At 36.7% G+C, this 69,055-nt stretch overlaps 3 protein-coding genes across 4 annotated transcripts; 2 read left to right on the top strand and 1 right to left on the bottom strand.

The window, feature by feature from the left end:
- Positions 1-25,757: 25,757 nt before the first annotated feature.
- LOC130749372 (uncharacterized) lies at positions 25,758-42,347 on the top strand. Of its 2 annotated transcripts, none has more exons than XM_057602718.1 (18): positions 25,758-25,987; positions 26,228-26,456; positions 28,145-28,283; positions 30,938-31,089; positions 31,364-31,447; positions 31,557-31,619; positions 32,380-32,511; positions 32,599-32,805; positions 33,593-33,712; positions 34,527-34,576; positions 35,783-35,945; positions 36,945-37,082; positions 37,744-37,866; positions 37,962-38,060; positions 38,449-38,538; positions 38,653-38,734; positions 41,518-41,648; positions 41,734-42,347. In XM_057602718.1, the coding sequence occupies exons 2-18, from the start codon at positions 26,322-26,324 to the stop codon at positions 41,878-41,880; spliced, it is 2,055 nt and encodes a 684-aa protein (XP_057458701.1). In that variant the 5' UTR covers positions 25,758-25,987; positions 26,228-26,321; the 3' UTR covers positions 41,881-42,347. The 2 variants fall into 2 exon arrangements, with proteins under 2 accessions (XP_057458701.1, XP_057458700.1); XM_057602717.1 differs by having other exon boundaries at positions 25,758-26,042.
- Positions 42,348-44,806: 2,459 nt separating this feature from the next.
- On the top strand, positions 44,807-64,432 carry LOC130749370 (protein DEFECTIVE IN EXINE FORMATION 1). Its single transcript, XM_057602715.1, has 13 exons — positions 44,807-45,278; positions 45,377-45,487; positions 45,713-45,795; positions 49,242-49,359; positions 49,456-49,616; positions 49,981-50,483; positions 50,607-50,677; positions 55,309-55,565; positions 61,904-62,085; positions 62,964-63,247; positions 63,335-63,452; positions 63,524-63,706; positions 63,800-64,432. The coding sequence occupies exons 1-13, from the start codon at positions 45,130-45,132 to the stop codon at positions 64,112-64,114; spliced, it is 2,535 nt and encodes an 844-aa protein (XP_057458698.1). The 5' UTR covers positions 44,807-45,129; the 3' UTR covers positions 64,115-64,432.
- A 2,457-nt stretch (positions 64,433-66,889) lies between these two features.
- Positions 66,890-67,646, bottom strand: LOC130749371 (uncharacterized). The gene has a single exon (XM_057602716.1). It carries the CDS (start codon positions 67,389-67,391, stop codon positions 67,053-67,055), a length of 339 nt encoding a protein of 112 aa, XP_057458699.1. The 5' UTR covers positions 67,392-67,646; the 3' UTR covers positions 66,890-67,052.
- Positions 67,647-69,055: the final 1,409 nt, after the last annotated feature.

Genomic DNA, 69,055 nt, shown 5'->3' with positions numbered 1-69,055 from the left:
GCAGTTACAACTTCTCATCAACCTTTTGAGCTTCAAAAATCTTCAACCTTCCAACAAATTTAATTCACATAGTTTCTTCCTCTTCCACCTTATCACCCACCTCTTCAGCTTCAACTATCTCCCTATAAAATCTCTTAAACAAGGTTTCCTCACATCAAAGCACACACAATAGAGAAACATCATTCTACCAGCCCTCTACACCACATGCGCCGATTTCGACATCAAGGTATGACTCAGTCACCTATGCTTTAGTAATTTGATTATTTTCAGTTTCATATTTCAATAATCTTTCTCACATTAAAATCATATTTGCCATCAATTGCATTCTTTTGTTCTTGGTTTATGTATTTCCTTTTTAAATTCCTTGCTTGCCGAATTACTCTTTTTTCCCTTGGCATTTAACCTTGCTTGCGAACCCTACTCTCAACGAAGGAAGTTGTAGTTTACTTGATGATGTTCAACTTTAGGTATCACCTTAATGTTTGATAACTTTCTTTGTTTCATTTCATATATTTAAGTACTAATGTCTTTCCTTTGTTTCATTTATCTTTTGTCATAATCAAGTTTTTGTTTTACTTATTCCTCTTTTATAGCTTTTAATTTTCAATGAGGTGTATATGCATCATGATGATGATGATGTGAAAAGCTGATGACATGTAAAAAAACAACTTGCAGGATGACTGAATCCATTAAAAAGTATGCCTCTACTCTATTTTTTTTTTTTCGTTTCCCCTACTGTGTTTTATTTTGCCTCTGTTAGATCCTTCATGAGTAATTGCATTATGTTTTCTCATTCGTATACTTGCTGCCATGTTCTGTAATCTATGCATTGTGTATTAAATTCTAAATTGGTGTGTGAAGGAAAATTTACTGCCCTATTATGAGTTTTATGTGATTTTATCTTCAGGCCTTTATTATATGGCATGGTGCATTGTGACTGGGTTTATTTTATAGATCAAAACATGGGTGAATGAATTTTAAAGGTTAAAATGAAGATACTAAAATGAAACTTCACCTCCCACTTGGCCTTTGCAGTGTTTGATTTATATTTTTGCAATAATAAATTTCTATTGATATTGTCATAGCTTCATTTTTTATCTAGGTTTTTGCATTTGGATGTGGTTCAATTATACTGACTTTGTTGATCAAATAGAGGAGCTTCCTGGAAATTTATGGGCATATTCTATGTTTGCGTGATTTTATATGCTGATTTGCCATTCTTTTCTATACAAAGTCCTAGGGCCTCCATCAACGTGATGCCACTACGGGCCCTAGCGATTTTCAAAATGAAAAAAAAAATCGATAAAATCGATAAGGGTGGCGTAAAGGCATGATTAGTTCCACAAATCTCACTGCAACTTCAAAAGTAAGGTGTCGGGAATGCAACCAGTGAGGTGACCCGGCAATTTTGTTAAGTTGAAGGGAAATATCCAAATATATGTCTTTTTTTTTTATAATCATGCATGGGAGAAAGAGAAAAATGCACAAACGAAAGGTACGAAGAAATTCGGATTCGCTCCGGGGAAGGAGGTGCTTTGACCTTGTCAGTTCACCCAGACGGGACGGAAACTACAGTCATAACATCGCCGAAAACAACCGGCTCGAATCATTCTAAGATGCCCCGAGAGGCATCCTTTCCTTGTTTGTTGAGGAGCCTGTCGGGCTGAAGTGAAGAACAGTCGAGGCAGAAAAGTACCCCTCGAGCTGCATCTAAGTGAAGAAGAAAGGAGATATGAATTCAATTCCGGCGGGTAAGGGCTCTTGAGACTTCTGAGCCTCCTAGGATACTGTCGTAAGCCGTCAGTCAAGCGGTTCGGGTTCTCGGTCGGTTCCTGCTCCCTCGATCACCCTTCCCGTCGAACCTGAACAGCAGGTCGAGAGAGTGGTACCGCATTGTCAAGATGAACGAATTCATCACCACCATAGGCCATCATCAAAGGTTGCAGGGATTCCGTTAACCAAAAGATTTCGCCGTACGTGGACGTTACCGCTCATACAGCTCCCAGCCGGCAAGCAGTAGGACTCACTGTGATGGGTAAATCCCCATGAAAAAGGGGCTAGCTACCGAGCTGACTCAAGGAAGCCGGAAAGAAAGGGCCTTGTTCTTTGGAAGATCTATCTTGTGTCTGGTACTGCATCGACTATTCATGCAACGTGAGAAGCCTGCAGACTTTAGTCAAGAGAGTACGACTTTGGCTCCAGATATAGCGATTCAGTGCGATGCTGCTGAAAAATAGAAGCCCTTAGGTATAGGTTGGGTCTCAAATCGCTCTGCTGCAACGACTCTCATTTCATATGAGCAGGCAAGAAAAGGGCTTTGAATGTAGGGGCTTCTAAGTGTAAAAAGGCTAGACGAAGGCGGCAAAGCTGAATAGGAAAGGAGCCGAGCTGACTAATGAGTTTTTTGGAACGGAACTCTAGAGAATCACTGGCGCTATTTAGCCCTTCGTTTCTTCCTCTTTGGCCTAGTTGCTTGCGATGCCTTCTATTATTAAAATAGAAAGAATGTCTCCTCTTTCTAGACTAAACTTGCAATTTAGCCTCAGGGCTCATTCTTTGGAGCCCCCTATGTAAATTTCAGTAAGGTAACCCAAAAGGTTCTTTCTCTCACGTAATTTCGCCCGCCTCTACTTTGGACCCTCTTGCAAGAGCTCTACCAGGGGGTAGCGCTCTTCCTTTGAATTTGTTGGCCCAATTTCTCTTCTTTCTTTTTTTGATTACCTTCTTTGAAGAAAAGTTAAGGATTATGTTACCGAGGTGCGGAGCGGGGGGGACAGGTTGAGGAAGGGAGGCCTTTCCGCTTCCCGGTCTAGTCGGCAATTCAGCTTCCCGGCCGACCCCTAAAACTAGATGAAGAGAAGGCAAGGTGGTGGTGAAGTCAGTGAATCATCCCCAAAGCTTTCTTCCTTCAAAGAAGAAGTTTTGTCCGGTGATTAAAAAAAGTCTTTCTTTTCTATCCATTTTAGGTTCTATCAATTTTATAACAACTATCTCCATCATGCGTGGGGACTTCCACCGGTTCTGGCTTGGAGCCAGCGGGTTCTGAATGACCTCCCTCTCACTCCCTCGTCCCACATCAGATTCTCTGACTTTTTTCTGATCCAGTCCCTCCACCACCGCGAACCCCAGTTAGATTCAGAGCACACAGAAAAATAAAATGAGAAGTAGAAGATAGGGTCCCTAGGTGACTTCACTATGGCATATTCGGCGCGGCGCTTGCACGAGACTGAGCGCTCAGGTAGTTGATGTTGTACCATAGTAGCAGCTCTCATTGCCAGGGCCTCTTTCCTCCTCCCTTTTCTGCTCACTCAATTTTCATTACGAAGATGTATCACGTCAGGATCCGGCTAAGAGATCAGCACATCTTTGTCCCGCTGGTCAGGATTATGAAAGAGAGGATAGGTGAGAGCGGGCCCCGGCTTTCTTTCGGCTTAAGTAAGAAGGTTGCGGCCTGGGGGGGGTATACCTTGCACATGCAGGATCCAACAGGAGCAGAAGACTTCTTTATCCTCCCTAAAGGTGAAATCTTTATAGACAGGCCCAATCAGTAGTTCCCAACATTCCTTTTCATAGGCCCCATTTTCCCTATGGTTACGGAACTTGACTGGGTGGACAGTTGACCGGAAGAGAACTTTCCAAGCTCCAGGCTAGAGAAAAGATAGTCCCTTACTGAAGCTGTGAAAAAGAATTGCTAGCGCAGCTCTTGCCTGAGACGGAAAGTTGGCAAAGGTTTTTAACTCGAAAACCGAAAGCATAAGGATGAGTCGTCGGGCCCCCTTTCCCGACGAAAAGAAGGAGCAAAACCAGGGCTCAAGGGAGCAACTCGAGATAGATGGAGGAAATAGGAAATAAGGACCAATGAGAGAGAAAAACTGAATCGTAAATGGCAGAAGAAAGGGTGGGGGTGCATTGATCCGACCCCACCTTCTTAGACTAGAAAGCGGCAACTCTTGACTTCCGGTATCAAAATAAGAAAGACTTATTAATAACTAATTCAATTCCGGAGGTTTTGCTGTTTGCCTCTTTCCGGTATCCCTTGATCAACCGCCTTGTTGCTCGCTCTTCTGTTAGCATGAACATGAATTAGATTCTATTCGGCTTATTTATTCTTAAGAGAACCCCCCACCCTCTGTAAAAGTGAAGACTTTCCGCCTCCAAGCTTGATTTGATTGAAGGCCCGTCACACCCCGGGAATTGGTTTCGCCCGCTAGCGCTCCTATGAAGTGAAGTGGTGGGCCGCTTCGCCTCACTCGTTTACCCGGTAGCTCCGTTCACAGCTACGTTCCCTTGAAAGAAGAAGGAAGGTTAGAATGCCAACATATCAACTCTATCGATTTCAAGCAGACGAGTCTCCGCAGCATGACCGACCAAGCGTAACGCCCGCAGAAGGTACGACCGATATTCTCCTTAGAGCAAGTGAAGTGCCCCTCGGGTGAGGGACACGAACGCTTGCTTTAAGAAGCAGTGCTTTGTTGGGGTGGTCAAGATCCGGTCCAATGTAGATCCAACTTTCTATTCACTCGTGGGATCCGGTAGCTAATCTAAAAAAGTGGCGAGATTGAAAGGTCCAAAGGACTAAGCTGTGCACTTATACATTAAGGATTTGATTTAAGTTGTATAACTTATGGGGTTATTTTTATACTTTCACTCAATTATCTGCTTCAACCTAAAATTAGTAAATTTGCCTTCCAACTTTATTGTGCTCAGTTCTCTCTTACACATAGTAATTGTCTGGCTTTTGGGTTTATTGTCTGGATGACAAATGCTGTGAGGAAATTCTCTGTTAAAGTTGTATGTGTGTGTATTTCTAATCTCAAAACTTATATTAAATTTTGATTTTAGTGTTTGACTTATCCTTTCCCATTTTCAAATTAAAGGTTGATTTTGTGTCTGTTTGTAATTTCTTCTTTTATCATTATATTTGGTTTTAGTAAATTTACATTAGAGTTGAAGATATAAATTTGTTCAAGTCGGAGCTGGAAGGAGCCATACAATGGTTGTTACTGAGGATGGAAACTCCCCGGCCTTTTGATGGAACAAGCATTAACAGCTTGGTTCCGATTTTGCAACTATTATCCAATAAAGCACCCAAAAGTAAAATTTTAGCATGAGGAAGAAAAACACATGTGAATATGAAAAAGAAACACATTAATATACTTTAGGGATTATATAGAAGTTAGAAAATATAAACTTTAAAGATTGAATTTAAATCTCACTTCAAAGTGCCTAATGATTTTTTTTTTGAAAGATAAAGGAATATATAATCATAACCACAAAAAATCCCTAAGGACAGCACCCTTAGGGAGGAAAGAGCCCCAAAAAACGAGGAATCTAGAAGAACAAAAAGCGAGGAATCAAAGTGCCTAATGATAATGCTAACATAAAGAATTTAATTCACAGACTTTTGCACTTCTATAATTTCATTCACATACATATATAGATGTTATAAAAATTAATTTTCTTTACATGGTACTTCATTTGGGTTATAAATTAAAAAATATATAAAATTCAAGAATAAATTAGTTTAAAAAAATGACAAATTATTTGTTAGATAAAATTAAAATAAAATAAAAATTTATTAAAATATTGTAAAAATTAGTCTTCAAACATTACACACATGCGCGTGCACACACACATATATTTAAAAAAAAAATTAGTGTCATTGCCGAAAATACTAGGCCCACTAAAGGCACAAAAATAGAAGGTAAGTTTGTCATAAAATGAGTGTCTCGATTTAATATTTGTACCTGTTATTTTTTTATTGTTATAACTAGAATTCATATATACATACAAAAATAGTGATTATATTGTATGAATTTATATCTTTTTTTACTTAGAAATTATGTAGAAGTTGAAAAATTTAAAACATGAAAGATTGAGATTACATCCCACTTCAAAGCTCCTAATGATGACCCAAAACTATAGAATACAACGCATGGGCCAAAAACCTTTAAACTTCTACAATTCCACTTACATGTGCTTACAATTATATAGAATTCATAAAATCAAATTACTATTCTTAAAATGAAATAATGAATTTCATTTTGTTTGTAAAATAAATATCAATTCAAAAATCAATTAATTTAGAAACTAACAATGTGATTTTTAAAATATAAAACAAAAGTAAAATAAAAATTTTAATATAAAGGGACAAAAACACAAAATACATGAGGCTCCAAACCAAAAGCTCAAATTTTTAAGTTGCTGAGCTAAATAATTTCATAGTGGATACTGAGCACAACGGACATAAATATAGGCGAAAAGCTAGACAATAGAATTAGATAAAACATCTCTGACAAATTTAATTCACTTATATATCTACTTATATGTCTTTCCTAATCACTCAAGAGAGGATGAAAGTTGGGAGGTAAAAAATGATGTGGGACCTAATCCACTCAAGTGTGAGTTGAAATGCTTGCTTATGCTGCTAGCTACTATCAGGGAATTCATATCATCGTGTTTTTATGACAATATTTACAATTCTATATTGCTTAAATTGCAGATCAATATTACCAGTCTTAATGCTAAATTAATTGGCTCAACTGCAAAAAAATCTTTCATCTTCAATTGTGTCATTGAAATGTTTTTAAGTATATAATTTAGTGGTTACTTATTATGAATTAATTAATATCAATTATGGAATTACAAAGTACATGATTGTCATACGATTTGAGTGAGTCATGCAAATGGGTAATAAATGCACATAAGTTGAAGAGAATATTTTAATATTAAATATGATATCGATGCAAAAATGACTTTCTCACTATCTCTTTCCCCTTGAAATTCTATTTGACGGTTTCAATCCTCCCATTAATGTTATGTTATATCCTTATTCTATTTATCTCAAAATATATAAAAATTATTTATTATTATTTGGTTCACATGAGATAGGAAATTCCATAGGGCACATAAAGTTAGTTTTTTTTTTAAGTCAGTTTTGGTTTATTGAATTATTAGTTAAATGATAATTAATAGTAATATGAATCCATAAAAGATAAAGATGAAGGATTTAATATTATATCAATGTAGAAAATAACCTTCTCACTATCCCTTTTCCTTGCAACTATATAAGTATTAAATTAAATGGTTTTTAATTCTATAGTCTGTGCTAATGTATCTACATTGAATAAAGGCTCAATCTTTTAATCATTTTACAGGTACATATACCCAGAGGTTAGATACTGATATTTTAGCTTAGAATGTCTAAATGTGCTATAACTTGCTCCTTCATTTTTGTAATGATTTCCTCTTGATTCCATCTTACTTTATATTAGATAGTCTACATGTATAATTGAGTCTTCCTAATCTTTCATGGTTTACAAATAGAGTTTTTCTTTTCATGGTTTTTTACGGTTAAAAAACTTTCAAATTTATGATTTATTTATCTAAATTTATTTTTATACTTTTAATTCATAAAATTTCTTTTGATAGATGTGGAAAAAAAAACACAGATTTTGAGAAATTAAAGGCTATAAAAACGTGAATATTATCTGAGGTTATTGCTAAATTTTACAAAAAGGCCCATTCATTTTCAAACTTAAGAAAAGTATATGAAGTTACAAATGACACATTAATGATGTGTGCTATACGATGAGCTTACTTGAAGATTATAAAAAATAAACTGGTGAAGTAATAGAAACTTTGCATTAATTGCAGTACTACTAACAATCTTAGAGGACTTTTTGCTACTTAACAATTATCATATCAGCTTTTAAGGGCATAATTTGTTTGAGAAAAAACTTGAGAGTATTTAAGTGATGGTAAACAAAGACGAAAACTTCTTATGCAACACGTGGGTGAGTACATTTTTAATCAAAACTCATAAATTATTGCGTTTCTGCAAAATAAAAACAAATACATTCATCACTCGAAATAGAAGAAAAATTTATGTTTGCTTATATCTAAGATTAATATATTTTTTAATTCATAATAAATTTCATTTCTATAAACATTAAAAAAACACAAATTTAGAAAGAAAAAATACACACGATAAACAAAAATGAATAACCCCCGTGCATCGCACGGGTAAAAATACTAGTAAATAATAAGAAAAAAGAATAAAACAAAATGAGTTAAATAAGTTTTTTTCAGGGTAAATGGGTGAATTTTAGTTTATGCATTTTTATTCCTATCACTCGCATCTAATTATATTTATATCACCCTGAGTTCAAAAAAAAATTTATTTATATCACCCTTAAGAGTGCGAAAAGACTAAATTATCCTTCTAAAATAACTTATCAAAACACCTACCACCTCACTTTCATTTCAAATTTTCCCTTTAAACCACTTGTCAGCCCATTTAAATTTCACTTTCATCATTTCAGATCTTCTTCCACCTCCTCACGGTTTTAGAGTTTTTGAAAGTACTTATGAGGTGTCAGTTTTAAATTTAGTTTTTAAGCAGATAAGGTTCTTATTTATTATAAATTATGAAATAAATGTGGGAAATCGAGTATTATATTTAGAGATAATAGTTGTAGATTATCTTTAAAGTATAATTATATTTCATTTACGTTCAAAAAAATTATATTTCATTTTAAATAATTGTTTTAGTTATTTTATGATTTATTGGGAGAAAATATGGTTATCTCTTATTTTAATTAAGAGATAAGATTGAGATAAAAAAATTAATTAAAATAAATTTATTTCCGAAAAATAATTTGTAATATTATTTTGAATTTTAGGAATTAATATATAATTATTTGAATTAATTTTAGAGGTTTCAGTTCTAACTCAATTTTTTACTAGGTATAATTTTGAATTAAGAGATATGGTTGGATTCAGTTGGGGAAAATGAATAATAAATATTAATTCACAACATTAGTGTTAATATTTATTTTTAGAAGATAATCTAGTATTATTTGAACTATTTTTAGAGATAAGAAAATTGATTTTAGTTGATGATAAGTGATGAGAATTAGAAACAAAACTTATCTCATATCTCTTAGTGTTGTGTGCCTATCGTGAGGCTTTAGGGGCTCATGAACTCTTTCTTTTTCTACTCCTATAAATAGAGACCTCTTTAATGAATATTTCATTAAGAAATTTCATCTCCTTCTTCCTCATTTTAGTTGAATTCCACATCCCTTTTCACTAGAGAATTCTTCAAAATTTCTTCCTTGTTCAAGAGCATGAATAGTAGGATGTGGCTACATATCCAGCGTTTATAAAGCAATTACAAAGTGCATAGGTAACGTGCGAACAAAAAAATAATTAAGGGTGTTTTCGGGTTTCACGATATTAGGAGTGGCATGAATAGATGTTGGGGTGGTGGCAATATCAATTCCCTTTTAGTTTTCATCTCTCACTGGAAAATAGTTGTATTTTGGTCCCCCCACAATTAAAGAAAATGTTAGTTTTGTTGATTAACTCTTGTTGAGGTTAGATGAAGTAAGACTCGAGATCTTTTGTTGTCAAATGTTGTCTCATTTTTTTGTCTTAATTAATAAAACTATGATATATTAATTAGAAAAATACATGGAATGACATTTATAATGGTTTTTAATTGACATTACACAATCTTATTAGAGAAAATGAAACACCCTTTAGGATCACAGGATCTTGATACCTGAAGTAGTTGCATGCCCGATAAACGACTATGTGGCGGTGGCAGACACATCATCTACCTCATCACATAAAAGATGACGTGATAGGTGACATAATGAGTGATATATCAGTTGAGACTTGAGAGACTAGAACTAAATTTTACCAAGCTCAACACCAAGAAAACTCAACTCTAGAATCCAGAACACTAAAAACCTAGAACCCACAACCTATATCCTTGTTAAAAAACTTGTCATTCAACATTTGGCGAAAAAACCAAGCCCTTGATCAAATTTGCCCATCAAGCGCATCAACCAGACTTTGCGAGCATTTTGGCACGGACATAGAATGTGTTATAGGAAGGGGAAATATGGTCATTTCTCGAGGCCAAGATTAGCGACAGATGCTAGAATTCATAAACAATTCACTATTTTATTATGCATTAAGTGAACCGAATAATCAAGCACCTTGTACATTTAACGGAATGCAAAAAATTGGTACTCTAGCAGAACTCAAAACCTTTATTTTGGGAAAGGAATCACTTCTTTTGTTCTTTTAGCATTTGCTTTTTAGCCAATGTTCATTGAATACTACTTAAACATTTTAAAATTATAGGAGAGTCGATACTCGAGATGCGGATGACCAGTGCAGAACCCCTATTGAGCTTGATGCAGTTGTCGCCCATGCTTCATTATAGTGCTTTAAAACTCATATTGGACATGTACTCCATCGAAGTGTCGAGTAAATGGGTCAACCTATGAATCACAAGTTTGACTGTTTTTACAATAATTATATTATTAATTATTTATAAACAAGATTAATGTTAATATATAAGTACATTTGTTGTCAGTATCAATAACTAAGTTAGTCTAGCGGTTTATGCGCTCCCTATTCATCCTCAGGTCCTTCATTTGATACCCATCCAACTAATTTTTACATTTTAGCTATTACTAGTGATTAACCCCCGTGCGATGCACATAATCATTGTTTTCATTTTGATTTTATCAAAAAAATTATATTAAATATATCTCACAATATAATTAAAACAATTTATGTAAGCAAGATGAGCAATATATCACCCTGATTAAATAATTTAAGTTTGTTGTAACAATATATCATTTTAAATTTGATTATTTTGTTATAACAAACATAAATATACATGATACAGTCAACGGATGGATGACTCAGTTTGACTACATAAATAATCTTAATTATATTGTGTAATCTACTTTATACAAAATTTTAATGAAATTATACATTTTATTTAAAAGTGTACTAAAAGTTTGTAAATTTATTCTATTTCATATAAATCTATTTAGAGTGCTAAAACGTTTTCTTAAGTTAATATAATACAAATTCATTATATGATCTCAAGCTCTGGATACATTTTAGGCTCCATTCTTCTAAGCCTCCTGGACTAGTGTACGATCTCAAACTCAAGCTACAAAAAAACTCCACAAAAGAGGTTTCAGCTCTAATGCATTGTAAAACTAATCGGAAAAAAAAAACAAAAGATTGAATCAGCTTTAAACAAAATCTTTAACTTTATGCTCGATAAGGGTCAAGTTTTTTAGATGTCGGTTTCTAGAAAGTTTAGAGATAGAGTGAGGAAAGACGATCTATATCAATTTTGTTAAGGGTTACTTTTTTCAGGTGTCCCCTCACTCTCATTCACTATTGGAAAATTTACTGATTTTATAAATGGTAACTCTAGCTGTAAGCTTGTCAGAAATCTCAATTGGTTATTTATCTACTTACCATAACAGTGGCTCTGTTTATTTACATTGCGGGTTTGTTATTTGAGACGATACACGAGACCAATATTATTTCATATGTCGTTGCCCTTTCTTTTATGTTTCTGACACGTTTTATAGAATTACTTGATATAGACGACGTATACTTACTCTATTATGTTAATTTCATGCTTGTTTTATTTTCTATCATTTATGTTGATTGTCATAGCTCATAGGTTCTACAAGAAAGTTAAAGCAAGTCATCTTTTATTACGGGAGAAGCAGCAACAAGACAACAAATGAGACATTAAAATTGTGTATTCACCCACTAATGATCATGATCGTCTCATCTATTTATTTTTTATGTTTTTTAGATTAATATTTTAATTTTTTTTGTTTATATTAGTATGCTTTTTTATTGTCAGAGCATATTGTATTTTTTTTTTTGAAAATAAAGGGTAGAAGATGTGGAAAAAACTAAAACACTAGTCACAAGAAAGAAAATGTAGTTATCAAACACAGTCTCATTAAAACCCTACATAGGTAATGGGCTAGTGATACAAGCCCTAACACAGAAAAGTGAGAGTGCTTTAACACTAATAGCAGACAGTAATCAGAATCGTCTAGGTTAGAAGCCTTCCCTTCCGCATCATCCACATCATCAGTTTTGGCCTTCATGTCCTCACTGTACTTCGTAGTCTTATCTTCCACTTCCTCATATTTCTCACCAGATTTAGTAGAGGAGCCTAATCCCGATCGAGATCCGGATCCAGATCTAGATACGGTGTGGGATAATGTCTTATGAGGCTTCTTTTGAGCCTTCATCTGGTCTTCCATGCCGTGCACAACACGAGAGCTCTTGAAGAGGACGTCGCCCACAACAATGATTAGGAGTTCAAATGTCGGTTTCTAGAAATTTTAGATATAGAGTCAGGAAAGACGATCTATATCAATTTTTCTAGGGGTTACTTTTTTCAGGTGTCCCCCTCACTCTCATTCACTATTGGAAAATTTACTGATTTTTTGAATGGTAACTCTAACTGTCAGCCTGACAACTCCATCATAATTGAAGTCATAAATCTCAATTTGGTTATTTAGCTACTTACCATATCAGTGACTCTATTTATTTACATTGCAGGTTTGTTATTTGAGACTGGACACGAGACCAATATTATTTCATATGTCGTTGCCCTTTCTTTTATGTTTCTGACATGAGACCAATATTATGTAGAGTTACTTAATATATAGGACTTATACTTACTATACTATGTTAATTCCATGCTTGTTTTATTTCCTACCATTTTCTGTTGATTGTTATAGGTTCTACAAGAAAACTAGAGCAGGTCATCATTTATTGCAGGAGGAGCAGCAGCAAGACAACAAACGAGACATTAAAATTGCGTCTTAATCACTGATTAACATAACTGTCTCATCTATTTATTTTTTCTATTTTTTTATATTAATATTTTAGTATGTTTTTTTTAGTTTATATTAGTACGTTTTTTTTATTGTAAGAACATATTGTACTAGTTTTATGTTAATTTTTTTAAATAAAGGGTAGAAGAGGAGGAAAAACTAAAACACTGGTCACAAGAAAGAAAATGTAGTTATCAAACACATTCTCATTTAAACCCTACATAGGTAATGGCTAGAGATATAAACCCTAACACAGAAAGTGAGAGTGATTTAACACAAATAGCAGATAGTACAATGATGAGATCAAACTAAGCCAAACTATATCATCAAATAGTTCATATACTAATCATGTAAGCATAAAGAAAATATATTGTACGTATCAAACAGAGTAAAAAAAAAACTAAGCCAAATGCACCTAGTCGGAATCGTTAAGGTCAGAAGCCTTCCTTTCCACATCATCCACATCTGTAGCTTTGGTCTCCACATTCTCACTGTACTCTGTGGTCTTATCTTCCACTTCCTCATATTTCTCCCCTAGATTTAGTAGAGGAGCTTGATCCGGTGTGGGTTGGAGATAGAGTGAGGAAAGACGATCTATATAAATTTTTTCTAAGGGTTATTTTTTTTCAGGTGTCCCACTCACTCTCATTCACTATTGGAAAATTTACTGATTTTCTGAATGGTAACTCTAGTTGTCAGCTTGACAACTCCATTATAATTGAAGTCAGAAATCTTAATTTGGTTATTTGTCTACTTACCATATCAGTGGCTCTGTTTATTTACATTACGGGTTTGTTATTTGAGACGGGACACAAGAGCGATATTATTTCATATGTCGTTGCCCTTTCTTTTATGTTTCTGAATCGTTTTGTATAGTTACTTGATATAGATGACTTATACTTAGTCTACTATGTTAATTCCATGTTTGGTTTATTTCTTATCATTTCTGTTGATTAATATAGGTTCTACAAGAAAGCTAGAGCAGGTCATATTTTACTACGGGAGGAGCAGCAGTAAGACAACGAATGAGACATTAAAATTGCGTCTTAACTCACTGATGACCATGACTCTCTCATCTATTTATGTTTTCTGTTTTTTAAGTTAATATTTTAGTATGTTTTTTTTAGTTTATATTAGTATGTTTTTTTATTGTAAAAACACATCGTACTATTTTTATGTTTTTTTTTTGAAAATAAAGGGTAGAAGATGTGGAAAAACTAAAAAAAACTAGTCATAAGAAAGAAAATGTAGTTATCAGATACATTCTCATTTAAACCTTACATAGGTAATGGGCTAGAGAGTGAGAGTAGAGAGAGAAAATCTTTCAACTGAAAACTGTTATTATTATTGGTAGTTGTTACAGAGAAAATAATTCATATTTATACAAGAACAATCATTATCCAACTAACAAAAGTTAGATAAACTAACTAACACTAATCACAAGAGTAGTTAACATTAATTATAATAGTCAGCATAGCTGACTTTTAGGAGTTGTTAACTCAATCCTACATCTTATCTCTAATACTCCCCCCTCAAACTCAACTGTGAAGATCAGTCAGAGTGAGTTTGGACCTTAATTGTTGAAAAGAAGTTGTTCACAAAGGCTTTGTAAGCACATCTGCCACTTGATCTTGAGCTGGAACATGCAGAACATTTAACTGCTTAGCAATGACATTTTCTCGCACAAAGAAAAGGTCTAGTTCCATATTCTTAGTTCTGGAATGTAAAACAGGATTATGTGAAAGCATGACTGCACTCTGATTATCACATAGGATGGTTGGTATTAATGTGGCAACCTTGAGTTCTTGTAGAAGAGACTGAATCCAAAGAAGATCTGATGTAGCAGCTGCTAGACTTCTATTTTCAGCCTCACAACTACTCATAGCTACCACTGTTTGCTTTTTAGACCACCAAGTAAGAAGATTTGGACCTAGAATAATGCTTGCACCGGATGTAGATCTTCTATCATCTGGATCATTGGCCCAATCAGCATCACAATAGCTCACCAGTGAGAGAGAAACATTAGGAGTTGCCCTTTTTAGATGAAGACCAAAATGTTGAGTGCCTTTTAGATATCTAAGAATCATTTTGAGAGCTTGCCAATGATCTTCTTGAGGTGCTTCCATGAATTAGTAGACCTTATTGACTGAATAACTGAGTTCAAGCCTTGTAATTGTAAAGTATTGTAGACGAGAGACACCTTGCATTGTATATGACAATGTATAAGACGAGAGACACCTTACTGAAAAATAGACCAAATCGTATACCTAGGGACCAATGGATTGGTTTGGTCTCTTATTGGCTTTCTGATAAAGCAAAGGTAACAATTTTGAAAAATTCCTTTAATAAAACATAATATTTTTATATTTTCTTTTGAAATCACTAATTGTTTCTTTGTTTGTATAAATTAGTTATGTGATTATATTTTTATTTAACAACAGAAGCGTAGTCAGGTAAATAGAAGCAATAGAGCAAAGCAACAAATGCCTCACACCGGAGGATCCAAAAGTATAGGAATGCTAATGGATGAAGAGATGTTATGCAAATGCTTTGGTTCTTTGAATGAGTCCAATTATTTAAAACATGACAGCACATGCATTAGGTTGGGTTTTCTGTATTGTAACTGAATAAAATTTGAGCTATTTGTACTGGTGATTTTCTGTTGGTAGTTTTTATTTCTCATGCCATGGACAAATTGTACAGGTAGATAAGAATTTAACATCAATTATTTTGTAGGCCACAGATGGGATAGAGCCTACACGAGCAGAAGTTTTCATGTTAACTCATAAGAAACGCAAAGATGGTAGACCATTAGATGAGGTTTCTGCAAAAACTGTGGTGAGATTCCTCTTTCAATTATATCATTTAGAAGTTATATGTGTGTGGTTATTTGATTATATATCTTGAATGTTTATTATATGGGTTATATATTTCAATTTATGTAATTCTTAGGATATGATACAAGAAAAATTGAACAACGGAAGGACTTCTAATGAACAGTCTGATGGTAGTGTTGCTTGGGAAGGGGATGTGTATACCCAAGTGTTTGGACCTGAAAGAAGTGGCTATGTTCGTGGTTTAGGACTTGGTCCAACTCCTTCTACGTTGTGGGGTACTAAATCTTTATCAGGGAATATCTCTATGAACAATTTATCTAGAGACATGTTCCAAAGATTAGAGCAAGAGATGAAAGGTTCGAATGAAAGATATGATGAAGAAATTAAGCAGATGAAGGAGCTAAAGGAAAAACAAGATGAAGAGATGACCATGATGAAACAAAATCAAGAAAGGTTGCTGTTAGAATTATCTTTCATGAGGCAAGTGATGTGCAAATTTATTCCTACAGATTTATCTATGCTTCATAACCTTAGCGGAAGCTTATTTGGACAAGTAAGACTTCTTATAAACATATTTGTTAAACTTTTGATGATATAGTGTAAGTTTTATATATATCATGTCTTACTATTATTTTATTAGGTTCCACCTGATGCTAACACTAACAGTGCCCATGAAGGCACATAAATGGTTAGAGAAACTTTGATTGTTCACTACTTTGGATTAAGGTATCAATAATAACTTTTCTCAGGTTCACTTTTGCATCTATATCTGTAACATTTCCATTTACAATGAAGGTACATAAATCAAAGTTTCTATTTGCTTACATTATGGATTATGATTTGTGTATCATTGGACTAATATATTCTTTTTATATAATGATTTCAGGGCATACTCTTTGATTTTGAGAAATCAAACTCTGGAAGACTTCACTAGGATTAAATGCTGAAGAATTTGTTCATGAATTACATACTATTGCATTATGTCTTTATGTTATGATCAAGTTGTTGGAACAAAAATGATAGTATATACTAGATTTGAATGTTAGTACACTTGAGACATGGTATTATTTTGAAGCCCATGAACTTGTAATAGCTAAATACTGACTTGATATTTTAGTGTGGGTTTGGTGAAATGTGTTGGTTCGAAGGAATTTTGATGGGTTAGTTATGCAATATTTCTTATTATCAAAGATTTCTATTGTTAGAGTATTAATGTAAATTTTTTGAGATGTTTCAAATTTGATTTTATTATATTTGATACTCAAATTCAATACATATAATATAAATTGTTATGTATATATAGAAATTAATAAAGTTTTATAATTCTCTTTAGGCTTTTAGTGGCTATGAGTTAAAAAAAAGGCTTTTAGTGGCTATAATAAATGCCTGCCTAGGAGAACATGGTTGACAAATAAAAATGTGTTTTAGTGGCAGTAATAAAGGCCGCAAATAATAGCCGCAAAAAATAGAACATTTTTGCCGGCCATTTCACTAGTCTTTACCGGCACGCGGAAAAATTGTTGGTAAATATTTTACCGACCCTCGATACAACGGCTGACACGTGGTTGTCGGTAAATGAAGTAGCGGCTTTCTTTATTGCCGCTAAAGGCAATATTTATTGCCACTAAAAGCCGTTTTTGTTGTAGTGTGATCTGTATAAAGTTGGATCTTGAGTAGCAGTATCCCCACTTTTGGAAAGCTTGAGTCCATAAATCATAGGAGAATAGATAGGTTGCAGTCTTCCATCTTAGCTCTCTCTATAAGATCTTTGATATATTTTCTTTGAGAGAGCAAGAGAGTACCATTTTGCTGATGCTTGACCTCAATTCCCAAGAAATAATCAAGTTGACCAAGCTCTTTTAGGGCAAAAACACCTTTTCGTTTAGTGATAAACTTTTTGACCAAGGAAAGAGAAGGCCATGTAAGGATTATATCATCCACATGCACCAATGCATACAAGGTGGTTGATGAAGTGGTGTAGATGAATAACGAAGGATCACACTTACTAGGAGTAAACCAAATTGAAGGAAAACTAATCTTAGTTTTTCATACCTAGCCCTTGGGGCTTGTTAGAAAGCTTGATCCCAGAATTTGCAAGGAAGCTAATTTTGGGATAACAGAGTTAATCCTAATTCCACAATGTGTCGGTGTTTTCTTTCAACTACACCATTTTGGTGATGAGCATGAGGGCAAGCAACTCTGTGAATTACTCCATTATCTGCGAGGAATTTAGAGAGAGGCCTATACTCTCCCCCCAATCAGATTGAACAGCAAGTAGAGATGTACCAAACTATTTTTTCAACTTGCTTCTACTACTGTTGAAAAACTGAAGTTGTGTCTGACTTAGCTTTAAGTAGATATATTCATGTATACCTACTGAAAGAATCAACAATAGACAAGTAGTAATAATAACCTCCAAAGGATAGAAGAGGAGCTGGTCCCCATAAGTCAGTGTGAACAAGCTGTAATTGTTTATGATAAATGGTAGTAGAAGAAGGTGCATGCAACCTATGAGATTTTCCAATAGCACAAGAGAAGCAAAAATCAAACTCATTTTTATTAGGAATAGGAATGTTACATGATTGTAGTACTTGCTTCATTACATTGTTATTAGGATGGCCAAGCCTAGAATGTCAAGTTGAAAAAGATACTGAATTCACAATAGGATGAAAATGTACATCAGATTTATTGAATGAAACAAAACTAGGATCTAATGTCTTAGTTACATCAGATTTATTGAATGAAAAAGATGAAGAAGAGCTAGGAACTGATGTCTTGGCTGGTAGAAGTGAAGGGAAGTGATAAAACCCATTAGCAGTGGCGGATCCAGGACCCCAGGGTCAGGGGGTTCAAATTTTTCAAATGAGCACATCGATAAAAATATAATTAAAAACAACTATAATTTTTTTTTTCTCGAGAAAATAGAAATGACATTAATAAGAAAGATCATGAGAACAGCCTTATCATGGTAGGAAAAAGATTGTGCTCCCAAAAAGGGAATACAAAGAAAAGGAGGAAAGCATAAACAGTAGCATTACAATCAAAATAAAAGAGAAGAAACCAAGGCAAGATATATTCTCTTGCCAAGGTAAACTAACTAACTAGTAGATCAAACCAGAAAGAAAGAAAACATAACATGAAACAAAACAAACATAAACACTAGTGTAGTAAAGAAAGACATCCTTCCAAAAAGGACAAAACAGCAGGGAAAATGAAGCTTGAAACTTGCAAACACCATAAGGTCATCCCACGGAGCTGTCCCCAAGCAGGAAAAAAACGCAGGACCAACAACCTTAAATCAATATGACATGGCACCGCTCCGAGGAGAGTAGGACCAGAAAAATATCACAAGATATTAGTACCAATTCGTAGCAGCAGCAGTATACTACCAGCCCACATTAACCATGACAGAAGGATCAGTAGAACCAGGACCAATTTCTCAGCAGAAATCAGTTAGCACTATACGCATACTTCTAACAAATCTTCAGATAGATCAGCCAAGTAATTTGAATTCACATCAGAGATATAGTAGATATGAATGAAGCCAAAACCAGATCAACATCATTATATGTCAAACATCAGTATAATCAGCAGCAGTATGATAACATCACACATGCATCTTGGCAAGCAAGTGAACTTGTATAGTCGAAAGCACTTCTCTCCAAAAACAATCAGCAGCATACACAAAAATATAGCATCTCTCCAAGAAATTTTGATTCATCATCCTTTCTCAGATTCCTTATCAAGAAACAAAAAACCCCTGTAATATCCAAAACTAACCAACAATATCCAAAACGCATAGGACCATTGTCTCCAAAACTAACCAACAATATCTTGTCTCCAAAACGCATAGCTATATGAAGAGTTGGAAACATTAACTAGCCACAGGAAAGAAAAATCAATTTCCCCCAATTTTGAAACCTAGGGTTTCATAAAAATATTTCTCATTCTTCAGACATTCACCATCTGAAGAAAATCCTAGCCTCCGCTCCTTCCCTTCTGACAATCACGATTCACGCATCTACAAGAACTCAAGAAGGAACAAAACAAAATACCTGCATACGAAGGGAAGGCAAGGCGAGGCGTGGTAGTGGTCGGTGGTGGTGTCGCCGTGTCGTTGAGGGTGCGAGAGGCGAAGAGGGGGAGGGCGTCGTCTGGGCGTGGTGACTAACTGGTAGTGGTGAGCGTGAATTGATTCGTGAGAGTGAGAGTGAGACTTGAGAGCGTGAGTCGTGAGTATCAGAGGCAAGGCAGAGTATGTGAGTGTGTGAGAGAGGAGTAAGTGGAGGGTCTGGGTGCAAATCTAAAAACTCAGAGGGTTCAAAAAAAACATATTATAGGGGGTCAGTTGAATTTTTTTTTCCAGGGGGTTCAGCCCCTGGACTTGCTGTGGGTCCGCCCCTGTCCATTAGGTCCAAGAGAGCCATAGAGAAGCACCTCCTTAGAACCCTGTGATTTGACAAGACAACAAGTATCATCAAATTCAAATTTGACCTCATTGTCTTTACAAAACCGACTAACACTTAGCAAATTTTTGGTTATGGAAGGAACATGCAGCAAGTTCTTAAAGGCAAGTGTGTGATTAGGATTAAAAGGTGATTTAAACCAAGAAGAGTAACATGAATGGAAGCTCCTTCTAAGGCCATTTCCTACAAAAACATGTTCAGCTCCTTCTAAGGCTTGCCCTTGATGAATATTTTGTTCTTGAGGAGTAACATAAATGGAAGCTCCTGAATCAGGGGTCCAACCAGCTTTAAGCACTGAAGTATAAGCTGCAGATGGCCCTCCAACAGTGGAAAAAACTTGAAAAGAATATGGCTGGTGAGGGATATATGGTAGAGAACCTAGTGAAGCTGGAGAAGACTAATGAGGACCCCTAGTAGGCACATGGTGGTTATTGAAGAACTGTTGTTGTAGTGATGGACAAACACCAAACTGAGGGGTGGCTGACTGAAGAAAGTGTTGATAAGCGACATTAGCATGATATGGAGAAGGAGTGGGAAAAGGATATGGGGATGATGAATGTGAATTCCAAGGATATGGAGAAGCGTAAGGTGATGACTGTTGTGTATATGTAGATTGTTGTGTGTATTGTGGAGGTGGGGGTGGGCGGGTGGCACATAATTATGATTAAATCTTTGATAGCAAACTGAAGCGGTGTGCCTTGTTTTGAAGCATACTTGACACTTGACATAGCCACGACCTCTACCACGGCCACACCCTCTATATCCTCCACCTCTAGCATAATCACCACCATCCACAGGAGAATGATTTACCCTTGATGCATAATCACCAGATTCTTGAGCTGCTGGAGGTTGAGCCACTTGATTTCCCAAATTATGATTCAAGTTCTGACCTGAATTGTATTCAATAGTAGCAGCAATTACAGTGAAATCAACTGCAGGCACCTGCTTGGACTTATCATTTATGGCTTCTTGTGTAAGAAACAATGCACCAATCTCTTGAATAGAGAATGCATGAAATTTTCGATTCATTGCAACCAAATTTACAATCACTTCATACTCACTAGGTAAACCACCAAGAACAATATCCAATTGTTCCTTTTGTGAAACTAGGATGTATGCCGGATTTGGGAGATTCGTAAGACGATCTTCATCACAAAGAAATTCCGGTGGAATTTCAGGCTCAACGAGAAAATGCATCATGCGATGTGAGGTAATAATAGGATCAATTTGTTGCTTCCATAACAGGAAGTTCGAATCAGTAAGCTTTTCAGCTATGGAATGAGGAACCAAAGTAGAGGTTTACGACGCAAAAAAGAGAGAGTGTGGCGGTGGTTGTTGAGATGTAGACGACGGAATAGGTTGTGATTGTTGAGCCGCAGGTTGCGGAATAGGCTGCGATTGCAGCGGTGAATCTTGAGCTTCGGTCGCCATTTTTGTCGGAATATTCCAGCTCTTAATACCATTTCAGAATCCAAGAAACTAAGAGAGAGAGAGAAGAGAGAGAAAATATTTCTACTAAAAACTGTTATTCTTGGTAGTTGTTACAAAGAGAAGAATTCATATTTATACAAGAACAATCATTATCCAACTAACTAAAATTAGATGAACTAACTAACACTAATCACAAGAGTAATTAACACTAATTACAATAGTCAACATAGCTGACTTTTGGGAGTTGTCAACTCAATCCTACACCTTATCTCTAATAGTAGAGGAGCCTGATTCAGATCTAGATTCAGATTCAAATCCGAATCCGGTGCGGGATAATGTCTTCTGAGGCTTCTTCCGAGCCTTCATTTGGTCTTCCATGCGTTGCACAACACGGAGTGCTTGAAGAGGACGCCGCCTACAATAACTTCAGCTTTAGCAGCGTCGTCACCGTATCTATCTTTGCTTCTTGAGCTTCCAAATTGGTGATAGTTGTGTCAACTTCATCAGATGGTTTTATGTTAATGAACAAAAAATAAAAACAGTATTATTATTTATAGAAATTTATATGTGAAATTTATACCAGGTCTCACTGAGGTTCCATCTATAAATTCCAGTTTATTCTTAGAATGGAGTGCTTGCTTCGTAGCTTGAGCCCAAGCATGGTAATTACTACCTATTAGGGGTTCAGTCACTAACATTGATCCTAGGTTCTCATTAGGATGAGGTAATAGGGGCTAGTTTGGTCCGAAAATGGATTAGCCATTGTAGAAAAAATCATTAGAGAGTCAAGAAATCAAGGGTTTCAAAATCCAAAAAAACCTAAAACACAATCTTCAATCAACAGATGCATGAAAATCCAGAAAATCCCAAAAGCAATCTTCAACGACAGTTGTAAATGCACACAACAAGATACTGAATCTCAATAATAGGAGACAGAGTGAAACAAGGATTAAGAAGAATCAACAATCAAATCTTTAACTATGGGTAACGAATGATATCATACAAGATTCACAACAGAATCAAGAATCCACGAAATGAAATCGTCTTCTTCCACCACAAACGAAGACACATAACACAACTATCCAACACTGTACTATGATGAACCCGATGTTGTTTTCTAGTTGCAACGTAATTCACAGACCCATGCGCTGCTACTGTGCATCAGCCGCGTTGCTTTTTATTGTCTCATGTTCATGCCGCCCATAACTTCAAAAATAGGTGGTATTAATATCACTAGCTACCAAATCTTTCTCACGACAATGGTTTTCTTTTTAGAAGCGTTCGTAAGATTAGGAATTCAGATGTCGGTTTCTAGAAAGTTTAGAGATAGAGTTAGGAAAGACGATCTATGTCAATTTTTTCTAAGGGTTGCTTTTTTTTTTTCTGGTGTCCCCCACTCTCATTCACTATTGGAAAATTTATTGATTTTCTGAATGGTAACTCTAGCTGTCAGCTTGACCACTCCATCATATTTGAATTCAGAAATCTCAATTTGGTTATTTATCTACTTACCATATCAGTGGCTTTGTTTATTTACATTGCGGGTTTGTTATTTGAGACGGGACACGATAGCAATATTATTTCATATGTCGTTGCCCTTTCTTTTATGTTTCTTACTCGTTTTTTATAGTTACTTTATACTTAGTCTCCTATGCTAATTCCATGTTTGGTTTATTTCTTATCATTTATGTTGATTGTTATAAGTTCTAAAAGAAAGCTACAACAGGTCATCTTTTATTGCGGGAGGAGCGGCAGCAAGACGACGTTTTGAACACTCACTTACACCATAATATCACAAGAGGGATTATTAGACATGTGTCTATGCTCATGAGTAAGGAGGATATCATTAACCGCCTTCCATAAGAAAAGTATAACCAATTAAGGTCTTCTCCATTTACAAATCGGTTTAAAAATCGTATTATGAACAGTAGGGTTGTGGGAAGCAAGGAATGAGTATCCATAAGCCAAGGAGAACTTACCATTAGTCGCAAGATTCGAGGCTATAAAATCCTTCCCATCAATTCACTTGGAGGAATAACAGTGAGAATTTATTTTATGACCAACACATGTAGCTTACGAACAAGCTAGTTAAGGTCCCAAGCACCAAACTGATTATCCATAAGCCAAGGAATGAGTATCCATAAGCCAAGGAGAACTTACCATTAGTCGCAAGATTTGAGGCTATAAAATCCTTCCCATCAATTCACTTGGAGGAATAACAATGAGAATTTATTTTATGACCAACACATGTAGCTTACGAACAAGCTAGTTAAGGTCCCAAGCACCAAACTGATTCACCAAATCCTTGTAGGTTTTCTTTAAATTAACTTCTATGAAGGAGCTAAAGGCATGAGCATCAACAACACTAAGAAAGGGAATCTAAATAATAGGCCATAGCATGATAGGGAAACCATCTCCAATCGTCCAAGTATTTACTCCCATGTGCTTTGTTTTTGGTACGTGGTACCTTGCTTTTCTTATTTGTACTTGATACAAAAGTTGCAGTTGTAGCCTCTCTATTGCAACCTAATAAACATCCCTCAACATTAATTGTCTCACTTTGCACATTAACACCCCATTGACATCATCAAGCGAAGGTTCTACATCATTTGCAATTAAAGGATCAAATCTTCTTGTCCTAGTTGTCGTCATCTTCCTTGGTCTAGGTACCATTACCTTACTCGAGCTCCATTCACTACATACACAATTTTTATCGAACACATGACATTTGTTTGTTGTTTGCGAACTCATACCCCTTCTAGGTCTTTTGAACTGTTGAACCACCATCCACAATCCAAAATTCCCATCAACCTTCCTAGCAAAACCTTTATCCCTCACCACTCCCCTTTGTAGCATATTCATATAACGATCCTTCCTTCAACAAACTACGTGCCTCCATCTTGTGCATATACCTACCACAATGAAAGAAAACCATGTGCAATCCCTCATATTCAACTGGATATTTCCTCTTATGAATGCACACCCTAGATGTCGAAACATTATGGAGATCGATTTCTACAGAAATCTTGCAAAAAAAAAACCCTAACAGTGGAAAACACCCCTCTTCAAGGTCCACTTGCTCCTCAACCTCATCCTTTGTTTTAGTAAGGGTGATTTCACCCTTAAGATCTTCCAAAAGAATATCCTTATAAATATAATCAACTTTGTCTCTACCATTAACGCAGAGACAAGCGTCCTTATACAAAGTCACATGCTTTGTTGTAGGAACATTCAGATCAACACGAGATCTATAGAAAGCCTCCTTGCTAGTGCCACCATTTTCAAGCGATGATTCGAGCAATGGGAAAAACGGTTAAAAAAGAGAGAGTAAAGCGTTTTTCCCTTGCGCGTGTCACATGTGAGAGTAAGATAATAATTTAGATCTTGTACTTTACAGCACATCTACACACGTTAGAAAAACGGTTAAGAGAGAGAACAAAGCGTTTTCCCCTTGCTTAGATCTTGTACTTTGCAACACATCTACACATATTATAGTTGGGGATTAGAATAATCTCATAGGGTTGCCACTTACTCTTCATCCAAAATTGGTGCTAAATATATGGTCTTGTACTATGCCATTTTTTGCAAAAAAAAACCCTAACAGTGGAAAACACCCCTCTTCAAGGTCCACTTGCTCCTCAACCTCATCCTTTGTTTTAGTAAGGGTGATTTCACCCTTAAGATCTTCCAAAAGAATATCCTTATAAATATAATCAACTTTGTCTCTACCATTAACGCAGAGACAAGCGTCCTTATACAAAGTCACATGCTTTGTTGTAGGAACATTCAGATCAACACGAGATCTATAGAAAGCCTCCTTGCTAGTGCCACCATTTTCAAGCGATGATTCGAGCAATGGGAAAAACGGTTAAAAAAGAGAGAGTAAAGCGTTTTTCCCTTGCGCGTGTCACATGTGAGAGTAAGATAATAATTTAGATCTTGTACTTTACAGCACATCTACACACGTTAGAAAAACGGTTAAGAGAGAGAACAAAGCGTTTTCCCCTTGCTTAGATCTTGTACTTTGCAACACATCTACACATATTATAGTTGGGGATTAGAATAATCTCATAGGGTTGCCACTTACTCTTCATCCAAAATTGGTGCTAAATATATGGTCTTGTACTATGCCATTTTTTGTCAAATCAAATTTACATCAACATTAATTTTTTTTAAAGGATTAATTTTAAAAAAGTTACAATTTCATATTTTAATTATTTTAATTTCACATAATAATAATAATAATATAAAATAAAATATGTGTGTATATATATATATATTGCTTTCTGGGATCGCGTTTTTTTGGTCTGCGCCCCTCTCTCACTGAGACATCGTGGATTAATAAAACAAAGCAAACAAACCCAAAAACACAAACCTCACTTCTCTTTCTCTCTCTAACTAACAACCAACAAACTTTCTCTGTCTAGGGTTTCGAACACGAGCTCGCTCTCACTCTCGCTGTGCTCACCACAATCCTAGGGCTCCTCTTTCACCCTTCGCGATCGACGAAGCTTCAATTGCCCTAGTTTCCTCTTCGATTCAGCCTCGTTCGTCTGCTGAGGTTTGCTAATTGCGATTCTTCCGCTCTTGCTTTTGCTGATTCTCAAGATTATCGTGTGAGTTTTGATTCTGCTGTGAATTTCGTTACTAGCTTGAGTTTTCCCGTGATTTTATTAATCTCTGAAATTGCTTGAGAATTTGTGTAGTTGGTGGAAGCCTTTAGCTATTTATTGAGCTGGTAGAATTTGCGGGCACGGTTGTGTAACGAGGATTGATTGATTTATTTATTTGAATGGTGCAGGCAGAAAGGATTGTAGTGATCAGTGGCAAGCTAGAAGTAGTTGTTAGGGTTATTGGGATTTTTAAGGTGGCGGGCGAATGTTGCTTGATGCTTGATGATAGTCGCAATGGACTTGAATGCCTCGCCGGTCCCTGAGGAAGATGAAGATACTTTTGAGGAGAGGATACATGTCGAGGAGTTTACTGCACCCGAAGAGCGCATTGAATCTGGAGCTGATATAGCACGCCGGGTACCATTTCCTCTCTGTTATTTTCATTTTATCATTTTCTAGAATCATGATTGTGATGGTCTATTTGGCTATTTTGCTTGATTCCCTGGACTAGGACTACTGTGATGGTTGTTTCTCGTTTTCTGGGATGAACTGGTGAAGTTCTTCTCATTTTCATTTGGTTTTGTTGCGACTTGTGAGCTTGGAACCTGTATTTGATAGGAACCTGTTTTTTTTTTTTTTTTTTTTTTTTTTTTTTTTTTCCGGGAGTGATAAACTGATGCTTCAAATAACCTTTATGGTTTTAGGATGTGAGTTGGTGCTTCCTGATATGGACATTTTAATCCTTGAATAGCTTGATAAGAGAATCCTAACATGGTCCGCAAACTATTATTTGCAGTTCTGCATGATCAATTTACCTTTTGTTTTCCTGATATGATGATTTGAGTGTTTGATATTAATGATGAACAGCTGGCTTCACATCCAGTGGAGTTAGGATTCTGGTTAACTTAGAAATTTCATTCTGTTGTTGCCTGGTATGCGACTCATAAAAATACACGAGTTTTCTATAATTTGGTCTATTGGAGCAATGTAGTTAAAATCGCAGTCTCACTCGTGAGATCAAACGTTTTTACGATCTTGAGGGTCCAGGACGTGCTCAGCCGCGTGGCTTCCTGGGCTCGGTCAAGTGGGTGCGTATAACCGTTAGAATTGAACGATTTTGACGAGCCCAACTTCAGGTTGCTTTGGGTACACGACCCGTTTTGCGACCCGGAACACTTAATCTGAGTGTCCATTTGAAGTGCTCTCCTGTGTTCGTCAAGCTCCGTCTTCCTCTGTTCAAGCTTGTACACTAACCTGACATGGCATATTATCAGATTATACATTTTTTATGACTGTTTGAAATGAATTGAATCCACATATCCTGCCATAAAAGGGAGCAATGTGAATACTTTACAATGTGAATACTATGTTAATCCATGCAGATGCACCCACGTAGTAGTCCATTTAGATACTTACTTGAGACCTGTAACATAACTTTGTTAGTAGTTGAGCATGTATCTAGCTTGTAATTTTAGTGATTGGATAATGGAAACTGCTTGGAGTACCTCAGTTCAATTTTTTGCGAGTTGTGATGAAAGGAAAATTATGATTTATGATTGAAGATGAATTTAAGGTGTCCGAATTTCACTGCTGTTTGTTAAATTATACAGAGCATCTTCGTCAAGCAAACTTGGTTTTGAAATGGCAAAGATTTTTTTCTTTCTATCTGTCTCTTAAGTCTTATCCCCATCCCCATCCGATTGTTCCTCTCCCTGTCACACTCTCTATCTTTCCTTCTCATAATAACAGTTATTGTTGTTTGGATTAGATTTTCTGGTGCTCGATAAAGAGCATAATCAAAATGCTGTAGAGGGCTTTTAGCTGTTTTTTTTTGCATGGATAGAAATTAAGCGAAACCAGAAATAGGTTAATGGGAAGATAGAGTCTGATAGAGATTTTTTATAAACAGTTTGAAAAAAGAAGAAGCAAAACTACAAGTCCAAAATTTGATGCGTTGGACACGCATTCTTTTTGGCTACTAAATCATATGTAGGGCACATATTGTGCTGCTTTTTTGTGCTTCATAAGTAACTAGTTTCTCAAACTGTATTTACCTTCACCTATCCTTTCATTAACACAATTCCTGACTTACTGCATCTTTTTAGGAGCGTGAAGAAAGAAAGAGACGGTTGAAGCGAGAACGTTCAGATGACAGACCCATGCAAGTATCTCAGTCAACCGGATATGATCCGCCATTTCATACTAAGATCCTTAAACAATATGATACAAGTAGACTTCCTCCGGGTAAGGGTTTTTTCCGTGGTCCATTTGCTGACTTACCAGTGATAATTAGTAATGCCATTGAATCATATATCTTCCCAGCAATTTAATATATTCACATAATTATATTGCTCCCTGGAATAATAAACTCTGATATTTCCTCGTACTCTACTATCCTATCTCAAACTATTTTTTATAGTGGATTTATTATATTGATTAAACCAATGATATGCAAGAAACTTTGAGAAAGTTCTTACAGAGTAACTGAAGATATTGACTTCTGTTATTAGAATACTAACTGAAAACTTTACATGGCAGTTTCTGTAATACTTTCTGGACTTTACATGGGAGTTTCTGTAATACTTTATGGTTAGGCCGTTGACTGCTAACTGAAACCAACTTTCTAACTACTTAACTGCTGTAGAAACAGCTACCTGAGTCAGCATACAACAGAAGCTACCCTAATATTCTCCCTTAAATACAAGGAAGATGGAGTGAGGAGAACTAATCAAAGACCTTCAGTTTGTTGCACATCTCTCAAAACCTGTTAGTGCTAAACGCCTTAACTAAGCTGGTCAAAGTTTAGTTGGTTCAGTTCAATTTATTGGGTTGCACTTTGTTTGTTTTAACTGAACGTACAGATGAAATTTAAAAAAAAAAGAAAAAAGAAAAAAGAAAATGAAAGGTTGAAATGTGAAATCCCTAACCTTTTCCCCTCTTCTCTTCCTTTGTGGCTGCCTCCTTGTAGAACCAAAGTGCAGTTGTTTGAAAATCCACTCACTGCTGAATTGTTGGCTAGCATATTGTCATATACTCTTGCTTATCGTCGCTTGTCGCTTACCGTTTCTCATCGTTGGTAAGCTATTGGTCAAGCACTTATTGCTTGTGACCCATCACTGGTGGTGGTTTCATGTCGTCACTCGTCAATGGTCAGCCATTAATTGTAGATTGACGTCAACTTTCACATGTCATTGCTCAGCCTTTACCCACCTCTGCCCCTGTGTCCTCTATCGTGATGGTTAGGGTTCCAACCATCGAATTGTTGTTAGTGAAGTTTGCTTGAGGTGAAGGAGCGAGAGACGACTGAGTACCTTGGATGAGGTTGATTGAAAGTTCAATAGAAAACTTCTTGTTCTCCTATACGCACACTTATTGAGCAAGAAGGAGGGACTCGATCTCATCAATGGCAGTGCCTGAATTTTGCTGCTCATGTGAACAAGGTTTACCAGAGATTCATACTCGGCCTTTTGAGAATAACATCAACTTGCTCCTTAGGAGAAACCGGATCACAAAATGAGTAGAGTCTGAAATTGACTTGGTTCTCATAATTTCCTAGTGTTGTACTGAGCAAATCAGTGTGCAACGGGCCAACGGCCTGTACTTTGCTTGAGTCTATAGTGAAATGGGAGTGAAGTTTGTCCCATAGTTGAAACACTGTCATTTTGGTAAGAATTGGTGTGGAAGCAGAGGACTGTAGCCAAGAAAGTAGTAGAGCATCTTGTTGCTCCCAAAGTAGGCACCGTTCACTAACTGTACCTGAATCTTGACCAGCCTTAGATTTGACTCTTGAAGGAATTCTTGGATTAACTGGGTATAAATGGAGATTATGACCAATAAATTTGCTGCTTCCGTAACAGGAACTTTTATTATTCAGTTTCTTAGAGATGGAGTGAGAAAATGAGATTGTAGAGTCCGCTGAAGCTGACACCGGGGAGGGACAGCAGAGAACGGTGTAGCTCTCATATAGGTGATGGTGGCGGACAAGGAGAACTGACGTCGGTCATTGTCTCTGGGAATTTCAAGCTTTTGATATCACAAAGGGGGGAGTCAGAAGAATAGTGACTATATTGAACAGATAATCTGAGTGATACAATGGGTCTGTATATATAAGCTCAATGATGATCTTCTAACTGAAGTAACAGAGTCAACCTAACTCTCTAGCTGATTAACTTACAGCTTTTACTAGTAACATGTATCTAACCCATTGCCTAATGGGGACAATCCTTTGTGCTCTAGTGGAGTTAGGGTAGTATACTGCTGTAGTGTTTGACTGTCTGTAAAGTATATGCTGTGCATTGATTCAGTTGATGATGAATCAGCTGGCTGTTACTCAGTTGGAAGTTAGTTACTGTTAGTAATCTGTCAAAATTAACCACAGGTACTAAAGCTGGTTTTTACTAATAATTTTCAGTAACATTTCTATTTTCTCATACTTTCTGTGAATTTTTCTCTAACTTTCTCACTGAACAGTTTCTATCCAACTAAAAACTTAACAAGAGAACATCTGTTATGCATTTATTGCTAGGCTGCTGATAGCTAACTGAAAATAACTTTCTAACTGCCTAGCAGCTGTAGAAACAGCTAGCTGAGTCAGCATACAGCAGATCATGGATGGTATTTGGTTGTAACGTTTGTTTTTGGGAACAAGTTTGGCTCTTTTTCTTGCACTTTGTTTTTTTTTTTTGGACTGTTAGGGGTTGGATGGGCTGGTGGATTTTAGTGGTACAAAAAATGAGTACACTTCTAAGATTTTTTTTTAATAAAATGCAGATTGATAGGTGTTATAATTTGCTTTAGTCATATTTGAGATTATTGGTTTACATTTTATGTTACAAATTACAGTTGTACATGTGAATGGACAATTGATTATGCATTATCATTTTGTTTTTTACATGTAGGATGGTTGGATTGTCCTTCATTTGGCCAGGAAATTTGTTTCATGATACCTTCCAAGGTTCCACTTGGTGAAGCATACAATGATTGTGTTGCTCCTGGTAAAAGATACTCATTTAAACAAGTGATACACAACCAGAGAGTTTTAGGCAGAAAAGTAAGCATACTTCATTTAGATATTTGTCCTTCTGTTTCTTTTGCTTCTTTGCCACTGAGTTTTTCTTTATTTTTAATTTGAAGAACTGGAGTAATCTAAATGAAAGGAATTTCTAGATTTGTACAAAACAAGAAAAAATATGAAAAGGATCCACATATCTAGTTGTTTGTCCAAATACAATCTAGAGAAATTTAACGCTCTATGCCAGACAAGAATCAAGTCTTTTTTGCATAACATTTACTTGTGTTTTCATCTTTTTCCTCTTGATGTGCAGCTTGGTCTTGTGATTGATTTGACGAATACCTCCCGATACTATCCAGTCACAGATTTAAAGAAAGAGGGCATCAAGCATGTTAAGGTTTGTAGTGGCAATATTTTATTCACCAACGCATGCTTTTCTAATTTTGTCTTCAAAACTGCAACACCTATTCTTGTCCTTACATTTTATGATCATTGTTGTTGTTTAGATTCAATGCAGGGGGAGGGATTCTGTACCTGATAATTTATCTGTGAACAAGTTCGTATATGAGGTTTGTTTCTTGCTTGATAAGATTTTTGTAGTCTTGCCTAATTTTTTAGAATAATTTCGCAAACATTTTTTGTTTCTTGGCTTAACAAGTAATTCATTGTTTACTTCAAAGACCATCTTTTGACCTTTGCAATGAATACCATTGATGGTGGATGTGGCAAGCCAAACGTAGATGGCTTTGCAGCCAATTGCAGAAGCATGATGAAATAATATAATAATATATTTGCATGGTCCACCATTCACACAAGATAATCTAAAATTACTGTTGAATATAACTGTTGAGATATTGTATGTAATGAGAGAGATATTCTACATATTTGGTTGATTTGTTTTGTGATTGTTTCCTTATATAACTTGATCTTAATCCCTAGATTGTATGGCTCATCCTTGTATATATTGTACTCATAGTCATAGAATAGAATAGCAAGAATTTCATTCAAGTTGGTAGCAGCTCTCTCTAAGTTCGACCCCTATTTCACGCTTCCAGTTTTAAGAATTTTCTATTGTTCCCACTATCTAATTTATCCCAAATAAGCTACTCGTTCAAAGAATTCTCCTAAAAAATGCAAGAGCCACTCTCTTACTCATGCATGTTTGGATCAACTTATTTTTCCTCTGAATCAATAATGGCATCTAGAAGCTATTCACAAAAAAGCTTCTCCACAGAATTGATTTTGACTTTAGAATCAATCGTAAAAAGATTACCAAACATGCACTGGGGGATTATTATTTTTTAACCACGTGATTATTGACATTTCCAGGTTATTCAATTTATGTCGCGCCAAAAACACGCGAAGAAGTATATACTTGTTCATTGTACACATGGGCATAATCGTACAGGATACATGATCATCCATTATCTCATGCGTGCTACATCAATGTCTGTTACTCAGGTCAGTTTTGGAGTTATAATATAACTGGCATTTTCTCTCTGTTAAAGATGTTGCTTAGTCTCAGTGGATATGATTTGCTTCTTGTAGGCAATAAAAAATTTTTCTGATGCACGCCCTCCGGGAATCTATAAACCTGATTATATTGAGGCATTGTATACATTTTATCATGAAAAAAAGCCTGAAATGGTAGTTTGTCCTCCTACTCCGGAGTGGAAAAGATCTTCTGAATTTGATCTCAATGGTGAGGCAGTTCCAGATGATGATGATGATGGAATACCAGGCCCTGATTTGCAGGTATTGAAAATATACAGTGATTTCAATATTTTAGTTCTTGCTATTCATGCTATCTGAATTGCTTTTCTATCTTCTGGCAGGATTTGTTGTAAGTTCTTGTTAGTGTTATTCTGAGATTATATTAATGGCAATTTGCAGATTTATAATCTTCCTATATCTCTCTTTCTCCATGTATTTTCTCTGCTGGTTGAATTCAGAAACTTCTTCGTTATCAAGTGGCTATTTCATTTGTCTGGCCCTGTGGATTTTCCTATTCAATCAACTTGGCCCCATGGCTTTCTGTGTGCAATAAAAAGAAAATCAGTCCTACACTCTTCGTGCTCTAGATGTCTAGTCCTGGAGTGTGTTGAGATCTCACATTGTCTAGGGATAGGACTATTTTTTAAAACCTTATTGTCGATTTTAGGACTTCAGAAGATGATATGATTCTTTAAGCACCCTTACTATTGGCCTGGGAACTTTACCGAAAATCATCGTGGATTCCTAAGCCCTAAAATTGACAATAAGGGTTAAAACAAGCTGGGGATGATGCTGACAATCATGTAGAGAATAAAATTAACCGTAAGAGAGACATTCACATGAATGTAGCAAATTTTAATGTCTTTGTAAAATATTGTGTTCCTTTGAAAATAGGGGAGAGGGCAGTGTCACTTAAGAATCTATTAAGGGGGGAGTATTTTTATCCTTACATCTTTTAGTTTATTTACTTGTTGTTTGTCTAATAGTAATATACTAATATTCATAGAGAAATAGAGAACTCGGCCATTTGACATGTTTTAAACTTCAGGAGACACATGAGACAGACGCACGAATGACAAATGATGATGTTTTAGGAGATGAGATACCTGCTGATCAGCAAGATGCACTTCGACAGTTCTGTTATCAAACACTTAAATTGGGTGCTGGGGTAAGCCTTTTTTTCATGCATGAGTTTATTGCTTTGATTTAAGAACCCAGTTTTAAATTATGATTTTTCCGCTTTTATGATTTCATTGCATCTGTACGTTTTTATTCAATTATATTACAATAAACGAATTAATGGCGTGTATTATGCTTGTTTTTACACTATCATTTGATCCTTTGTCTTTTTGATTGTCCTCGTTGGGCTGTTGTGTTTGTCAGTTGATGTGCTTGGTCATGTCATTATATCTTTCCAAAATTGCACTATTCTATTAATATCCCTCATTTTAGAGGGTTTACTTTTTCTTTTGTTTAAAAATGTTACTTGATGCTGGGATGATGACATTTTCAATTGCTATATTTGTGTGTTTTCTTATTCAACAGAAGCCTGGTTACTTAATCCTACATAACATGTAGATTGGATTATTGCTATATTTATGGATCAGTAATAATATAAGACGTTTTAATATGAGTAATTTGTGTAATATTTGTGTCTGACTAGTAAACGTTATAAGTTCCTAATGCTTCTTATAAACTGTAAATCTTTCCTTAATTCAGGGAATAGATATTTTTTTTTAATTGGGATTGGGAATTATTATATTTTAAATGTTCATCATTCAAGTTTGATGCTGTATAATTCTTGTTCACTGCTGTCTTCTATTTGGTTCTGTATGCGCAAACCTAAGCTGCTGATGACATGGGTCCTTTATAAAGCTTTTATAGTATCTTGCCTTTTTTTCCTCCTTTTGATTTTGCTGATTTCCCTGCTTGATGGACCTCGAATGCTTGGCGTACCTATTTCACTAATTATTAATATGCAGGCCAGAGGACATACACAATTTCCAGGTTCACACCCAGTTTCTCTCAACAGGTCTATTTATCTGAGCCATTAACATATATTTTGATTTTACAGTAGTTATGCATTAAACTTGGGTGCTGCTAATTCTTTTGCTATCATACTTATTTTGTTGATGTGTCTCCTAACAACACATCTTAACGAGCAAAAAAAATACTTATCTCTTTATTGATTACTTATGGTAGAAAGTATTGATTTAAATTATTTCAGACTTTGAAGACGTTAAATGCTTTTATATTTATTAGATATTTTTTATTTTTGATTCCTTAACATGTGCCCTAAGGGGCAAGACAAAAACTAAATATCTTTTCATTGGTTTACACCAAATACAGTGTACCAGCTATAGTCTAGTACAGCTCTGGCAGTTAGTTATGGTTAGGATCCAGTTAAGCTCTCTAGCCCATCTATATGTAGGATATACTGCAACTGTGTAGCACTATTCAGTTTTCTTTCAAATCATTTTCAGTTCTCTCTATCTTTCTATGTTCATTCTCTCTCATTCTAATATGGTATAAAGTGCCTAATCATTGGAAAGCATGGATCCCAGCAAATCTCCGCTTCACTCTCCACTAACAGCGCAGATGCCCATGCATGCGAGGCTAGTCACAGCTGCCTCATACTCATAGGCTATTTCACTTCGTCAAGCATGTTGTTTTCCTTCACACACTATCACAAACAGTAGCAAAAGCTCTTCAGCTAAGAATTGAACTTCAGACTACCAATTATGTCTCTAGTTATAGTTATTTACACTGTTTAGTCGACAGTTATTCAGTCAGGATCAGTTATGTACTCTAGCCTTTCTATATATGCGGTAACACTCTGATCATTTTGTATTCAATATAAGCATATTCAATATAAGCATTCTCAGCTTCAGTCTCTAATCAGTTGATTCTAACCGAATGAGCTAACTGATTAACTTCCCTTCCTTTACTAAGGAAGGTTGTTACTTCCTAATTGCGTAAGCCCTAGCTGGCATTTTAACTGCCAGAGTTAGCTATTAACTAACTTCCAACCCTCTTATTCCTTCTCTGGTATACTTTCTTAACCAGAGGCTTACAAGTCGACCTATCACTCTCTCTTGATATGATCATTTTCTCTCACTCGTACACTTTCTCAGATTTGTAAATTTACTACCGACATTGATTTCACGATTTTGTTCCTTATTAATTTTATGATTTTATCTGTAATCTATTTTAAATTTGGTTATGTTGGTCTGTGCAGGGATAATTTGCAGTTGTTACGACAACGCTATTATTATGCAACATGGAAGGCTGATGGTACACGATATATGATGCTAATAACATTGGATGGGTGTTTCTTGATAGATAGAAATTTTAATTTTCGAAGGGTCCAGATGAGATTTCCTTGCAGGAGTACAAATGATGTACGTGGGGTACTTCAAAATTTCTGATAGTGATTGTTAAGGCTTAGAGCTTTTAACTTGAATAGATTTTTCAACATGTGTAAATACCATTATCAACTGTGATCATGATAATTAATTTACATTATCTAGTGATAGGTAGTAAGTTAGCTTATGGTCATCTCATCATTAACACGTTGATCAATTGTAGTATTGAATATTGAAACTATGAATAAGAAATTAGTGTGCTGCCTGGTAATATGTCAAACGATGTCTTCCAACAAACCCTAACCCTCATTTTTATACTTCCATTTTACAAGGTTTCCAACACTTGCTGTTTTTTTATGCAACCTTAAATTTGAAAATCTTGTCAAACCACTGGTGTGACCACTGGCTTGTCCAGACTGGCCTGTGGCAACCAAATGTGCAGTATCTGTCGTGCTGTGATCTAATTCTACTGGTGCTCTTCTTTCATTTAGACTGCATTTCCCTTTCTATACCCCTTTCCTCTTGGTGATCAACAGTTGTGCTATTTTCTAGTCACCACTAAAGCTACTTCTGATTACTAGTTGTCCTCACACCAGAAACAGAAAGGTCTCACCAGCCATATCTGCAGTGCCACCATCATTCGAATATGCACCACCTGATCTTGCGAACTTTACTGTTGAAGCATGATTTCCATTCTCCATAGATGTTCACTTTCTTCATTTGGACTGAGCATTCTTCTCGTTTATTCCATAAGAAGTCCTCAAGTTGGGGTAACAAGCTTGATGTATATAACCTACATACCCCTAATTCAAGATGGACTGTTACATATAGCACACGTGTAAAACTGTAAATATGATGACCAACTTTAGTTTTAATGGGATTGATGTAAATTTGCTTGGCAAGCTGCTGTTAGTTACTGATTAATCAGCCTTGTTTGTAATAAAAGATCAGGGTGTAGCCTAGAAATGAATTTTCTAAACACAGTTTTTACGATAATGATACACAAACTGATATTTGGTATCTTTGTATTCAAAGGGCTTGGGCGAGAAGACCCACCAATTCACATTACTTGATGGTGAGATGGTTATTGATACCTTGCCAGATTCACAGAAGCAGGAGAGAAGATACCTTATATATGATATGATGGCAATCAACCACGTATCAATAATAGAGGTTTGATTTATATATGATTGCATAAAATAATGCTGGGTGATTCCATTTCTGTTTTGAGCTTGTTAGAAAGAATGTACATAGTGTGCTTAACATCATATAGTATCATAGAATTGCAGTAATTCGGATGACTATACTGTATTTATTATTTTCAGTCTTTGTAATTCACCTCTGCTCTGTAGATTAGACACATGGATTCTATCCCTCGCCTCCCACTTTCGTATTCCTTAACATGGTATCACAGCATGATGGAATTCAGCCCCATATTTTGTGCAGTTAAATTTTATTTGCATGTATCTTTGTTATGCCTTCATTGTCAGTTTATCTGGTCTTGTAAGTTTAAGAACTGTTTCCAAAAACAGGTTTTGAAAACAAACAGGCTTTTAAATTCAGTTTTTAAAAACAGAAAGCAATTTTCAAAAACTGTAATCAACAGTGAATTTACGAAAGGATGATGTGGTAAAATTCGAGTCAGACTTTCTTAACATATGCTGATGGAAAACCTTGATTTGAGGAAACCACAATTCAAGATGTCCATATTTTTTCCCCATTGAAGTTGTTTGTATCTGCTATTTCTGTGTTATCTGTCTTGCCTTCCTTGATTCTTTGATATGAAGTGTACCAAGCTGTGTGTGATTACTGATTAAAGCCAAACTTGGCGCAGCGACCCTTCTATGAACGGTGGAAGATGCTTGAGAAGGAAGTGATTGAACCTAGGAACCATGAACGACACAGTATATACCAGAGCAGAAATCCTTACTATAGATATGACTTGGAACCATTCAGGGCATGCATCTCTGACCTTAAATTGATCATAGAATACTTTAAGCTACTTCGTTTTTCTGCTTGTGGCTCAACTATTGATATACTCGAAATGTTTAGGTGAGGAGGAAAGATTTTTGGTTGCTCTCTACTGTCACAAAGCTTTTAAAGGAATTCATAAAAAGACTCTCGCATGAGGCAGATGGTCTTATATTTCAGGTGGGTTTTGATCAGTGCTCATCTTCAATGTACTAAACACGAGAATGAGATTTTCTATTTTGTGCCAAGCTTCAGTGTATTTTAAATCATGTGTGGTATTGCCTTTTCTGATCTTTGGTTTTGAAATTCTTGATTGCTTTATGAAATGGGATGTACGTAATACATTCTATTTGCAACATAATCAGCATGAGAATAAATTTCTGGGTCTGATACTTGTGAATCACGGCTAAAGATTTGAGAAGGAAAGGAATCATTGTACCTAGACTACTTCATGGTCTATTCCTTTTCCTTCCAAATCCTGTTTATAAACAAGGTGTTTCTTTCTTTTTCTTTTTTCTTTTGTTAATTTATTCAATGGAGGTTGTTACTAACACTGTTAATTTACCAGGGTTGGGACGATCCATATGTACCACGCACTCATGAAGGACTCTTAAAGTGGAAATATGCTAATTTGAATTCAGTTGATTTTCTATTTGAGGTTGTGACATCACTTTATTGCATATGGTGTTGGGATATTAGTTCTAATGTCTCTCTTTCAGTCATAGTTTGTTGATGATGCAGCCAACTAATTTATATCTGCTTGTGCTTACAGGTTGATGGTGATCGTGAGCTACTTTTTCTCTATGAGCGTGGAAAGAAGAAACTCATGGACGGAAATAGGGTTACATTCGGAGGTCAGACAATATTTATTTTTCAGTTTATCTGTCCTACTCATTTAGTTTTGGTAGATATAATCTTCATTCATGCTTCACTGTTTTTTATATAACATTGCGCTTCTTTATATAATAGGAAATCTATAATGTCAAGTTGTTAAGATTCTACAATGACCAGAGATATGAAAAGTAGTATTTTTAAGGTAACCTCATGAGCTAGCTTGTGGGGTATAATCAAGCCTTCCCCTAATTCTAAGATGGTATCAGAATCAAATATTGAGCCACCTATAGATTTCTAAGAATCAATCTGGTCCCGCAACTATCCTAGTAAATGTGTCAACATGAAGATTTTACTTAGGATCAAGAGGGGGGTAAAAGATCGTATCATTAGATAGTAACACGGATCATAAGATCCTCCACTAAAGGAAAAATTATATTTAAACTTATACTTGTGTTTAGAGAATAACATAGCTATAAAGTCAATGCAAACAGTGATATTACTTTTAAATTTAATTAATACTAATTATTATGATTATAACTGTGTAACTCATTACTCATTAGTTTTATTTATTTATAATATGATAAAACTGGATAGTAAATATAACTAAAGACACGTGATAACATAGATGACTGAGACAAAATAACTAAAAAAAGATAATAATATCAGTACTAGAGTTTTAAAAAGCATAAATATAAACATTTAAATATGGAATGAAAACAAATTCGGTGATTGGGTTGAAAAAAAGATATATCTGAAATTGCTATTGGTTTGGTTTGGATTTAAAGTGAAGAGAACCAATTAATCAATTCAATCTGAACCATTAGATTGGTTTGGTTAGAATTATTTGGCTTTTTGGGTCAATTCGAACCAATGAACAGTTGAACACCCCTTGCGCATGCCCATTTCTTCCAGTAAGATTTGTGATCGTCCAAATTTTTCTTTGTCATTTCAACTTTGTTTCAAATGTTTAACCTAAATCTAATGCTAAGAAGACTTAAATCAAATACCATGTCAGGCAATTATCTCACATCTCCTGGAACTCCACTTTGGCTAATGAAAAGGGATGACATTGGTGTAAAAAACAGGCAATTATTTGGCATGCATGCTCCCTTAAACTCTTCTTGAAAAATGGAGTTGTTGGTAGTTTGAGAGCTCACTCCCCTTCTCTTGAAAAGGATTGCAAGATTGTCAATTTCTTTCCTTTTCCTTTTTCGGACTCATTCAGAGATTCACCTCTAGAAGGTCCTTCATACTCTTCTGTACTTATTTATGTATTTTTCTTGTAAGCTGGGAACAATGTCCGGCATTTGCTTCCTAACATCATCAGGAACAGATGTGCACGCTACAACATCTTTCCGAGTTCCTGCTAAATGATGTTTTCATCTATTCTCACCTCCTATATAATCTTTCTTACAATGTTTGCATTTTATTTATCTTGCATCCTCATCAGTATACACCCCACGGTTTCAGCCACATTGCTTGTGATTCTAGCTGCATTCTTATGAATGTTAGATTCTCCTCCACCAGCCGCACGTGAGGATATGATTTCTTCAAAAAGAACAGAAAATGAGCTCAGAAGTGAGGCAAAAGCATAGCATATTATAATCAAAGAGAGACAAATTAGAGCACTAACTTGATGTGCTAAATAGAGCACAAAAGGGAGATGAAACAGAGCACCAAAGAGAGACCGAACAGAGCAGAGAACCTCGACGTTGTGCATCGAAGAATCAAATCATCATAGCCTCACGACTATCTCAGTGAACCAGCCTTACCAAAAAATAATAACAGTCCTACAATCTCTACGTTCTAGATGTTCAGTCTTCGGTTTTTTAGGTGTTTAAAATCCTATATTAATTAGAGATACGACCAAAGTAATCATTGTAAACTTGAGTAATCCTCATCACACAAGTTACTTCTTGGGGTAGAGTTAGGTCTAGCCCAAAATATAAGACAAGTCTTGGCTTTTACGGGGTCGAAATGTGTCAATTGCTTGAATTTCAAACTTGGCCTAAAAAAATTTTCTCAAGTTTAAAGTTTGAGCTTCACTTGTCTGAACTTGAAACTTGAGCAGGGCTATATTAGTTTGTCTATAGCTTGATTGTTTGTTTCCTCTATCAAATTTCTAATTGAATTTTGTTTGTGTTTACTAATTTAGTATTTAGCAGATATTTATGCTAGAAGATAAAGTAAAAATATATGTAATTTTGCACTAAGGAATGTGACTGAAATTCACACATTATGGAGTTTTTTTTTCAGAGTGATAGAAACTCATCTAGAATATAACTCTTGAAAATTGGAGTTAGGTAACTGATAGATATAGATAATGATCAAAACTACAATTCTCTAGGTATTAGGTAAATATAATAAATAAATTTGCTATAAACATACCCTAGTTATTTGTCAGCTGTGAATGCGAAGGTTACTAAGTTGAGCTTGAGCTTGAGCTTGTTTCTTTAACTAAACAACCGAGTTTAATTACTGAGCTCTTTTACAACCCCATTGGCATTATTTATTTCTCAATGTAGCGCATTTTCATATGCTACTTTAGAGTTAAAGTTTGGTTATTTTCATAATAACCAGTTTCTAGCACCATTCAAAAAGTGGTTGGAGAAGGAAGCTGTACCTATAAATTGTTTTGAATGATGCTTTAGTATTACTATTAATACATGATGTTGTTCTATTTTTATTTTTTTTGTCATTATTTTGATGTTGCTTGTTTAATTGTTAAGTCTGAAGTTTCTGGTCCTTGTTTTATTCTAACTGCATTTATTTTGATTACTTTCTGAAACCCTAAAATCTGCAGATGACTCAGATCCCTCAGTTTATGCTGGAAAGATCATAGAGTGTTCCTGGGATTTTGATGAACTGGAATGGAAATTCTTGCGAGTCAGGACAGATAAATCAACTCCAAATGAGTTTAATACATACAAGAAGGTCCAATACTAAATCCCATTTTCTAATTTCCCTCAACTCTGATTCTGCACTTGGCCTCAGTCATTTACTTAATTTATTATTATAGGTGATGCGAAGCATAAGAGACAACATTACGGAGGAGGACTTATTGAATGAAATAGATGAGATAATCCGGCTGCCTATGTATGCTGACAGGATAAGAATGGATAGTAAAGCAACTCAGCATGCAAATGCTGCAAGACGTAAGCAATGATTGGTGGTGGTGGTTAGATAGGAACTTATGCTCACAAGTGAGAACAAGATCAAATGTATCCAGTGATGTCTGGCTCTGAGATTTATTGGAATTTGTTTAGGATTTGGCTATGTATTACTATTTAGCCATTAACCGAAGGTTGCTTCTATTATGTAATTATTAGTTCTTGCGGTAATTGCTGCTGAGTTGTGTGATGCAGGTGGTACCGCACAAATTCCGGCCTGAATCCATTTCCTATGGTTGTCCAGATCAAGAGAGTTAGGTTTAGGATCTCAATGTATATTATCATTTTTCTTTTTTTAATTAGTGATTAAAAGTTATTCAAAGGGAGCTTTTCTTGATGTCAAAGTTCCCTTGCATTGGCTAGAATTTCCCGAATGTGAATATTCATGTAGAACTAACCAGTCTTCCGCTCTCTTTTCATGTTTTATTTTCCAATCACTCAATCATATTCATATTTTAGTTAATATAGTCTTTGGTAATGTATTTATTTCATAACTTCAAAAAAAATGTATTTGTTTCATGAATTAAAAAACCTATATTACTAAAATTGTAAGAGTCACATTAATAAAAAACACAATCAACGATCTATTCATTTTTAATTTTAAAAACTAAAATAGGTAGAATTTTTTTCAAAAATATTCAAGCTAATTTTCATACCTGCACCCACTTGTAAAATGTAACCGGTAGTTTTCTATATTGGGGTTTCAACTCATCTGATGGGAATTGTCTTATTGTAGGTAATTGTAATGTACGAGTTTGGTGTAGTTGTCTTGATTTCAGTTACTCAAAGTACTCGGCCAAGTTGATTTACTAATTTCCCTGATAAAACTAGCATTTCTATTTATTTGTTTTTTGCTAATTGGGAGGGCTAAAGCCCATAAAAAACTGCATTTCTATCATGCCCCCATTATGACTGTTTGTATGTGTTACTTTTAGCTTGAAAGTGTTTTCAACCCAATGAAAGGAATTCTTTTAATAATGATATACTAACACCTCATTTTTTCTCCATTTTATTTTCACTTATTTTTATTTTTATTTCTCTCATCTTATTATTTATCAAATCTTATATTTTTTCTTTTTTACTTTTTATTTTATTCCTATCTCTCTCATCCTCCACCTCTTTCGACCTCATTTTTGAGGTGTGAAAGAATATTTATTCCAATTCTTACTTTTATTTTGTGTGCTTTGAAATGTGTGAGGCTTGTCAGGAAGCAAATGAACCGAATAGTAGAAGTGTGAGGTATAGAACATTTTTTACTTGTACTCATCAATGTTATTCTTTTGCTTTTTCAATGAAAAGAAGTATGATATACTTGAGAAACATAATAGTTAATGTCCACATTGCTACATTGAGTTGATGTCTTAGTGTGTGTTTGGCTCGGCGTTAGTAGAATTGGATCTGGCCAGAATTGGATCTGATATGAATTGGATCTGGTAAACGTGAGTTTGAGTGACGTGATTTATGTTTGGATACATTTATCAGGAATTGGATCTGATAGACTTGAATTGGATCTGTAAAAGGGAAAGGGGACAATTGGATCAACATTGATGCTAAAGCAACAAATTGTTGTGTTAGGATAGATCCAATTCTGGGGCCAGAATTGGATCAACATTTAACATCCAAACATCAATGGAGATGGAAAAATCACGTTTGAGGTCTTTAAACGTGGATCAGGCCTGATCCAACGTGCATCCAATCACGTTTGAGCATAAATCAGCATCCATGCATAACCATATTGCAAATAACAAATTTTCAAGGCTCCCTCGTTTAAAAATCGGTAATGTATTTTTAAGATACCAGAATTTTTAAAATCTAGGAATGTATTTTTAAGAAGGGTTTTTTCTTTACTTATGGGTAAAACCCAATATTGTATTTTATAATACGAGCAAAAGTGAATAACACTATCACAGAACTGGTTCGAATAGGTTGGGGCTTGGGGGTGAGAAGGAAGAAGAAGATGAAGGTGATGAGTGAGGTTGAGGGAAGAAGATGAAGTGGGTCGGGGGTGTTGTGCAATGGGTGAGTTTGAGGGAAGAAGAAGAGGCAAGCATGTATTTTAGAGTGCCAAAACCACACCCTCTTAATTATTCTAAAGGCTTAAATATGTATTTTCTCCTTGAAAACATAAAAAATGTTGGTTCTAGTCCTTGAAAATTCATTTTTCAGTTTTAATCCTAAAATTACACATTGTCACCTGTTTTAGCCATTGCCATTAAGTTTTGCTTACAAAACTCACAATTCATACTTCGTGTTGTTTTATCTGATTTGACATTGTGAGACCCATCCATTTACACCACTCAAACATTGATGTAAAATTTTGCCTATTGTCTCACATGTGTTTTTCATGTTCAAAGTCTAAATTACATTGGGTTGTGTAAATAAATGAGTCTCACAATGTTAATTTTGATAAAAAAAAAAACCAACTAGAATATGTGAGTCATCATTCCATAAGTCTCATAAGCAAAACTTAACAACAAAGATTAACCTATGATGTGTCTTATTGATATGTAGTGGGTTGTTGGAAATTATATGATCCGAGGAAATGAGAAATTATCTTAAGCTCTTTATCTTAATTTGATCATATGTAATGTGTTATGAGTTAGGGAGGGTACCCCTCCTATCCCATTAATAAATCTTTACCTATAAAAAAAACAAAAAAGATTAAAACAAATAACAATTTATATTTGTAAAGATTAAAAATTATGAAATACTTTTTCACGGGACAAAAATCAGGATTTGCTATGTGGGTTAAGAATAGGAGGTAATTGCATTTTGTAAGAGTTGAGAGACGTATAAGTTAAATCAATCATTCGATTATGCAATTTATCTTTCCGATGTAAAAAAATATTATCTCCTATAATAAAAGAGATGTCAAGAGCAATAATGATAAATAATGATAAATATGAAGGAATTGAATCCAATTTCCCAGAAACAAAGTGCGTTAAAACTCTAAACCCCAAATCAAGTGCGTTACTACCACCAACACTCACCGTTTTCACGAACCGGCGATTTTCTTCACACACTGTAGCACCATTTCCCCTTCAACTCTCTCACTCTCTGTTCCTTCACCACAGAGATCGCAGCATAGAACGAAGAAACCCTGCTACTACGAGCTAGCTAGGGTTTCATTTCACTCAATTCTCGCTATGAAATGCTGATCCATCAATTCTAAATCACCCAATTCAACCCAACGAACCAATCGTCGAGTAGAGCAATCTGGTGAGGTCAATTCCACGAGAGATCATATGAAACCATCGTTGTCAACCAAGGTTCTTCTTCTGCTCTCCCTTGTTCTCTACACCTGCTCCTCCTTCGTTGTTCTCGCTGAGGATTCGAAGAAGAATGCGTTCCGGGAGCGCGAAGCCTCCGACGACACCCTTGGATACCCGGAAATGTATTGCCATGCTCTTTGATCATAGTTTCTTTGATTTCATAAATTAGGTTTCAATTTTTTATGTTTTTGTTTGATGGGTTGTGTGTATTTGTGGTTAGTGATGAGGATGCTCTGGTGAATTCGAAGTGCCCGAAGAATTTGGAGCTGAGATGGCAGACTGAAGTTAGTTCCAGCATCTATGCAAACCCCTTGATTGCTGATATTAACAAGTTAGTTTTTTGCGAACTCTGGTTCTTCTCAATTGATTTGTTTTTGCAACTCAATTTGTGTTATTTTCGTGGTGGTTTTATTGCGTGGGTGATCTGATTTTGATGTGGGTTGGGAAAGACGGGTTGACTTGCGTGAATGTGTGTGCTGGAAGCTGTGGTTTTGGCTTGATGTTGTGTGTTACGAGTTGTGGTGTCAAATGGTTGTTTTTTGTTTTTGTTTGGCAGTGATGGGAAGCTTGACATTGTGGTTCCCTCGTTTGTTCACTACCTTGAAGTTCTAGAAGGAACCGATGGCGACAAAATGCCAGGTAAAAGATAGTGGAATGTTGCTGTTTTGTAGCAGTGGTAGGGTTTGTATCAGTGGTATGCTTGAGCTTGTAATATTTATCAAGGATAGGTTATGTATTCCTTCCTCTGATGATGTTTTATTCTGTACTAGTTTTGTTGTTGCTAAATTAACGTTGGGTTATATTTGATGACATGGACGTAGGCTTGAGATTCCTAGGGAAGTAAGTTTAGCAAGCCTTAAGGAATGAGAAGTTAGTTAAGATGAATACTAACAGGTTTTCTGTGACCAGAGAGAACCAACTGATTCAAGAGCCATTGCTTATCCCAAATGTGTCATGAATTATTATTGTTATCACAAAAATTGGCAAATGCCTATTTACAGCACTTACGGGAGCTGATATATCAGTTTAAACTATACTTGAACTTCAGAGCAAGTTACATGCGGTACCTACCGATGGCGATGTTGCATTGTTGATTTACGTCATAAAACATTTAACAAAGTTTGGCAAAAATGTATGATAGCCATATAGGCAGGGTTGGTCTTGGTCCACTGTTAGGTCAATGATTCTCTCCACTGTGTAAAAGGACAAGTTGAGCATTGCCTTACACCTGAGAAACTCTTGGTAAGGAAAATGTTGCACACCCCTGTTGGTCACCACCCTTCTAGATTGGCCTAGCTTTCTGGGTCTAAAATTCATCCTTTTTCATTACCATTATGTGCTACTGTTGAGTTACTTGTATGTGATCCCATGGACGTATGTCCCTTCCTTTGGAAGGCAAGGATGTTTCTGAGTACCCTCCACCATTCAAATGTTCATCTTAGAATTTGGGTTCGGCCTAATGCAACCCAAAAAGCTAGCTTGTAAGGTGAGGTTTGCCAAAACTTTTATATGTCGGCCTTATCCCTAGTCGATGTGAGATCGGAACAGTTCATATATCCCATAATATCCAATAATTGCCGCTTAAATATTCATGACTATCAATGTTACCTTGAAAATTCTTGAGAATCATGAATTCACAATATCTCCCCACATTTTCTGTCTGAAAATATCCCAACGCTTGTTCTCCAGACAATGATGAGATTTGATCCGCCACCATCTTTGATTGATGTACTCTAGTACTATTCTTGACTGTTTAATCACTGCAATGCAAGCTGTTCATATGGGTTGCAAGCTTCCTTGCGTGCCTGCACCTCTTAATCATCTCTGTTCTCTGATGCAAGCATTTCCTGTTTTAGACCAAGATTCTATTTCTCAGGCAATGAAACTAGTGGACAGTGCTACGATCCATCCTGATAATAACAATCTGGATTTTCACCTCTGGATCGGCACCTTGGATTTTGAACATAAATTTCAGCTTGCACTAACCATCGCACTGGGTCCATACCATCAAAAGTTGGTCATTCAACTGCATTGCCATCCAATCGAGCTTCTGTCAATGTCTCAGCTCACACATCAATTAAGTTACCATTGCCCTCTGCAGTCCTTCTGTTGACTAATGAATCCTCCTTTGAAGAATGGTTCTCTCTCTTGTTGCCTATTAACATTGTTAGCAATTATCAATTTCATCCCATCCAAACAATTCAACTACCTCTGGATCTCCTTCGTTCCACTGAGATTCCTGTGTATCTCTTCCTTTCCTTTTCCAGCTCTTCCTTTTGAGAGTCTATCCTTGCTGGTGGCATCTAGCAAGTCAGACCAAATTATACAGAGTGAATACAAGAAACATTCAGTAGAATCATTATTGCTGAAATTTATATCAGGGTGAAAAGAACTAGAATGTTTGGCCTGCCCAAGACTATTGTCCCTTGCTTGGAGGAAAACTAATGTCAATCCCTATGCCTCAACTATAACTCTCAATAACAAAATCAGAATTCCCTCCTCAGCTCACACATTTCCTTTAAATCCTTGGTGTGCTACTGCTGCTGCCCCATTATAAAGTCTCTTTTTTAACAGCCTTGGGTCCATAGAATTTATTTCTCACATCCACACTGCTACTATGGGCTCATACCTGCTAATCGAGGTCCTTAAATGTACTGGAAAAAATATTGATTTGTGCTAGCATATCCCTAACACTAGTAACTTGCTAATAAGGCCTACCATACTCTATAGCAGCTTAAGGAATGATGGGAAAAAATTATAGGCTTAAATGCATTTGGTGCCCCTGATGTATTTCAAAAGTGCAAATGATAACCCTACTCTTTTTTTGTAAACGTTTGTACCCCCCTTGTTTTGAGAAAGTACACCGAATGCCCCTCCGTCAGGTTGACGTTAAAATCCTAACGGAGGAGCTGACGTGGATATTACCCTCATTCACACTCTCTCTCTTCTCACTCACTCGACATCTCTCTTTCTCTCTTCTTCTCCAAACCCATTTTCCTCTTCTTCTGATACAGCACCATGAATCATCACCCTCACCATGTTTCCCTCCTTCCTCTCACGCCAGCAACCACCGCGTGCCAGCCGCCACCACCGCGCCCTCCTCACGCGAGCCAGAGCACCACCACCTTCTCCCTCACGAACCAGCACCATCAAGCCATCATTTTCCTCTTCTTCTGATACAGCAGCAAGAATCATCACCCTCACCATGTTTCCCTCCTTCCTCTCACGCCAGCAACCACCGCGTGCCAGCCGCCACCACCGCTCCCTCCTCACGCGAGCCAGAGCACCACCACCTTCTCCCTCACGAACCAGCACCATCAAGCCATCATCTTCCTCTTTTCCTTACCTCTGGTTCAGATACGAGCACACCACCAACGTCCAGCACCACCGCGAGCACCATCATCACCAACATGATGAGAAACAACAGAGAAATAGAGGAGAAACCAAACCCTAGCCGCCACCTTCAACCTCCGATCTCCGGCGAACCGCTCACCTTTTGGAGAAACCGACACCATGGCTAAACTCCCCTCATCATCCGCTTCAAAACCCCTCAATCAATTTGACGATCGGCCACCGTCACTCCGGCGACCGCCACCACCGCCACTGGCGTTTCTCCGGCGAGCTTTGTTCTGAGAAAGAAGACCAATTTCTTGAAGCCTTTGTCATTTTTCCTTTTTTTTTGTTTTTAGTTGATAAAATCCACGTGGCATTAGAGAAAATAAAGGAAAAAGTAAAAATAATATCCACGTCAGCTCCTCCGTTAGGATTTTAACGTCAACCTGACGGAGGGGCATTCGGTGTACTTTCTCAAAACAAAGGGGGTACAAACGTTTACAAAAAAAGAGTAGGGTTATCATTTGCACTTTTGAAATACATCAGGGGCACCAAATGCATTTAAGCCAAAATTATATTGCTATGAAAGGGGTGGTGGGGAGTGAACACTGAAGAGTACCCATGCAAATGGGATTTCCAGAATTGTGTGATGATTGGAAATGCTGATAATAAAAGACTTTTCCTAATTGCGATAGACCACCTGGTGTTTGATTTGAGTTTGATCCAAAATAACCTTCTGCATGTTTGCTTAGGCTGGCCTGCTTTTCACCAATCAACTGTGCATTCTAGTCCTCTTCTATATGACATAGACAAAGATGGGGTGAGAGAAATAGCTTTAGCAACCTACAATGGTGAAGTGCTTTTTTTCAGGTGACTTTTTTCCTTCTTAATTTCCAAATTTTGCTTCTGTTTATAAATATAGCTTGAGGTTCTTTTATAAAGGTTATAATATGTTATAATTTGTAGGGCTTCCGGCTATATGATGTCAGATAAGCTTGAGGTCCCACGCAGAAGAGTGCCCAAAAATTGGTATGTGGGTTTGAACCCTGACCCAGTGGACCGTTCCCATCCAGATGTTCATGACGATCAACTTGTCCAAGAAGCTACTATCGCGAATTCTGTGTCTCGTAAGTTTATGCTTTGCTTACTGATCATATCATTGTTGGGTATAGATATAGAGTAAACATCCTCATTTTTCATCACCTAGTAAAACATTTTTGAGCGGAGGATTCATCCATTGTATATAATTATGGGCTTCATGTGATTGTGAAATGTAGATTCATGTAATTTTATATTTGGCTATATATTCTCCTTGTAGAAATGAATGGCTGCTCAGATCGTTGTTGGGTATAGATATATATCCTCATATTTTACTTACATTTTAAAACAGCTTTGAGCTGAGGATTCAACCACTGTATAATTATGGGCTTCATGTGATTGTGAAATGTAGATTTATATAATTTTATCTTTGGCTAATGATCCTCCTTGTAGATATAAATGGAAGCAGACACGAAGTCAACTCATCAACTGCCACATCAACAGAAAGTCATCCTGGCACACAAAATGTGTCTAATCCAGAGCCTGAAAAGAAAATAAATGGAAGTCAAGTAGAGGAGAGTATTAAGATGCCGATAATTGCTGATAATTCCTCTGTAAATTCTGGGTCTACGGAAACTGTTAATGCAGATAATAAAACCGCCACTGGGAGACGTCTGCTGGAAGATAACTCTAAAGGAGCAGAAAAAAGTGGTTCTGAATCCAAAGGTAAGGAGGGTGTTCATGCTGCAACTGTGGAAAATGATGAAAGCCTGGAAGCAGATGCTGATTCATCTTTTGAGTTATTCCGCGAGAGCGATGAGCTGGCTGATGAGTATAGCTATGATTACGACGATTATGTAAACGAAACAATGTGGGGTGATGAAGAGTGGACTGAAGTTAATCATGAAAAATTAGAGGATTATGTCAATGTTGACTCACACATCTTGTGCACTCCTGTGAGTTCCTGCTTTACCTTTTTCATTAATAATTTTTTTATTAGTTCTGCATTTGGCTAGTCCTTGCAAAAAGTATAACAAAGTGGCGGTCTTTCATTTCTTTCTTTTTCTTGCTTTTGCCAGGTCATTGCAGATATTGACAATGATGGTGTATCAGAAATGATTGTTGCTGTTTCTTATTTCTTTGACCATGAGTGAGTCCATCCTTACCCTGAATTTTTAAATTTCAATTATATTTTTGTTCTCTCTATTATGACGATTATGTAAAGTTACTCATTTGAATGAATAGGTTGCTTGCTTTACACCTTCTTTATCGTCATTTCAATACATGCATCTGTTTACAATTATTTAATCATTCAGGAAGGTGAACCATTATCTGATGGGAGCAAAACATAGAAGGGAAATTGTATTGATAAAAATGTCGAATATAAGAGCAGGGGATTACTTATATATGTCCTTGTTGCATTAGCATCGTATTTTAGTATCTGTTAGAATTAGTTAGAATTGAGTTATTGTCACTGTTAGGTTTCTGTTAACAGTTACTAATGGAATCTGTTTGTAACTTTCGTCCATTTTGTTGACTGCACATATTTCTTTATGTCCTTTCCCATTCCTCCAAGGCTGACTTCTACTAAATATTTCCACTCGACATAGTTCTCACCATCCCCATCAAGCTTGATGTCGGTGAGTTTGTACTGAGTAGTCAAACTAGTCATAAACTAAGTGACTAGGGTCTCCCCTTCACCCTAAGTTTAAGAGTTGTCTCTAGCCATAACTCAGAGAGTAATCACGAACCAAATATTAAGCAAGACTATCAGTTCCAGTGAATGATATGAACGCCGATTACAAGAAACTCACATTCCCACCTTCAGAGCACTACCGAAGCACACCATCACACTTCAAAACATCACCAAATCACTTCCAACGGTTGTGAAAACAATTGAGCCTTCCTCAGACAGAAAACACACCTTGCTTTGTCCCTAAAATGTGCGTCATCTGGCTCCGAAACAGCTCCTTTGCAGCCTCTCTCATATATATAATATTAGGTTAAGAGTCAAGTACAACATGCAGTACAAAGTACGACCTTAGGTACATATGGACTTGGTCCATAGACTCGACGTCTAACCCTAATTCGTAACCGTAACCCCTAACACTTTACTGTCAAGGTTTCTCCATCATCACAGCTCCTTCTTTCTTGCTGATCTTGCTGCGGTGCCCATGGCTTTTGTTGTATTTTCTGCTCATGAGATGTTTTCTTTTCCAAAAAAAGCCTTTTCTGCACCATCAGAGGCCCACTTCCTCTTCACTATGTTTGCACAAATGAATAGGGACTTGGTTGCTTTTTATTATTTTGGTTGACCAACTTTACAATCCTCACCATTGCTGTCAGTATGCTTAGTACCATCATATCCATCTGTCTCCCTCTACTCAGTTTTTGCTTTGAATTACCAACACCAGGCACCCACAGCTCCAAGATGGGAGCTGTGATACCAGTTGATAGGAACTTGCATTTTTATCACTAAGGATAGAGAAATTCCCTTGATTACAGATACATGTAGCAAAACTTCGATAGGAACTTGTATTTTTTTTCTCTAAGCATAGGGCTACACCATCCTCTGTTTATCTTATTTTAGTATATGTATTTACAACATAAACTACTGGAAAACTGATGAGAGTATGTGATAAGAACCTTGGGAGAACCACACCACAAAAGCTAGCTGTTGTAGTTGGAGCAAGGCCTTATAAACCCCACATTAGAATCCCATACTTCCAATGTGATAGAACCTGATTTTTATTGATAGAAAACCCTAATTCCCAATTGGAAACTAGGGAGAGATACAAGAGAAAGGGATACCAAACACCCTTCCAAGCCTAAGAGAGAACCACTTCTCTCTCTAACCCAATTCCTAAACTGAATAACAAGATACTCACTAACTCTCTCTCTCTTATTTATAGGCCACAAGCCTCATTAACCTTCTAACTAACTAACCCTCCCAACTAACTAACCAAAAATACCTATTTATATGTGAGTACCTATCAATACCCCCCTGAAAATTCACCTTGTCCTCAAGGTGAAGGACAAATTACAAGCAATCTAAATGAACAGAAACACCACAGATCAAATGGAGACAATCATAGCTTCCACCTGGATCCCACAACCTAAAGCAAAGAGTCCAAAACAATTTGCAGAAGATCCCATTGATGCAAACAGGTTGAGCCAGCAAGATAGCAGAATCCTTCAAAGCAAACCCATATACAAATGAATTGGTGGGCAACTTCCCATAACCAGCCAACAAGTTCTGAAGGAGTCCAAGCCACCCCAAAGTATATAACTCAGCACTTTGAGAACCCAAGCTGTAAAAACCAGCAGCTAACTCAGCTGAATCCAAGCCCATTTCATACACAGCTCTAATTTCTACCTCTTGTGCCCACCTTCTAACCTGGGCATGACCCACCTTTAGCATAGCATCACCCTCAACAGTAGTGAAAACCGGAATATAAGGATCTATTGAAGGCTTAAATACTTTGGAGGTCCCTGAAGTTGTCTCGCATATGAAAATAAGTCCCTGAAAAAAGTTTTTCCGATTCGGAGTCCCTGGAATTTGTTTTTTAATCTAAATAAGTCCCTACTCGTGTTCTGAGCTTATGTGGCTCTTATTTTGCACAGTCATCAATTCCAAGTGTATTTTCTAATTTTTTTATATTCCAACTGTTAAAATTATCCCTAACCCTAATTTATTGTTAATCTAATTAGGTTAATTTTCTTAATAAGTTTAAAATTAAGTTAATTGGATCTCTGAACTCTCTTCATCATCTCTTGAAAACCCTAGGCACCCACCACCTCTCTCACCTAGCCGCCACCCTTCATTCATGGCCGCGCCGCCACCACTACCTTTTCCAGTTTCCGGCCCCATCCGCACAATCACCGCCCCCATGGGACAACTACTTTTTCTCTTCTTCCTCAGATCTGATTCTTCCTCTCCTCTGGTTTGAAGACACCCAACCATCATCATCCTCAACCCACCCCCTCCTTTCCTCTCTTCTTGGTCATCGTGTTATGCTGGCTGAAGGTTCGAGGGGGAGATCGGAGCGGCCATGGGAGCAATGGTTCTTGGTTGGTTTCTGTTTTCTCACCCAAACCCATCTTCCTCCAACTACCCAGCCACCACCTTTCATCTCACCTACTTCACCTTCAACGCTCAGATTCTGGGTAGGAAACGAGGACAATGGCCACGGTTGGAGATTGAGTGTTGGAAATTAGGGGAACGAGAATGGGTGGGAACTGGGAACAAAGTTGATCTGAGTTTCTTATTCTCCTTCTAGACAATCCTCTTCTCCCTCCCTCTTCACCTAATCTGATCTCTGGTAATTAAAAAATAAAGTTATTTCTTAATTATAATTCATTTTAACAATTGGAATATAAAAAAATAGAAAATACATTTGGAATTGATGACTGTGCAAAATAAGAGCCACATAAGCTCAGAACACGGGTAGGGACTTATTTAGATTAAAAAAAATTTCCAGGGACCCCGAATCGGAAAAACTTTTTTCAGGGACTTATTTTCATACGGCATACAATTTCAGGGACCTCAAGAGTATTTAAGCCTCTATTGAATGCCAAATTATCAAAGGTACTGTAGTGTGATCAAGGTTGCAAAGGAGCAATATGATATTGGAAGATTGCTTGTTCCTATCCTTCATTTTCGTCACTGACATTACTTTAGCCATGTCTTGGATACAAATAGCATAATCTCCCCATTTTCTTGCTATGGTGGCTGTGAAAATTGACTCATCATCATGGTTCCCTAAATTGCTGAAAAGTCGATACTTGAACTCAGCAGGGAAATAACCACAAGGCTTATAAACCTCATTATCAACTCTTTGGACCAAGAACTCAAATTTACCACCATATTCTATACTCCACAGAATGACAATATAGAACAAATCACCTAAATACTTGTCCTTAGCCACCACTGTTCTGCGACTTCCTCCCCCCATCCTCATAATGTGTCCCCCCGGATCAATTAATTACCCCAAAATACTGTCTTGCTCCTGTCCAGTACCAAGATGGCCTAAACTAGTAGTAAAAGCTTCAATATTCAATTTGTTTGTACTACCATGGCCTTGTTCCCATCTACCAAAAATTTTATATGCATACCTGTGTTGCAACTCACAATCAGAGCTGAAGTAAGGCCCAAAACTTTCCCTTTGTCAGGTGAGAAGTGTTTTGGGCTGGGCTCCTTTGGTCAAACAGTTGACCCATACATGTTAGTTCAGTTGTGTCCTTTGCCCCCCATGCTTTACAAACGTGGTTTCTCAACGCCTCCCAACTCAACACATCCAGCGATGTGAAGATTCTGCTACCACCGCCCCTGACGACGAAGTCTGGTGGCTTTGACGGATAAGAACCTTGGGAGAACCACACCACAAAATCTAGCTGTTGTAGTTGGAGAGCCCAAGGCCTTATAAACCCCACATTAGAATCCCATACTTCCAATGTGGGACTCAAGTCCCATACCTTGCAATGGGGTCCTAACAGTATGAGACCTACATTAATTATTGATAGGTATCAAACTTTTTAGTATTTAATTTAAGCTAAAATCACCCGGTCAATCTTTGTGCTGCATTTGTTACTCTGCCAGACAAGAAGTGCTTGTTCTGTTTTCGTTAAACAAGTTTTGAAGCATTAATCTTTTTAACTGTAGCTGTAGTAGCATGCAAAATGAGATACTTTATATTCCAATATTGGTATGATCTACATCTACAAATGAGAATTTGTCAATTTACTGGTCTGTCAGTAATTAGCCACATTTTAAGCTGACAGGTATTATGACAACCAGGAGCATAGGAAAGAACTGGGTGATATTGACATTGGGAAATATGTTGCTGGTGGTATTGTTGTTTTCGATCTGGATACAAAACAAGTGAAGTGGACTGCAGAACTTGATCTGAGCACAGATACTTCAAACTTCCGAGCCTACATATACTCTTCTCCATCTGTTGTAGATTTGGATGGTGATGGGAATCTGGACATTCTTGTTGGAACTTCTTATGGTCTGTTCTATGTGTTGGATCATCATGGTAATTTGCAGAGACTGCTTCCCTAATACTCATTTAACTTGATTTAAAAATGTTTGCTTGTGCTTCTATGTTTTCTTCAATGATTTTCTTTGGGATTGTGGTTCAGTGTTGATTTTTTATGTCTTAGTTATCAATCCCGTATAGTGGCACAATCAACCCAAAAAACGCTTTAGCAGGGATGGCTGTTATACCAATTATGATTTTATGATACAGACATATTAATTTATTTCTACACTTATAAATACTTATAATTTGCCAAAAAATTGAAGTCATCATTGATAGAGCTGGTTTGCCTGATGGGCCTAATGAAGTATTGATCCACCAAGGACCAAGTGGGCCAAGAGTCTGGAGGGTTTATTCGAGGAGGGGCAAGAAGGGAACATCAGGGAAATTAAGCTAACAGAATAGAGAGAGAGTAAGGAAGATTGTATAATCCACCTTATAAGGAAAATAGAGAGAGGTTGAGAGTTTATCCATGCATTTTGTTAGTTAAGTGTCAAGATGAGGTAGCTGTGAGCTTCCTCTAGGAGCAGTGCTCTGGTCAGAATTGGATTCCATTCCTTCTCTGTATTTTCTTTTTACAACCATTAATAAACAATCTTGTTGATTTACTGTGTTATTCCTTCTGTTTGTCACTTGTTGGGATTTCCTATCCTAACAAATTGGTCCGACCTGCCGGATTGTTCTTCGTTGGAAACCGGTGAATGCCACCCCAGAAGACGAAACAAGTAGTAACTCAGATGGAGGCGAAAATCAACGCTCTGGAGACGGAGCTTGCCGAGATGCGAACATCGTTAGCGGCGGTGACACTGGCGGTGAAGGATCTACCTTCATCGTTGGTTCTGATGATGGAGAAATCCATGGGAAAAAAGGTCCCCGCGGAAGAAGAGAGTGGGAATCGGTCTCCTGGTATTCAGATCGGGAACATGAACATGACGCCGGAAAGGAATGTAGATCAAGGAGAACCATCGCGATTGTCAACCCTGCAAGGCGACGCGCTGAATGAGTTTCGTCAGTCCATCAAGAAGGTGGAGCTACCCATCTTCGACGGCAAAGATCCAGCGGGCTGGATTTCTCGTGCAGAAGTTTATTTCCGGGTTCAAGAGACTTCCCCAGAGATCAAGGTGAGTCTCGCTCAACTGAGCATGGAGGGAACGACGATTCACTTCTACAACTCGTTAGTAGAAGCGGAGGAGAATCTGACTTGGGAGAGGTTACGCGATGCGCTATTGGAACGTTACGGCGGTCACGGCCCAAGGAATGAACACAAAAACGTAAGTGACAATAAGCGAAATGGGCCTCGAGATAGGGGCTTTCACCACTTAACCTACCCACAACTAATGGAACGCAAGCAAAAAGGATCGTGTTTCAAGTGTGGAGGTCCTTTTCATCCGATGCACCAGTGTCCAGACAAGAATTTGCGAGTCTTAATCCTGGAAGACGACGATGGCGAGTTGGATGAGGGGAACATCTTAGCTCTGGAAGTAGGAGAACATGAGGACGATCAAGACGGAGAACTGAGCTTAATGTGCTTGAAGAATCTGGTCAGTGAGGGCAGAAACGAGCACCCCCAAACCATGAAACTCTGCGGGACGGTATCTGGAGTTCCGGTGATGATATTGATAGACAGCGGCGCAACCCACAACTTCGTGGATGCTCAGCTAGCTCGCCGCATGGGCTGGGAAATCGTGCAAACTCCCAGGATGACAGTACAGATGGGAGATGGGTATCGCACTCAAATTCAAGGGCGCTGCAAAGGAATTGAGGTGGCAATCGGGGAATATCAATTTCGCTGCAATCCTCACTTATTTGACTTGGGCGGTCCCGACATTGTCCTTGGAATTGAATGGCTACGAACTCTGGGGGACACCATTGCTAATTGGCAAACCCAGAACATAAGCTTCTGGTGGGAGCACAAGTGGGTGAAATTGCACGGCATCAGAGTAGAGCAGGACTCCATAGGAGCCTTACAGAGCATCCTCTTACCTTCAAGGGGACAAGGACAATTGGGGCTTCGTGATCTAGGAGAGCCTACCTCACATGACGGTAACGCTGAGAGTCTCACAAGGGAACAGCAACGCAACCTACAACAACTTTTACAAGACTGGGATCAGGTTTTTCAAGAAAAAAAAGGATTACCACCAAGCAGGGGAAGGGAGCATCAAATTAACTTAATGCAGGGACAGGGGCCGTTAATGTGCGCCCTTATCGCTATCCCCATGTGCAGAAAACAGAAATTGAAAAGCAAGTGCGCGATATGTTGGAAGCTGGAATCATCCGCGCCAGCACAAGTGCTTTTTCAAGTCCGGTGATTCTGGTGAAAAAGAAAGACCAGACTTGGAGAATGTGTGTGGATTATCGCGCATTGAACAAAGTCACAATCCCAGATAAGTTCCCTATCCCCGTCATTGAAGAATTATTGGATGAATTACATGGTTCGAAATACTTCTCCAAACTTGATCTAAAGTCTGGTTATCATCAGGTGCGAATGAAAGCTGAGGATGTTCATAAGACAGCCTTCAGAACCCATGAGGGGCATTACGAGTACCTAGTGATGCCCTTTGGGTTGATGAATGCTCCCTCAACCTTCCAAAGTCTTATGAACGATGTGTTTCGCCCGATGTTACGACAAGGAGTCTTGGTTTTCTTTGACGACATCCTCGTCTATAGCAAGGATTGGGAAACCCATTTGGCACACTTGAAGCAGGTGCTGCAATTGCTAGCACAACAAAGCCTCACGGCCAACAGGAAGAAATGTCAGTTCGCTCAAAATAGGGTGGAATATCTCGGCCATCTCATCTCAGAAACAGGGGTCGCAGTTGATCCGAGCAAGGTGATCAGTGTACAGAATTGGCCCATCCCAAAGAATGTTAAAGGAGTTCGCGGATTTTTAGGCCTCACGGGATATTACTGCAAATTCATAAAGGATTACGGCAAGGTAGCACGACCTCTCACTGAACTTACGAAGAAAGATGCGTTCTCTTGGGGTCTTCCCGCTCAAAAAGCTTTTGAGATCCTCAAAGAAAAACTCACCCAAGCCCCTGTTCTAGCGTTACCGGATTTCAGCAAGGAGTTTCAGTTGGAATGTGATGCCTCTGGTATTGGGATTGGAGCTATCCTATTGCAGGACAAGCATCCCATTGCCTATTTCAGTAAGGCTTTGGGCCCTCGCAATTTAACAAAATCAGCCTACGAAAAGGAGCTGATGGCTGTCGTCTTGGCAATCCAACATTGGAGGCCATATTTGCTTGGTAGGAAGTTTGTCGTTTCCACCGATCAGAAGAGCTTGAAAGAATTGCTTCATCAAACAGTGGTTACATGTGGCCAACAGAACTGGGCAGCTAAGTTACTGGGTTACAACTTCGATATCGTGTACAAACCAGGGAACCAGAATAAGGGGGCAGACGCGTTGTCGCGCGTGGAAGATGGAGGAGAATTGCGTGTCATCACCACTTATCCCCAGTGGGAAGAACACGCACTCATCATGAAAGAGGTTCAGGCTGACGCTAATTTGACTCAAATCATCAAGGATTTGCAGCACCAAACAGGGGACCATCCTGGTTACAGTTTGCACAAGGGGATCCTGTTGTATCAGAATCGTTTGGTTCTGGCCAAAAACTCTTCTTTCATCCCTCGGATGTTGCAGGAATTCCATACCACCCCACATGGTGGCCATTCAGGGTTTCTGCGTACCTATCGCCGCTTGGCTGCAAACATCTACTGGCGAGGAATGACGAACGATGTCCAGGAGTTTGTGCGTGCGTGCGATACTTGTCAGCGACATAAGTACATGGCAACGACCCCAGCCGGGCTCTTACAACCTCTGCCAATTCCAGAGCAGATATGGGAGGATCTATCCCTAGATTTCATCACAGGGCTCCCAAGATCGAAGGGCTATGAAGCTGTGTTAGTGGTGGTCGATCGCCTCTCCAAATACTCGCATTTCATTCCTTTGAAGCATCCTTACTCAGCTCGGAATATTGCTGAGTTATTCGCGAAAGAGATCATTCGTTTACACGGCGTACCCTCTTCCATTGTGAGTGATCGTGATCCTCTGTTTATGAGTAACTTTTGGAGAGAAATTTTCAGATTGCAGGGAACGACGTTGAAGATGAGTTCCGCGTATCACCCGGAATCGGATGGGCAAACGGAGGTTGTAAATCGCTGCCTGGAAACATATCTTCGTTGTTTTTCAGCGGAGCAACCAAAGAATTGGGCAACATGGATCCATTGGGCTGAATACTGGTTTAACACCACATTTCATTCAGCAACCCAGAAAACACCTTATGAAATTGTCTATGGCCGTAAACCACCGGTTCTGGTACGGTGGGGACTTGGGGAGACACGCGTTGCTGCAGTACAGCAAGAATTATCTGACAGAGATGAGACTTTACGACAGTTAAAGGTCCATCTAGTGCGAGCTCAGGAGCGCATGAGGGGACAAGCTAACGCCAAGCGTGTGGACAAGTCATTCACGGTTGGAGAATGGGTGTTTGTCAAATTGAGAGCTCATCGCCAGAATTCAGTGGTAACCCGTGCGCAACCTAAGCTAGCTGCACGCTACTATGGGCTGTATCCGATTGAAAAACGAATTGGAGCAGTAGCCTACCGTCTGAAACTGCCCCCAGGGTCAAAAGTGCACCCTGTGTTTCATGTTTCGCTGTTGAAGAAAGCGGTAGGGGAGTATGCAGAGGACACCGAGCTGCCTGAGAATTTGGCAGGGGAAGATGACCCTTTAGCTCAACCAGAGAAGATTATAGCTGTTCGCTCCACCATTCGACAAGGGGTAAACATTCCTCAAGTGCTAATTCAGTGGAAGCAAGGCACATGTGAAGAAGCTACATGGGAAGATACGACTACGATCAGAAGCCAGTACCCTGAGTTTCACCTTGAGGACAAGGTTCAAGAATTAGAAGTGGGTATTGATAGAGCTGGTTTGCCTGATGGGCCTAATGAAGTATTGATCCACCAAGGACCAAGTGGGCCAAGAGTCTGGAGGGTTTATTCGAGGAGGGGCAAGAAGGGAACATCAGGGAAATTAAGCTAACAGAATAGAGAGAGAGTAAGGAAGATTGTATAATCCACCTTATAAGGAAAATAGAGAGAGGTTGAGAGGTTATCCATGCATTTTGTTAGTTAAGTGTCAAGATGAGGTAGCTGTGAGCTTCCTCTAGGAGCAGTGCTCTGGTCAGAATTGGATTCCATTCCTTCTCTGTATTTTCTTTTTACAACCATTAATAAACAATCTTGTTGATTTACTGTGTTATTCCTTCTGTTTGTCACTTGTTGGGATTTCCTATCCTAACAATCATACTAAGTAATCAAAGTCATAGTCTAATACAGTCACCATCAATCTAGGAGCAATGAGAAAATATGAATGGTTTGAACATATGGAACACATCACATAATAAATAGGTTGTTCCTTAAAAGTGATTTAGAATATTTTGGATTACCTCTTTGGATTGGTTTCCATATTTCTTGACTTGTTTCCTTTTTTTAATTAGGATTGGGAGTAGTATTTCTAAGGGTTAGTATTTTGTCTTTTGCATCAAACTATAATAATGATATGGAATATGGAGTCTTATATTTCTTTTCGCTTCCTTATCTAAAACTGTAGAACTTTAATATGGTATCAGAACAATATCATCCTCTATGACCTATCCTGAGAGTATTTTGCTGCCAAGTTTTTTTAAGTTTGGAACTCAACTATAATAATTTGAAAAGTTTTTATTCTTCCGCTTCCTCTTTCATGTAAAACCCTGCAATTTCAACCCGGATGACATAAAAACAAGATGGAAATTAGTAGAAAATACAATAGATTAGGTCAAAATTAGAAGAATTTGAAATGTGAAGTGTGAAGGAAGATGAAAAACATAACAGGGGAGAAAAAAAGATTTTTGAAATGTGAATGAAAAGAACAAAAAAAACAAATGAAGAAAAGGAAAAATGAAACACTTGTGCACTGTGAAGCATAAACAGATTCGAAGGTCTAACTTGTGAACCAAGACCAAAGGAAGAACAGAGACCCCAAGCAGTGTCAGAAGCCAGAAAACAGCAGGGTTGGCTGGAAATTGACACCAGCGAGCAGTGGGTTGCTTGGTCAGACAACAGAGCAATTTCTAGCACTGCAAAGTTGGACATGTTTTCCCTCTGAAATCCTAAGATTAAGGACTGTTAATATGATTTATTTTGAATTTCATGGGTTTCACCTTGCAAGTTATTCTTTTAGCAATTTCCTTATTTATTAGTCAAGACTCAATCTTTTGAATCAAAGCGTATTTCGTTACACATATTTATACCTTGGTCGGTTAAGTTTTAATAGTTGTTATCTCAAACAGGTAAGGTTAGAGAAAAGTTTCCTCTTGAAATGGCTGAGATTCAAGGAGCTGTTATTGCAGCGGATGTTAATGACGATGGGAAAATTGAGCTAGTTTCTGCTGATACACATGGAAACGTTGCTGTATGGACACCCAAAGGAGATTTGATATGGGAGAAACATCTGAAGAGTCTTATTCCACAGGTATGCTATCTCAATCTTAGTATGTCAATGTGCGCAGCATGGTTGCTTTCTTTTAGGTTAATGGTTTGGCTATTTGATGGTATTTCAAAGTGAAAATTAACTTCAATGACAATACTCTTTCCAAAATATGTTTTGAGCGGCTTAATTATTTAAAAATCTCTCAAATAGTCATTGATGTCTCTTTTTTAAACAAATTTGCTCCAATTGATGTTAGGTTAACTCTGTATTTTGTATTCCTTTCAAAACTATGTATTTCTTAGAATTTGAGTCAGGTTAACTCTACCGCAAAAGCTACGTCAGGTGATGATTGGTCTACCCTTTATAAGGACTTATTCAATCATATTTCTAGTCAATGTGGGGCCTGAGCACCTCCCTCATGTCCAAGGCTGGATATCTTGAGCGTAAAGATTGCAGGCTTGGACATCAGCAGGTGGCCGGTTACTCAATAAACAGATCTAGAATAAGCTCAGAAACCATCTTAGAATGTAATTAGGGTCTAGGCCTAACTCTACTCCAAAAGCTAGCTCAGGGTGATGATTGCTCTACCACTCTACCCATTATAAAAGGACATATTTAGTCATATCTTTAGTCATTGTGGGACCATAATAGTGTCCAGATTCTCCCCATTCAGACTTCAAATGCTCCTTGAGTCCATACTTAGAAGTAGAACCAGAATAAAGGAGTGCTAAAATACTACTGCTGCTCTCTGGAGTGGTCCTTATAGTTTGATTATGTAATTGATTTGATGAGCTGTAACATTTCTGAATTAAATGTAGCTATAAGTTGTACCACATCTCCAAATACAGTATAAGAAGTCATTTAGCTGATTCCCTGTCTAAAATTTGATTGACAATGTCACTTGTTTTCATCTTCCACAGGGTCCAACTGTTGGTGATGTTGACGGGGATGGCCATACTGAGCTTGTTGTGCCAACACTATCTGGGAAGATTCATGTTCTTGATGGTAGGGATGGGTCATCTATTGGGCGGTATCCATACATAACTCATGGAAGAGTGATGAATCAAGTTCTTCTAGTTGATTTAAGTAAGCCCAAGGAGAAAAAGAAGGGATTGACTATTGTTACCACATCATTTGATGGTTATTTGTACCTCATTGATGGACCAACTGGCTGTGCTGATGTTGTTGACATTGGTGAAACTTCGTAAGAGATTCTTTAACCTTCGTGTCCTGGATTTTCTTTCTGTCCTATTTTCCAGAATTAAATATGAATGAGTCATCTTTGTTACAGATATAGCATGGTCATGGCAGACAATGTAGATGGTGGGGATGATCTTGATCTAATTGTCTCAACTATGAATGGCAATGTCTTCTGCTTCTCAACTCCCTCTCCTCACCATCCCCTCAAGGTAGGATAGTTTTTAAAATTTGATCATTGAAACTCATTTTTGTTGCTTAATTGCTTTCTACCATGTTGCAGACATGGAAAATGCCAACGCAAGGAAGAAATAATGTTGCAAATCGGTACAATCGTGAAGGTATCTATATTACTCATCCCTCTAGGGCATTCCGTGATGAGGAAGGCAAGAGCTTTTGGGTAGAAATAGAGATTGTAGACAATTACCGATACCCATCTGGGCATCAAGGGCCATACCATGTCACTGTAAGTTCTAAACCAAATTACTTTAGATCACTAATTCTCTGTCAAGCACTCGGTTTATGTTTTTATCCTTTCATGCTGTTGTAAATTCATCAGATAACCTTGCTAGTACCTGGTAACTACCAAGGAGAGAGAACAATAAAGCAGAATCAGACCTATTATCAACCTGGTAAACATCGAATCAAGCTGCCAACTGTGGGAGTAAGGACCAGTGGAACGGTTTTGGTTGAGATGGTTGACAAGAATGGATTGTATTTCTATGATGACTTTTCCCTCACATTTCATATGCACTACTACAAACTCTTGAAGTGGCTTCTTGTTCTTCCAATGCTTGGGATGTTTGGCATGCTTGTCATCCTTCGCCCACAAGAGTCAATGCCATTGCCATCATTTTCAAGGAACACTGATTAGTGATGATTATTCTGTTTCATGCTCTAGGCACCGCTGTTGGAAAATTAATTTTTTTGACAAATTGAGTGGAATCCGCTATTTGGTAGCCTTGGTGGGTGTGTGTGTGTGTGGGGGGGGCTTTGATCACGTAGTTAAAGCAGATTTTATTAGAGGCATTTGTTCAGCTTGGTTCGGAGATATGGGATGATTGCATTGCAGTGGATGAGATCTGGATATTTGGTTTTGCCCTTAATCTTGTAGTGTAATGTAAACTATTTCTTTGGCGTCTTCATAACCGAATAGATATTTATAAATAATATACAGTTTTCTGCGTTTTTACCCAGGTTTTTTCTTTTGTGTCCTGCACGGCTGTGCCATGTTTCAGGCACAGTTCTGATGTGGAATTAGTGTGGAAATGATCATCTAGAATAGTAAAAGATGATGTTTATTACTTGGTATTGTGTTATAAATTTAAATTAATGCACTATCAGTGGAAAAAGTTTTGTTATTAACGAAAATTAGTCATAATTTAGGAAATAGTATTTCAAATATTAGTACATTTGCTATATGATGTGATGAAACGTCACCAAATTGAACTTGTAATATCACAAGATTTAAACTACTTGTTTTCGGTTAAGCAGTTAACAATGTGATGTTAGGTAACTATTTTAGTTAGCACACACCAATTGTTGTACAACTAGATGAGTGATGTATCAATTCACACAATCTTTGAACCATAACGAACCACATTGGTCTTCTGCTCTTTCTCTTTTAGCAGAGAATTCTTCCTCCCTTTGATCCATCTCAATCTATAAGATAATATTAGAGCTCTGCCTGAGCTCACCACCTCCGCGCACCTTTGCAAGCAAGGCTCTAGTAAAGCTTCACATTCCTTTCATTCATGGCTAATGGAAGCAATAGCTAGATCTCCGTCATTACTTACTGCCAACATCTATTTCTAATGATCTTTTGATCCTTCTTGCTTCATTTTTCACCCACTTCTTCACCTCTCACTTATGCAAAGATGGATGGGACTGCAATTACAGTCACGATGCTGATGCAGGGCCTTCAGAACCCTTAATGTTGCAGTCGCAATTACGGCTGCAATTTAAAACCCTGCTATCATGTTTCATATAATGGGGTTTTTTGGAGGCGCTTCAAATTTCAAAATCATAATTGAAGAAACTGCACACATATTGCTGGTACAGGAACAAAGTAGAGTCAGCAACTCTTCTGCAACTTCCTATAAGCCTCAAAATAGACCATAGTCTTATGGACTTCTAAGCATACTCAGAAGTCCAGGTAGAAACCTTGTATATTCAACTAGAGACTTTACATACACAAACTTAGAATTGGGATAAAAAAGTGTATCCCAACAAAGTAAAAGTAAAGAGAAATATTTGCTGCCATACACTAAGCAACATTGAAGTTGTGGTAAAAAATTTGGAACATTCACCTCAAAAAATGGTCATACTGAACAGTAGATAGCACTCAAAATTCCAAAGACTCATTTAATGAACACTGTCAATGAAGAATAACACATTCCTCTTTCAGCAGAATATCCAACTATTCTATATCATAGATGATTTTTTTAATAGAAAATCAAAATTTAAGGGATAAGAAAGACAGAAATGCTGAATAAGATCCTCATGAAGAAATAATAATATACAATATGATAAAAAAATGAAGGTCATGTGTACAAAATAGATCTCTCATTCCTCTACCTGTCAGTCAGGAAAACTAAAGAGTAAAATGAATTAAAAAATGAATAGAGTGAAGTTTCTATTTTCAAATTAAGAGTGTTGTATAGTGTTTATACAAATGAATAAGGGATGAGTGGAAGGTTTTATAATAATCTATTCAATCTTAAGAAATCTTAAATTAGAGAATATTTGTTTGAAATGAAAACTTTACTCACTTTTTCCTTGCTTTTCAAAACCTCTGTCCCAAATATATCTTAAAAGAAAGTAACATCAAAATGAGGCCATGAAACAATCTCAACCCATAAACATTTGAAGGGAACTAATCTACTTTATTGATTGTTCAATTCAACCAAATTTAGAAGTTTCTAAATAAAGTATCATAAAATAAATATTTTGCCTTCCACCGACTCAATGATTCATATTGAATTGTTTTTTTCAAATCTTTCAAAGACATTTTGGAATGATGAAACTATACCAGAAAGACAACTTCACATTTCTTTGATATAAGAAAAGCATACATTACAATCAAGGAAATGCACCAGAGTGCTACCAAATCAAGAAAGACATTATGGAATGTGAAGTTGAAGCAAAGATAAGCATTACACTAAACTCTCAAATTAATCCTCCAAAGATTCAGTGGACATCAAGCTGGTCCTCTAAAGGTTTTGGACATCAATTTAGTCCAAAACTGTTATGTAATACTATCCTCCCATATCATATTTGAGCAATATTTTGAAGCTTGTGATCTATCAGCTATACACTCCAATTTGATTAAGATGTCAGATTCTTTAATCCGAGAATGTAACACGGCTGCGCCATAGTTTATTTGATGAATTTCTATATGAAACATGCAATTGTTAATAATGAAGATGATCATCTATGTTTTTTGAATTATAACTCATTTTTTACATTGCCTATTTGGGACTTTTCTTTTCAAAGGTAGTTGGCATCATTAACACATTTTCAACATCTATGTACAGGGCACAAGCCAAACCACATTCACCTGATTTTCTTTACCTGCATGCATGTGCTAATTCAGCTATGATGTCTTATCAAATCACTCACCCCATCAAGATGCAGTGATACACACATATTGGGTTCTTTCAGCAATAATATTTCAGTAAAATCATCCATGCCCAAATAAATTGTCAAAGCTACACAAATCATATTTACAAAATATACATTAAATTTTCAGTTGCAAATTGTTTTTTCTGAAAATTAAACTGAAAACCAAAGGGAGAAAGCTTACATAAAAATCAAAACACTTGCAGCACAGGTCTCTTCCCAAGCCTTTTGATCTCTCTATCCATTTTCCCAGTAAGCATAAACCCAAACATCTTCAAATCACACAAAACAGACCAAAAGGGGTATCCAAAAGTCGCAGGGAAATTCCTCTCAACAAACAAGTGACTATACACAGCACATCCATAACCAAAGAAAGGAACAAAGAACAAGAACCACCAGCTGAAGAAAACCGAACAGAGCAAGAAGAGAATGCTGAAGAGTGTCCCTACAAAGTGCCATCGCCTTGTTGATGGCTTCGAGTGATGATTCATGTAATACACCCAGAAATCTTCTGAGCTTCTGAAATTCATGGCTCAATCAACACAAAACCCAGTTTGGAAATGGAGCTGAAATTGCGGTGTGGGAGTGAATTTCAAGAGATTTGATTGAAACAGTTTCTGGGTATGGTTGAAATCGCGTGTTGGGAATCTTGATGATGTAAGGAAACTGTTGGATTATCTATGCGTGTTGGATTCGTCAGGTCAGGCTCAAAAAATGTGAAGGGAGGCTTCAAACTCCAGAGTGTTGTGTCGTGTTTTTGATAAGAAGTTTTGTTTGTCGGTTCTTTGATTTGTTTGCGTTCTTTATTAAGCAAAATTTATTTTAAAAAGTCTTAACTTTTAAGACAAGTTATAGGGACCCCAAATTATATTAATCTATTTATTTTAATATATTTTATATAATTTATTACATATATAACGGATATTCTTGTTTCAGATTCTAGTTTTATCTCATAAAATGAGTTTAATTACTATACAATACTCATTTAATTATAACTCATCAATTTATCCTATGTTTGACATCTCTAGCTTAAAACTGAAAGCTGATAGCTGAAAAACAATCTCAATGAAAAAAAGTGTTTCATAAAACTAGTTGTTGAGCAAGCTGAAATTATAAAATGACATAAAAGTGCACACTTGTATAAGTCTTTTTACATTTAACATTACTTTTTTTAAAAACTACATTTAACATTACTTTATTTACACATCAATACATATATGCTATTAAAATAATTACCACCTTAAATATTTAATTTAGTTCAAATTATTTATCATCTAAAAAAATTTATATTAATTTTTTTATTTTATTCATTTAAATAGGATAAAACAAATAAATTTATATTTTAATTTAATAAAATAAGCTTATATTCGTCTAAATTAACAAAATATTTTTTAGAATTTTATGTTAACAATTGAATAGTAATTATTTCAAAATAAAAATAATTAGAGTTTAGTGTTTTTATAAATATAAAAAGGGCAATGACATGATTTTATTAAAATGATAAAGATAAAGAAGAGAATAAATTCAATAAGCTTTAAGTTATAAGCTACCTGAGGTAGCTTATTAAAAAAGCTTTAAAATACTGAAAAAACTCATTTAATTTACCAAACACTTTTAAAGAGCTTTTAAGCTAGCCAAATAAGTTTTGAACTGGTCAAATAAGCTATAAGCTAGCTGAAACGACATGTCAAACATAGTCTATAGCTTAAAGCTTATTGGATTTATTCTCTTTTTATCCTTACCATTTTAATAGAATTCTATCATTGCCCTTTTTATATTTATTAAAACACCAAACTCTAATTATTTTTATTTTGAAATAATTACAATTCATTTGGTAATTTAAAATTTTAAAAATATTTTGTTAATTTACACAAATATAAGTTTACTTTATTAAATTAAAATATAAAGTTATTTATTTTATTCTATTTAAATTAAAAAAAAACAAAAATTAATTAAAATTAATATTATATTTTTAGATGATAAATAATTTGAACTAAACTAAAATATTTAAAGTGGTAATTATTTTAATATCATATATGTATTAATGTGTAAATAAAGTAATGTTAAATGTAAAAGGACTTATACAAGTGTGCCTTTTTATGTCATTTTACAATTTCAGCTTGTTCAACAGCTAATTTTAACAAACACTTTTTTCATTGAGGTAGTTTTTCAGCTATCAGCTTTCAGTTTTAAG

The sequence above is a fragment of the Lotus japonicus genome, chromosome 3 (assembly GCF_012489685.1).
Source record: "Lotus japonicus ecotype B-129 chromosome 3, LjGifu_v1.2".
Taxonomy (NCBI): Eukaryota; Viridiplantae; Streptophyta; class Magnoliopsida; order Fabales; family Fabaceae; genus Lotus; species Lotus japonicus.
This window is presented reverse-complemented; position numbering and strand designations above follow the sequence as displayed.

Bases quoted from the DNA above. Each gene is read 5' to 3' on its own strand.
- LOC130749372 (XM_057602718.1), top strand. From the start codon at position 26,322: ATGATAGTCGCAATGGACTTGAATGCCTCGCCGGTCCCTGAGGAAGAT. The intron at 32,512-32,598 runs GTCAGTTTTGGA...TGCTTCTTGTAG, and splicing joins CATCAATGTCTGTTACTCAG to GCAATAAAAAATTTTTCTGA. The intron at 38,539-38,652 runs GTTGTGACATCA...TTGTGCTTACAG, and splicing joins CAGTTGATTTTCTATTTGAG to GTTGATGGTGATCGTGAGCT.
- LOC130749370 (XM_057602715.1), top strand. From the start codon at position 45,130: ATGAAACCATCGTTGTCAACCAAGGTTCTTCTTCTGCTCTCCCTTGTT. The intron at 45,279-45,376 runs GTATTGCCATGC...ATTTGTGGTTAG, and splicing joins ACCCTTGGATACCCGGAAAT to TGATGAGGATGCTCTGGTGA. The intron at 63,248-63,334 runs GTAAGAGATTCT...TCTTTGTTACAG, and splicing joins GTTGACATTGGTGAAACTTC to ATATAGCATGGTCATGGCAG.
- LOC130749371 (XM_057602716.1), bottom strand. From the start codon at position 67,391: ATGAATTTCAGAAGCTCAGAAGATTTCTGGGTGTATTACATGAATCAT.